Genomic DNA, 66,932 nt, shown 5'->3' on the forward strand with positions numbered 1-66,932 from the left:
CCTCCATACTGTTCTCCATAGTGGTTGCACCAATTTACATTCCTGGCTGGTGGTGATTGTGTTTACTTTTTGGGAAACGGTGGGCCCCTTCTTTTAAAATGCACTTGTTATGAACAGTGATCCACCCCGACATGGGGTCCCAGTCAGGAGTGTCATAGGTCCATTCACAGGGAGGACCATCTCAGAGGCCCTGAGTAGAGCACAGGGCACTGCTCTGTGTGTGTGTGTGTGGCGGGGATGAGCCGGGGGGCATAGTGACCACAGACCACGGGGGTGTGGGTACACTGGGGGATGGGCAGCTGTTGGGTCGATGGTGGTGAGGATTACATGGGGCACGTCCACCAAAATCACGAAACTATCCATGCAAAACATGTAAAACATGTGCATCTCACAGGGTGTTTAGGATGGTGAGGCTGCCTGCCTAGGATGTACGGTAGACACGTGTCTTTACACGCCTGTCCAAACCCGGCGAACACGTCACAAGCGACCCTGGGTAGCGGGGTGGACTCTGCGTGGTGGTCAGTGAGGTCCACCCCTGTAACAAGCTCACTGCTGGGGAGGGGTGGGGACAGTGGGGTCAGCTGCCTATGGGGGGAGGGCTCTGCAGAAACTCTCTACACCTTCTCTTTGCTATGAACCCAAAGCTGTGCTAAAAATAGTCTATTTTTTCAAGTGTGCATCTTACTGTGAGTAATGAAGTCACCGAGACTGAGCGGACGGAGGACTTGCCGGTCCCGGGCCCTCAGCCTGTGAGTGGTGGGTGGGGTGCTGTGGGCACCGGGAGCCCCTGCTGCCCCAGGCAGTGTCACGAGGTGCTTTCTCCTTTATGCTTCCGTGCGTGCAGTCCAACTGGCTCTTTCAAAATGAGCGTGCATTACTTCATGGGCCAGACGACACACAAAAAACTGGGTTTTCATCCTGGAATCGTAAAATACAATGTAAGCAAGTAATCATGGGCCCAGAGGGCTGGCCCTTCTCGACCTGCCCCGGCCGCAAGCCCCTGGCTTCTCTGCCCCTGGAGGGGTCACGTCCTCTCTGGCTCCAGGGGGTGGGGGGACCACTCGCTCTCCCTGGCCTGCGTCCCTCCGCAGCACGGCCCAGTCTCCAGGGAGTCAGTGCAGGGAGGGGAGGCGGCTCTTTTCTTTCTGGATGGTGTTCCTTTAAAATGGTGGGGGAGCTGAATGGGGCGGGGGTTGGGGAGCCTCTGATCCCATCCTATGCCTCCAGAGTCAGACCCCATAGGACAGCCATCATCCTCCCAGAGTGCATTCCTGAGCCCTCTGTGCATTGCCCCGTAACCCAGTGGGGCCTGGAGCGGGGACTGGGTGGAGGCAGGGCATCCGAGCAGGGCGGAGCCCTGGGCACACTGGCTACCTGTGAGATGTCTGCAGGCCGGCAGGGCTCCCAGTCTGCCCAGGGCAGGGATGGGGGGCTGGTGCTTGCGCAGAGCAGCCTTCCCGCCTCTCCCAGGGCCACTGGTGGCCTGCCTGGACCGCAGCCTGAGCACGGCATTTCCGGCCATTGTCCAGAGCGGGGGTTGGCTCAGGAAGCTGCGATCCCCAGGCGGGCCTGGTGGTGCTGGGGTGGGCTCGGGGACATCCTGGCTGAGAGTCCAGCTGGCGTCATCTGGGCCTGGACAGCAGCCTGCAGCAGCAGCACCAACTCCCCAGGCGTGAGGGTGGTGCCCACACCTGGGTGCCTGGTGGGGCAGGGAGGGTGGCCTGCCCTGCATCCCTGCCATCCCTAGGAAGGGAAGCAGGGCCACCTTCACAGGTCACCCTTGGGTGAAGTGGGGAAGGCAGAGCAGCCCCCAGTGCAGTGACGAGTGGGCTTCAGAGAGCACACAGGGAGTGAGGAGCCCAGGACCCAGGCACAAAGCGCTGACTCATGCAGGGTCCCCTGAATCCTAGAGCCGGGCCGGGGAGGGGAGGGGCAGGAGAGGGCAGTGAGAGGTGCTGCGCGGCCTGGTGTCTGGCCCCGTCTCTGCTGTGTGCGGGGGGCCTGGGGGGCGCTTGGCCTCTCTGGGCCGCAGTTGGCTCCTGCTGCGGCGGGGCTGAGGAGGAAGCCCAGGACTTAGCCCGTGGGTCCTGAGTGATCATTGAGACGGAGGACACTGGGACCCAGAGAGGATGGGGCTTGCCCAGGGTGGACCTGGGCCCTGGGGAGCCTGAGCACAGAGCCCAGATCAAGCCCCAAACCTTAGCTCTCTCCAGGCTGCCAGGGGCCCTGCCTTCCTGATCCTGGTCCCACTTCCCGGGATGGCGGGAACAGGACTGGGCTGGGTCTGCCTCTGCTTCCAGGCACCGTGGTGGGACAGGGAGACTTCCTGCAGGGCAGCCCTGAGAACACGCTTGGTGGCGTTCTGGGGACCCCCTGCAATGCCCAGGGGCTCCAGCAGCTGAGTCCAGCTCGTCCACGGGAGGGGCTGGCTCCTGTGGGTCCGATGTGACCCCTAGTTCACAGCCTGCAAAGTGAGGATGGCCCACAGGCTGCGTGACATCCCGAGAGCCTCAAGTGGCATTGGTCCGGCTCCCACCTCAGCCCAGAGGAGGCTGCAGACTCTGGGTCCCACGTGTGTGTTTCTGACTCCATCCCAGGGTCCCAGCAGGACTGAGGGGCAGCCCCCAACTTTCCTGGTTTTAGCAGGGAGAGTGGGACCAGCTTGGGTGGTGAGATGAGAGAACTCCTCAAATGATTTAAGCGCGAGTGACCCCACGCCCCATCATCCCACTCGCAGGGTCGTCCCTGAGAGGAGGAAACACATATGTCACACAGAAACGTGCACACGCGTGTTCACAGCAGCACGAGTCACTACAGCCAACGTGCCCATCAGCCAAGGGACAGACAGAACATGTCCCTGCACACAAGGGAACGCTGTTCAGCCGCAAAGAGGAACGAAGCCGCTTACGCCACAGTATGCGTGCCCCTCCAGACACGGTGCGGGGTGGACACTTGCCCACCCCCATAGCCTAGGATTCTGCCAGCCCACGGGCATGGGAAGCAGGTGGGCGGTTCCCTGGGGCTTTGGCGAGGGGCAGGGATGAGGGGCACCGGGAGAGACCCCCAAAGGGGGCAGCTTTGTCTGGGGGGATGAAAATGTTCTAAAACTGACCGTGATGGTGACTGCTCAGCTCTGCACTGAAAGCCATCGGACTGCGCGCTCTGAGCGGGTGGGCGGTCTGGTGTGTGAATTAATCTCAAGAAAGTGGTTATACTGAACGAAAGAAGGAAAGAAAGAAAGAAATCCAGCCAGCCAGCCAGCCAGCCAGCCAGCTAGCCACCGGCTGACCCTTGGTTCTCACTGAGCCGGCCCGGCCGGGAGGTCTGGCTGAGGTCTCTGGGGCAAGGCCTGCTTGTCTGGAGCAGAAATGTCTGCCACGGGCAGGGGGCTGAGCAGGTGGGGGCAGGGGGCTGCGGAGTCTCTCTCTTCATCCCCTGGGCCTGGTGGGGGTCTCTGTACCCCCGTACACGTGGGCCTCTCCAGGGAAGGCCTGCAGCCCTAACCAGACAGCCAGAGTGCTCCATCCCCACACCCCATGTTCCCCAGCCCGGGCTCTGCTCCTCTCTGGGCCTCAGTTTACCCACAGGTGAAGGGAAGGCACAGCTAGATGGTCCCTGAGATGCGAGGAGCCCTGACACCCAGGGGCTCAGCAGGGCCTTGCACCCCCTCCCCCACAATGGGGCATTTGAGCGTTTCATCAGGAAAAGAACCAAGACTAAATTTGTGCTCCAGCTCTGTGCGTAGACTGGGGGGAGGCCAGGCTGGGCCCCCACCCTGGCCCCTTGACGCAGTCTCCCTTCCCCTCCGGAGGGGGTTTCTATTGTTCCCCAAGCCTGGTTCCCAATCTCCCCACACACTCACTTCCTGTTTCCTGGCTGAGAGGAAACAGAGATTTCTGGCCGGGCAGCAGACGCTGGCCTTTTTTCTCCCCTTCTCTTTACATTTTTAGGGATATTAAGATAATAACAGGCAGCTTGGGAGCTGAGGAGTGTGGACTGGAGGGTCCTCAGGCCACCCATGTGGGGCTCTGCACTTGGGGGACACAGGCCCCTTTGAGAATCTGGTGGAAGCTGTGGACCCCTCCCCATTTGCCCTGGAAAAGGCTGGGGCATAAACTGTCCACCACGACAGAGTTGAGAGACCCCCAGCTCCTCCCCAGGGCTCCCCAGGCCCTCCACGCCCTGATCCACACATGGGGAAACTGAGGCAGGGCAGGGACTAACGCCCCTGAACTCCCCAGAGCCCAGGGCCACCCAGCAGGCGGCAGGCGAGGCAGACTCTCCTGTGACCCGGGCTCCCTGGGGAGGGGACTCCCACGCCGCTCCCAGCAGCCCTCCCGCCTCCACTGGCTGCAGTCGCCGACGGGGTGCCTGCGGCTGGCCTGGGGAGTGGGGGACCAGCCACTGTGACCCTGCCCCCCACCCCCCGCGGAGACTGAGGGGGCTGCAGCTCTCAGCTCGAGGTCAGACTGCCAGGGACAGTCTCTGTGACCCTGAGAAGTCATTCGGCCTTCATAAAAGGGGTCAGGTGGTGGTGTCAACCCCACAGGGCGGGCGTGAGAGCCATGGGAGCCACAGGCTCGCAGCACTGACCGGCCTCGCTGTCTCTCTGGTTATTTTCCTTCCCCCAAAGGCCTGGGAGAGCCTGGCTCCCAGCTCTCCTTACGTGGGGGGGGGGGGGGGCGGGGGGACAGCATGGCTCACACGGGGGTGCAGCGGGGTGGGCTTAGAGCCCTCGCCCACCTCTATTAGCCTGCCCCTCACCCGACACACTGGTTCTCTGGAACTTCCCTTTCCGTCCCACGAGATAAAGTGTTTTTTCTCCTCCACGTTAACGGCCGCCCTGTCTGTTGGGCTCAGCAAATTGCAGTCTGTGAGTGGGGCTTCCGTCCAGGGTGCCAGGCAGGGAGCGCAGGCCCCCCTTCCTCAACCCCCATGATGGAGGGGGGGAGCTCTGTGGCTGGGGAGGGGCAGCCTCCACGGCCAGAGGAGCCCGGGTTCCAAAGCCCGGCACGGGGACGAGCCTGAGCTGTGGGGCTGACAGAAGGCGGTGCTCCGGGGCCGCAGCGCCGGGAGGGTGGGCAGGGTTCAGGCTCTGCCATGGGGCTCTTCCTGCCCAGCGAGGCTCCCGCCCCGGCCACCGCTGCCCACCTGTGAGCCTCCAGGAGGGACCCCACGTGCATCTCCTGGTCATAGTCAGCACCTTGACCTCAACCAGGCCGACAGCTCTGGAGGCAAACATTCTATGGAGGCTACTGGAAACTGGGGGCGCACTGCACACCCAGAGCAGAAATTACGCCAGGGGCGGGGAGGGTGTGGCTCTGGTAGAACGCACGCTCGGCACGCATGAGGTCCTGGGTCCAATCCCCAGCACCTCCATTAAAAAAAAAAAAGTGTTCTGTTTAAATTGTTTATACTTCAATTAAAAAAAAAAGAAAAGGAAAGGAAAAGGAAATTATGCCAGGAGACCCCAAATCTCTCCCCAGCAGTGGTGTCTCCTCTCTCCACTGCCCAGAATCACCGGGTACCCTGGGACGTTCACCGTGCCTGCACCTCAGACTGCTCAGAGAAGCAGAGGAGCTCGACCCCCAGAGCTACCCTGCTCCCCAAGTGCCCTCTGCCCACTCTCACCCCCATCCTGCTGTCTCTCGTATAAAATGAGTCTCTAGGAAAGAAAGAAATTAACTTTTTCTTCATCTCCCTATGTTAAAGAAATAACAGTACAGCAATACTACTGCAAAATCATCAGAATGGCTAAAAATGAAAGAATGGACAGTAGCAAGTGCTGACGAGGCTGGGGGGCATCCCACGTGCTCATGCGCTGCTGGCGGAGGTGCCCTGGAGAAATGCTGGGCAGCGGCTGGCTTTGCGCCGCTCCTGGGACCGGCGATTCCCCCGGGACAGTCCCAGGTATAGGCGCCCAAGAGAAATGCGTTCATATGTGCGTCTGCCAAAAGGCCAGCACAAAGATGTTTCAAGGCAGCATTAGCATGGTTTGTGAGACCCAAAGCCAGCAACAGTGTGTGCATAAATCGTGGTCCGTTCTCCCCGTGGAAAGGATGGACGAGCAAATCACAGCAGTACAGGTGAGTCTCGGTGGAGCAGGAGAAGCCAGACAAGTGTGGGCACCACTGGGCGCGTCTCACTGCAATGTGTGTTTGCCGGCCACCTCTGAGTGCGGTGCCCTCACGGCCCCTCACCGCCCTTTGTGCACCTGCTACGGGCTGGCACTGTCCCAGGATCCTGCAGGCCGCAGCAGGGGAGGCAGAATGAGGCTCCACGGGGCTCCATGGTGCTCAGGCTCAGGGAGAGGGTGGGCCATGTGTGTGAGGGATTGGACCTTGTCCTGAGCGCCACGGGAAGCCTTCAGTAGAGCATACACAGGGGCGTTGAGTGGTCTGATGTCCCCCCTCACAAAGTCCCTGAGAACTGGGGTAGGGACAGCGGTGCCCAGCAGACAGAGGAGGAGGTCGTCCAGGCAGGAAGCGTGGTGGCCTGGACCAAGACGGCATTGGCAGAGTCCATGCTGGGAACCGAGAATGGGGGAAAGGACGCATCCTGGCCCCCATGCCTGAGCAGCAGTGGAAGGGAGCAGGGAGTTTGTCTTGGTGCACAGGTGGTCCCCAGGGAGCGAGGTCGGGAGCAGCAAGAAGGGGCCAAGGGTCCCCCGAGGGTCTCCCGCTGCTCAGGCACCACTGGGTTCCACATGCAGGGCTTCCATTCCCCATTGGCTGAACTTAGATGATCAGCGTTCCCCGTGAGCCTTAGGTGCATGACCTGAAAATGGAAAATTCTCAGCTCCAGGGTGTTTATTATGTGAGCACGACGCTTGGTGCCAGGCAGTGGGCACTTCTTATGGGCGGGGAGCCAGGAGTCAGTGGAGAGTGGGCGCAGGGGCAGAGCTGAAGACCCCAGGCTGCTGGACACACCCCATTCTCCCTGCGGAACCTCTCATTTTCTTTGGGACCTGGCCCTACTCTGTAGACAGACAGCTCACTGGACCCAGGGTCCCCGAGCTCCCTCCCCGCCCCACTGGGGACAGGACCCTGGGCCAGGCACACGCAGCCCTTGGTGAAGGTCCAGTCACGTCTGGTGTGAATCTGGCTGACAGAGCCATCCTGTCCCCGAGGCCAGCAGGCCACTCGGGGGGATAAACAGGAAGCCCCATCTCTCCCCTGCTCTGTGCTCTGGCCTCTCCCTCCTGCAGCCTGGCTCACACAGCACACCCGGTGCCCTCCGCCTCTAGCCGCCTCCGATGCCCATGCTGGCCCCTGCGGGGGGCTGGGTCTACTCGCTCCCAGGGCTGCAGAGGCCAAAAGCCCGGTGGTGAGGGCTCCCAGGAGGGTCCCAGGAGGACCAGGAGGCCCTGGCCAAGCCCCGTCACACCCCACCGTCTGACCCACACGCTCCGAGGAGGTAAGTCCGCATTACTCACTTCCAATCAGGTCAGGACGCTCACAGGCAGGTTGGGAGACCTCTCGCCCTACCGACCGCTGGGCAGATGGGGAAACTGAGGCCCACTGTGAGTACAGCCTCCAGCAACAGGAAGCAAAGCTGAGGCCTGAACACCAGCTCTCCAACCCCAGCCGTGGCCTCTGCCTTAGACCCCACACCTGAATCTGGCGAAGTCTCAGGCCCGGGCTCAGAGCCTCCCAGGTGTGGACAGTCCGGACTGCCTGGAGTTAGCTGACCAGTCTCACCAGGTGGTCACCTCTGTGCTGGGCCGGGGACGGGGATGGGAGGCAGGGGTCCAGAGTGGGCAGGCCTTCCTCGGGGGATGCAAGCCTGGGTCCGAGGCACCACAGCTCCTTCCCAAACTGACCCCTGCTGAGGCGGTCTGCTTGATGATCCCAGACAGACGCTGTTGGGGCAGGCGGCCTCTTTGGAGGGTGGAGGTGGTCCTGGCCCCCTAGGTCGAGCCCCCTCCAGCCTGGAACACAGAGTGGGCCCCATCCACCCCAGCACCTGGGGACGGGGGCCCATAGGGCAGAAATCACCCCTCACCCCTCTGCAGGCTCCCAGAACCCTCTCGGAGTCAGAGAGGGTGTCAGATGGTACCCATCTCTGCCCTCTGCCCACACCTGGCCCACCCTCCTGTACAGCCCCTCCTGTCCCTGAACTGCCCTCAGTCAGGGCAGGACCCTGGCCCACCTCCCATGTCTGCCTCTGAGGCTCTGGGACCCGAGAGTGGAGGACACAGTGGGGTTTTAGGTGACAGGCCAGGGCCAGGCTGGTACGGGGGGGCCCTGAGCCAAAGCCTCCTTTCTGGCGCTGGTTCTGGTCTCGGCCCAGGAGGGGCTGCAGTGGGACAGAGTTTTCTTGGAGGGCGTCACGGAGCAGTGGGGGACCACAGAACCAGTGGGCAGCAGAGTGGGGAGCAAACTGAGGTGTAGAGGACCCAGGACTCTGCTCTCCCCACACCTGTAACTCCACCATTCAACCCACCTCTATGTTCTGGGCATCTTTCCAGAAATTTCCCTAACATGCCCATGCTTTAGAGGGAGGGGTGACCCATTAAACCTTTCACAAATTTGGCAAATTAGCTACTCCCAACCTCAGCCCTTCCCTGGCAGGGACAGTTCCGCCCCCTGGGGTGGGGGGACAGGAATAATTGGGGGGTTCACTGAGAAAAGAGAGAGAAGGGGGGCTGCTTCCACCTGATCCATCTCAGCTCTACGCTGCTCCCCACTCACTGGGGGTGAGTTTCTTTCCTTTCTGGGCTTCAATCTCCCCATCCTTACACATAAGGGGTGGGACCCAGCCAGCCCTGATGTCTGCAGTTTCTTCCACCCAGGGGCACAAAGCAGATCCCTGGGCCTACGGTCTGGGTGATGTGGGCACAGGGGGCACCCTGGGTTGGGGGCAGAGCCCCACTCAGGCCCTACACTCTTGGTGAGTACCCTCAGCAGGACACGCAGCCCTCTGGGCAGAGGGCTCCTCAGATGGTAGAGCGAGTGGGGAGAGTGGGCCACGGCAGGCTGGCGGTGAAGAGATGGGCCAATGGGGGACTCCGCCTGCAAGCTCCAGCCTCAGCGCAGGGGACATTGAGTCCTGGAGAGAGAAGACCCTGGGCCTGACCATAGCCCTGTGCCTGCAGCAGACCTTCCTGTGGGGGTGGGGAGGGCAGCAGCCCTCCTGACCGCTGAGACCTGCCAGCAAGGGCGGGCGAGACATCCCTCCAGCTCACAGCATCCCAGTGGGGAATTTCCCAAGCTGCTCCAACCTCCTGCTTGGCCGAGGCATCCAGCTGGGTGGGGCCAGAAGGAGGGAGGGCTGAGCGGAGGTGCTCAAGGCCAGAGAAGTGAGGGTGTCCTGGCTGTGGGTAGGTGGGGGCTGACCCCGGAGCAGGGCTCCTACCCGAGGATAGCGGGGTTCGGCCTGGCCTTGCTCACTCAGAGCCCTCAGCTGACAGTGTGATCCACGTGTGTCCTCAGGAGCTGCCCAGCTCCCCTCAGGCTCCCACCTGACCCAACACAGCAACTGGTGCTCGGCCTGGGGCTATCACCTAAATGAGGAGACTGAGGGTCATACCTGGGGACTGGACCACCCTGAGCATCTGAGGAAGCACCCCCTTTGGCCACCCAGAGGCTCCTGTGTTCCTCTCCTCCGCCTCCACCCCTCCACCAGCCCGCTAGAGGCCAAGGGAGGAAAGTGGGCCAGGGAACACACTGCCATCCCCTGGCGTGGACCCCTGGAAGAGGAGCTGGGGGCTTCTGCCTCGGCTTGGACCCCACGCCCAGAAGCAGGGGGCTCACTCCCCATTCCTAGAGAAGGCCTGAGTCTCTGAGCTGATGTCTGTGCCTAGCTGTCACCCCCCACCACAGCCACTCTGGGCCCCAGGGACCCATAGAGCAGGTTGTTCTTGGAACACCCAGCCTCTTTCCCCATCCCCAGGTCTCTTCTGGCTGCTCCCATCCCCGGACTGGGAGTCCCTCCAGACTTCCATGCCAGGACACATGTCTGAAGGTGCAGGTGTGGGCGCTGGGGTTCACAGAACAAACAGGCCCTTCTGTGGGGTCACACTAATGTGGTCCCACCAGCCTGGTGGACCCACGGCCCCGGGAAGGCCCTGGGTCCCAGCCAAGTCCTCCATCACACAGAGACCAGCGGGGTCCCAGGTTCACTAGCTGGGCTGCGGCCAGGCCCGAGCATGGTTTTTGGCTGCTTCAGGATTAAACTCTGAGGTCCCTGGGGACAGCTCCCCCACCCCTCTGCCAGGCCCCTCCCTCGGCGGCCCCCCACTCGCCCCCAGCCTCCTGTTTGTTCACTGACAGATCCCCGTTATCAGCGGAGAACACACACAGGAAGTCCGGCCGGGAAGGGCCCATCCCAATCCCGATTTACACGGGATGGAGCATAAAAAGCCGCCCTTCCTCGCTCCGGGAGGAGCCTCCCTGCCCCGAGTCAGCTGTCCCCATGGCCAAGGCAGAGGCTCCAGTGGACAGGCCGGGCCAGCGGCGGCGGGAGGTGCCTCGAGGGGTAGGGTCCACTCCCCGCCCGAGGAGGCGGCAGTGGTGGCCATGGCCAAGCCCGGGCCAGGGCAGCGTCAGGTATGGCGGGGGCGGTCTCGGAGCGGCGGGGAGCGGGCTGGCTGCGGGGCCTGCGGGCCGAGCAATGTGGGCCCTCACTCCGCTCGTGGGCGCCATCCCGCCGTCCTCCCTGTTGGCGCCATCCCCACCGCACAGGGGACATTCAGACCCCTTGGCCGAGGGCTTCCCCCGGACTCCAGCCTGGCCTGCCGGATCCCAGTACTTAGGCTGGGCGGCCCGGCGGTGGCTGTGAGCTCTGGAAGGAGGAGCCGGTGCCGCTGCCGCGCTGCCCCTCGACCCCATTCCGTGCCTGCTCCACTTTCCCGGGGAAGCCCCTGGGGTTGGCAGCAAGGCCCATCTCAGCTCGCTCTTCTTTTCTGGGACCTCGGTGTCCCAAGGGCATCCCCCAAGGGTGGGCAAACACCCCTGAGGGGGTCAGGGAGGGGCACCAACGGGATGAGCTGCGCAAGTCGGGGGCGCTGAGCAGGGTACCAGGAGGAGCCCCACCTTCTGCAAGGTTGGCTGGGGGGGGGGCCAGGCAGAGGGACAGCTTGGTGGGGTGCACTCTGTTGGTCTACCTTGCACCCTAGGGGAGCTCCTGTTGTTCTCCCTCAGTCCCTGCCTCCCCCCAGAGGAGCCCAAGTCCCAGAGCTGGAGCAAAGCCTTCCGGGCCCTTGCCCCTCTGGTCCTCTCACGTCCACCCCAGCAGTCTGTGTGAGGAACACACCTTTCCCAGATGAGAAAGCAGAAGAGGCCTCTGCCCCCGGTTAGCAGAGTGAGGACCAGCCGACCCAGCGCCCCGGGCTGCCCCTGTCTGCAAGGGCTGGAGGTCAAAGGGTCAAATGACCAGCTTCAGGGCCTGAACGGGGGCAGGAGACAGGACAGAGAAGCTCTCCTTCTAGTACCCCTGGGCCCAGCTCTTAACTCTTTACTGCCTGGGGCTGGGTGGGGGCTGCCTGCTTGGGCTGGGGGGTCAAGAGACCCCACAGTGGCAGGGATCCCTTCCATTCACGATTTATAGGCATCCCAGCCACAGCTGCCCCAGCCGCCCTCAGAACTTCCAGGGGTTTCCAGAGCCCCCTGGTCCAGGAAGGGGCCCCTGTCCAGCCACCTGGTCCCCTCCCTTCCTTCAGCTCCTTTGCCCCAAAGTAGGCCTGAGCCAGATGCCCCACAGCAGCTGGCTCTGCCCAGAGGCCCCGCCTTCCCATGAACCTTCAGGACGCTCACTTCGCAGCCCAGGCTTTGTAGAGGGGCTGTCCACTTCATTCACAGCAGCCTTTCCACCCCCGGTCTCAGGACCCCCGGGGCAGGAGACAACTGACTCACCCAGGCTGAAGGTGTGGGCAGCCCTGAGAGGCCCATTCAGCTTTGGCCATCACAGGGGCGAAAGTCTGTAGGCCAAGTGCAGGCCTGAGGTCCCACAGCCGCATCAGGCTGGCCCTGTCCCCTTTCTCAGCCCCTGGACGGCAAAGTGTCAAAGATGTGCACTAATCCACACTACGTCTCTGACTTGCAGACCTTGGCACGGGGGAGGCACAGGCAGCCCCCACCGCTCAGAAGAGCAGCTGCCACCAGCGTCCGGGGCATGAGGGAGCCTCGTCCTCCAGGTGAGTGCCATAGAAAGCCCCCCATGCTCCGGGCAGCAGCAGGGGGCCTGGCCCAGCGTGAGCACATTTTACGTGCACTTAGGTGATGAGGGCCCGGCTCCTTCGTGGCAGAAGCTACCTAAGGGGGCAGGCCCAGGGCTTCACGCACAGTGACAGCTGTAATAATCATGGTGCAGAAACGACAGAGTTCTCGGGGAGGGCATGTCTGCACCTGGTTCCAGCTGTGCTGGCCACTGGCTCTGGCCACTCTGCCACCTGAAGCTGCTTTAGACCACGTTGCAAATATGGAAAAGGAACCCCCTGGAGGAAAGGAGTAGAGACTGGCCCGGGAGCCCCCAGTGGTGACCATGCAGTTGGGAAACTCCCTGGGGGCCTCAGGCACACTGGGGGTGGTCCCAACTGTCCTGAACAAAGAGGGTGCCAGGTGGGAGCCCCACAGGCCTCCTAAACTGGCATGTTGGTTGGGAGGGAGGCTCAGTGTCACAACTCAGACCCAGCCCGGCTCTGCCCAGGTTCCCCGTGTGATCTTCGGAAGTGGGAAGTGCCGTGTCTCTGTGCCTGGGGTCATGATGTCCACCCAGCTTGCGGCTGCAAGGCAGTGAGTGGGTGGCTCTAGCCAGCCCCCGGTGCCTAGCGAGCTGGCCACCCACTTGCGGGCTCAGCCTGGGGTGGGGGTAGGGGGTTGAGAGCTAGCTACTCCCGGCCAGGACAGTGCGGGCTCCCCACGCAGCCCCAGGGCACCTGGCTGCGGTCTCAGTCTTGCGTCCCCGGGAGCGGGCTGGGAGGGGCGGCAGTGCTCGGGGGCGGGCTGTGCGTCAGGAGCCCCAGGTTCTAGCTGACTCACTGCCCGGCCCGGGGGCCGCCGTCCGCCGCGGGGCCTCAGTTTCCCAACCTGCGCAATGGGGGCGGGCAGCCGGCGGATCGGAGCCCACCGGGCGGGGGCGGGCCGGAGGCGGGCCGGCCGGGGCGGGGCCGGGGCGGCCGGCCGGGCGGGGCTGGGGCCCCTCAGCGCGGTGGCGGCGGCGGCGCGTGCGCGCCCCGGATCGGGCGGTGAGTGCGGAGGGAGCCGGGCGCCTGGCCGGGGGCACGGGGATCGCTGAGAGCGGGGGTCCGCTCGCCGTTCGGGCTAGGGGTGGGAAGGGGGTCGGGGACCTTGCCGCACGCGGATTTGGGGGGCGACGCACAGCGACCGCGGGGAGCCCAGAGGTGAGCGGTCCGGGAGCGCCGGGTTCTGCCGCGCGGGCACCCGACCCCCAGCCCAGCCCCGGACCCCGCTGCTGGTTCCGGAGAATGGGCCCAGCGGCCTTGGAGAAGGGCGCCCCCTGCTGGTGACGGGTGACCCGGGCCGGGCCGCGCGGGGGGTGTGGGCGGGGGGCGCTGCAGTCCCTCATCCCTCTATCTGGGCCGCGCGGCTCCCTCAGAGCCAGACTCAGAGCCTCACAGGCCCTAGATCTCGCAGCCCAGGCCAGCAGTGCCCTGCGGTGGCTGGGGGAGGTGTCACTTCACCCTCACTCCCACTCCCCACGGAGCCAGCCGTGCAGAGGGAAGGGCAGGCGTGGGGCGGGCGGTGGAGAGGGCTCATCCCCAAGGAGTCAGTCCTGTAGTCTCATCCTGCATCTCTGCCCTCGCCCCCCCCCACCCCCGGCCCATGGGTCCTGACGTCCAGAGCACCTCTCCTGGTGGAAGAGGGGAACCTAGGGCTGTCGCCTGCGGTGGAGTCAGGCCTCTCCCTCTGCGGACTCAGTCTCCCCAGGCAGGGATGCAGCCCAGGCCAGGTGGGAGGGAAGGTGGTGGGCAGGGCTCATGCAGACATTCAGAAGGGTCAGGACATTATTGCTGATCACTACGGAGGCACCTTGGCCAACAGCCCCAGCAGGGCTGTAGCACCAGAGGGAAATGAGATTATGCCAGCCCAGCACAGGCTGGGCAGCGCCATCAGCTTCCTCTGGCCTAGGGGAAAAGCATGACTTTCAAAAATCCTCTCCTTTTTAAAAACACGATTCCCTTTCTAAACAGCTTTCAGTAAGTAGGGGAGGTGCTGGGGTGGATATTTGTGGGGGGCCAGTACATTCGCACGAGCCTCCCCCAAGGTGCCCAGTGTGGGTGAGCACAGGGTCTGTGGAACCCTAGGGGTCCCCGCCCCGCCCCGCAAGCCCGCCAGCCGACCTCTGCCGTCCCAGGGCCCACTCTCCGGCCACCTGTCTCCACCATTTCAGTTCTTGCCTGGACCGCCTAACAGTGTGCTCCCCACAGACTTCACCTTCCAAGCCAGCTGGCTCTGACTGGAAGGTCATTCCCCTGCCCCACTGAGAAGCACCCCTGCCACTCTCAAACCAAGCCCAACACCTCAGCTGCCCACTGCAGCCTCTGCCTGCTTGGCCATCCAGCCCCTCCCCCCTCGGGATGCAGGAAGGACCCTTGTACCCCTGCCTTCCCGCCCCGCCCAGGGCTATGGGATGCAGTGGTCAAGGGGCATGGACGGAACTCCCCGCTGAATCCCCGAGTGGACTGGGCGGACCATACCCTGACTCTGCTCCGCCTACCCACAACACACACACAGTTCACCTCCTTCCTGTGCCCCTTCCTGCTGGGGGCCCATGTGGGTCGAACCTGGCCCCTTGGAGACCTTGGGTGGGGCACCCAGAGCATAGGGTCACCAGCGCCCCAGACCCTTGGCGGCCTATGGGGACAGAGGCCTTGCCGCCCCGGACTGTGCAGATGGCCCCGCTCCGGTCCCCTTGGCTCATTGCAGACCATTAACTCCAGGCTGGGGTTTCTCACATTCCCAGGAATCCTTCTCTCGGCCTCCCTGGCTCCCATCCACAGCCAGGGTGCGGACAGCAGTCAGCTCCACTGGCCTGTGGGGGCGCTGCTCCAGTCTGCCCACCAGACGGGCAGCTGGGGGGGCCGCTGTCTTGGGAGCCCTGGAGGTGGTCTGCACTACAGCTTCAGTCCGCAGCATAGGAGGAACCCCCTCCTGAGTGCAGGCGCCTGCCCCACTCTGAGGAGGACCATAATGGAGTCCGCACCCCCAGCGCCTGCACCCCTGACGGGCTCTCATGGCACCGCAGCTGGCTACCCGCCTGGCAGATGAGGTCACTGAAGGCCATGAGGGCCAAGCCAGCTGGGATGGTTCCAGCTCTGCCACTAACACCCACTTGCAGGCTGAGATTGGGAAAAGCCCTGCCCTCCTGTGAAACGGAGGGCACTAAACTGAGTCGGGGAGGGAGAACTGGTCCAGATGCTCCCCCTGGGCCCCCACCTTCCCGAGTGAACTTTCCTGAGTTTCTGATGCCTTCTAGGTTGGCATCCGCCAATCCCAACAGGGTCCAAGTGCCTCTCTCCCCCAGCAAGGGTGCCAGATGCTGTGGCCCTTCTGTGGTCCTCGGGTAGGCTATATGTGGCTAGCGAGGGGCTGTCCTTGCTTGTCCAGATGGACTGGGGGTGGGACGAGCTGGCCTCCACCCCCTGCAGACTCTCCCGCTGCAATGGGAGGTCCCAACAAAGCAGCTGAGCTGGGCAGGTGTCATGGAGCCAAGGGGACAGCCTGCAGCGGGGACACGGGCTGGAGGGCGGCCTGCAGAGGGATGACAAGGTCGTGCTTTGTGCTCCAGGCCACCCTGAGGAGCAGCCAGAAACACGGAAACACAGGCCATGTGGGGCTCCCGGGAGCTGCTTCTGCTGTGGCTCCTGGTGCTGGCAGCTGGTGGCACCGAGCACCTCTACCGGCCTGGGTGAGCCTGGGCTCGGGCCTCTGAGTGCCAGGGTAGGGGTGGGGGGTGCACAGCCAGGAGCCCTCAGCCCCTCCCCAGGGCAGCCCCTAGTGTTTGGGGCGGGGAGCCATGGTTCTTCCTTGTGGCTCCTGCTGAGAGTCCTTCCCAGGGTGACATCAGGAAACCCCTTCCACACATTCCTGGCTCCCTTGGGTTCTGGGACTGGGAGGGTCCCTGTCCTGGGAGCCCCCACTGACTTTCTGGCCCCTGTCACCCCTGTAGCCGCAGGGTGTGTGTTGTCAGGGTTCCCAGGGGCCCCGTGTCCGAGTCCTTCGTGCAACGCGTGTACCAGCCCTTCCTCACCACCTGCGACGGGTACCGAGCTTGCAGCACCTACCGGTGAGTGCCGCCCGCCGCGGGGCCCTGTCCATGGCCACACGTGAGCCCTGGGAGGGCGGTGCACCCCGAAGGGAAAGGGTGCCCAGGGCGGTGGAAGGACTTGCCGAGGCCACTGCGAGGGGATGGCAGAGACTGACGGGGGTTTACCCGGGCAGTGCTGGACTTGGGGTGCTGCCGTCGTAGCCTCAGACAGCACCCCTCTTTCTGCTACTCCGAGGGCGCCCAGCGCGTCTGCTCCCCCACCCTCATGTTAGAGGGGCCGGCCACCCTGTCTGCTCCCCTCCGCTGCCCAGGCGCTCACCCCCGCCCCGCAGCGTTGCTGGCTGCCGGATCTCACCCACTTGGTTCCCTGAAACCTGCCTCGCCCTGGCCCTGCCCCCGGGGCTCCAGTGGCCCCCCTCTGCCCAGGATAGCCCCTGACAGTGGCAGACAGAGATCCCACCCCCTCCAAAACCCAGGACATCCCAGTCTGCGCCAGTGTGAGGGGCGTGTGTCTCTGCTCCGCTCTGTGTGTCTTAAAAAGCTTTTATTTTCTGTAAGGTTCTTACAGACCTCCCTGGTGGGAGGTGGCGGGGGAGACAGTGTGGCCAGCTTCTTCCTGTTGGGGTCTAGGTCCCCGCCCCTAGAATTGGAAGCTGTCCTCGAGATGCCACCTCTGCTCCATGCTGGGCACAGCTGGGCCTCCTGCCGAGCCTTGGGTCCCTGTCAACACCGCAGCGTGGGACAGGGAGATGGCTTGTGCAGTGACCCTGAGGTGCCCCCCATGAGGGAGAGGACTTCTGGGGGCACGTCTGAGTGACCTTGTCCCTGCTGAGGGAGGTGGTTCATGTGGCTTCTGGACGGTACGGGGACTGAGCCAGCTGGGAAGGCCGGCGGACAGGGAGGGCAGGGGGTACCTCACTCAGCATGTTTGGGGAAACCCTGGCCTGGGCCCAGGAGACCTGGTGGCACCCACAGAGGCCACCCCACGAGGATCAGGTCCCTCTGAGCTGCCCCCATCCCACAGGACCGTCTACAGGACCGCCTACCGCCGCAGCCCTGGGCCGGCCCCCGCCCGCCCTCGCTATGCCTGCTGCCCCGGCTGGAAGAGGGTCAGCGGACTGCCTGGACCCTGTGGCGCAGGTGAGGGCCCCGGAGCACCGAGCGTTAGTTAAAATAGAGCCCAGCTAGGCAGCGGTCTGTCCCACCCACCGGACCCTGGGCAAAACACCTGCTGCTTTTCTCTCAAAACCTGAGGGGAGCATCTCCTGCACAACACCGCTCCCCGGGCTGCCACCCCTGCGGGGCCCTGCGGACCCTTCTGAGTTCTTGGTGGGTTTCCCCCACCCACAGCAATATGCCAGCCACCATGCCAGAACGGAGGGCGCTGTATCCAGCCTGGCCGCTGCCACTGCCCTTCAGGTTGGCAGGGAGACACCTGCCAGACAGGTGAGGCTGGGTCCCGCATCCCCCAAGGGGGAGGGTCCTTGGGGCGACTCCCTGCGTGTCCTGGTAGCCCACTAACAGCTGGGCGCCACCCCTGCCTGACATCCCTTTCCCGCAGACGTGGATGAATGCAGCACCAGAGGGGGTGGCTGTCCCCAGCGCTGTGTCAACACCGCAGGCAGTTACTGGTGCCAGTGTCGGGAGGGGCACAGCCCTTCTATGGACGGGGCACTCCGCCTGCCGGACAGAGGGACGCCTCGGCCGGCCCCAAACCCCACGACAGGTAAACTCCCCACTCCCCCCACCCCACCTGCTGCTGCACCCGAGGGGTGGGCAGGGAGGGCCGGGGGCTGCTGGGTGTGGTGGGGGCGTCGGAGGGCGACCGGCCCTGGGCCGTGGGCCAGCCCCCACCCTGGGCTCCTCCCCAGAGGAAGGATGGCTGGTGGGTTCTCATGGGCACAGCGGGGAGGGCCTCGACTCAGCCAAGACTGGAAGAAGGTCCCTACCAGGGTCCCATCCGTGGCCCGGGCAGCCTGGAGAGACAGCACCTCTGCTGGCGACGGGACATTATTACTTTTGGTACGCGCTGTGACACTTCAAACTCGTACCGTGAGTAATAATGCGCCGTCGGCAGCCCAGCGCCAAGAGCGCGGCGCGGGCCTCAGCTCGGACCACCTTCAGCTCGGCGGGGGCCCCAGTGCTGAGCGGCGGGCAGGTGCGGCTACGTCATCCCAGGGTGCCCTGAAGGGGCCACCAGGGCCCGGAGTGCGGGGAGGGGCGCCCACGACAGCGACAGCGGGGCTGGAATCCGTCTCCAGGGCTGTGCCCCACCCCTGGAGCAGAGGACGGGAGGCCCCCCACTGGGACACGAGGCCAGCCTGCGGTGGGGTGCGGGGCGGGGGGGGCCAGGCCTCCCTGACTCACTCCCGGATCTCCGCAGGAGTGGACAGTGAGGTGAAGGAGGAAGTGCAGAGGCTCCGGTCAAGGGTGGACGTGCTAGAGCAGGTGAGGCCTGGGCTGGGTACCCAGGGGAACCTCAGCTGGGAACCTCCTGTTTTGCCTTGCGATGTGAATCCAACCCTCGGGGTGATGGTGGGGTTCAGCAGGGGTGCCCTGTGGGGAGGCTTCCTGGATACTGACAGCCCAGGATACCCTTGGCTGGGGAGGGGCAGCGGATGATGACTGGGACCCCCAGAACAGGAGGGGCCAAGCACGGCCCCACCCCCTCAGGCCACACAGAGAGCCTGAACCTAGGCCCAGCCCACTCTGTCCCTGCAGGGGCAGAGTGACCCTGTGGCCTTTCCACAGGGCCTTTGGCCTGAGACCCCTCAGAAGCTCCCTCGCCTCTCTTAGCTCCTCTGACCGGGATCCCAGGCCTCAGGGACCACTGGCCTGGCTGGCCTGTGCGATGTCCATCTGTGCCCACCCACCTCCGGGCTCTCCCGGTGCAGAAGCTCCCTCTAGTGGACTTCCAGGGCCCTGCAGCTAGAACTGGGTTGGGGATTGGCTGAGCCCTTGCTGGCCACAGCAGTTTTCCTTAAATCCTTGTGGAACAGAGAGGGTGAGAAGCTGGCCCAGGGTCACACAGGCCCTTCCCCAGCTGAGCCCTCTGTCTGACCCACAGAAGCTGCAGCTTGTGCTGGCCCCACTGCACAGCCTGGCCTCTCGGGCCCTGGAGCACGGGCTCCCTGACCCCGGCAGCCTCCTGGCCCACTCCCTCCAGCAGCTGGACCGCATCGACTCTCTAAGTGAGCAGATCTCCTTCCTGGAGGAGCAGCTGGGTTCCTGTGAGTGCCGTGGTCCCCGTCGCCTCCCCATCCTGGGAGTTCCCCGGTTGCCTAGGACCCCCGAGGCTGGAGTGGGTCCCTGCCCAGAGAGGCCAGAGGGTAGGGTAGGGTGGGAGTGGGGAGATCTGGCTGGGCTGGAAAGTGGTGGGAGCAGTGACCTCTGACCTCACGCTCCCCATGCACCCTTAGGTTCCTGCAAGAAGGAGCTATGACGGGCCTGGCCCAGGCCGCCAGCTCTGGCCACCAAGAGCCCCAGGCTTTGTCCTGGCCCTGCCCTGCCCTAGGCCCTGTCCCCTACCCCTCACCTCTTCTTGCCGAGGAGGCCCCCGCGGCTCCCACGTGGGGCAGGGTGGAGTGAGGGGTCTTCCTGTGTGAATCCAGCCCCAGCCCGGACAGCCCTCCAGCCTTGAGAGCACAGCCCAGCCAGACCCCTGCAGCCCTGGCCGGCTCTTAGGGCCTGGTGGGCCCCTGGCTGAGGGGAGGTACGAGGGCTCCCTGCCCAGAGCCTCGGGCCCAGTGCTGCTCACTGGGCAGCCCTGATCTTTGTTAGAATAAAATGAGACTTGAGCTGCTGTGTCCATGGATTGTGGGGGCCTTCTGAGGCTGACGGGCCTCCCCCAGGCCCACCACCACCTGGTGGGAGAGAGGAGGGTGGCCTCGGGGCAGGGAGGAGGCCTCCAGCCCCCTGGGCCCTCTTAGGTGGGGTCTTGGTGCTCTCTCTCCAAAAGGGGCTAAAGCAGGTGGTTTCAGTGACCGTGACACTGGCCACAGAGACACCTTTCTTCTGGTGCCGCCTACCGCCGCCCCAAGCCAGTAGCCACAAAGCAAATCTCCAGCCTCCTATCCGAGTGTCTCCTAGCTCGCCGGGCATGCTTGTGACTCCCATGGAAGAAAGTATCATAGGGTGACCGCGGGCGCAGCCCCTGGAAGGGGAGCCCGCCAAGGGGGGGCGGGGCGGGGGCTCCCACACTGTGCCCTGGGGAGGGGAGGGGAGGGCAGCTTGCAGACTCCCACGCGCTGCCCAGGTTGTGCCTTGCGCCTCCGGACAGAAGCCCTGCCTGCCCTCGAAGGGACCACAACTCACCAAACACTTCCAAGAGTATGTTTATAAAAAACAACGATGGAGCGCAGTCCAGATTCAGCAGACTTGCTCCCCGGGGACGGTGGGAGCCGCAGACCCTGCTTTCAGGCTCCCTGAGGCCCAGGTGGCAGGAGCCCAGGTGTCCTGCTCTCTCCTCAGCCCCCGTCTCTCCCTGAGAGCCTGATGCAGGCCGCGGCTGGGACCCCAGAGCATCCCTCCGCACCCCCCGGGGCCCAGACCCGCTCCTACGTGGACCCTGGGGGCACAAGGGTGGGCGAGGCCCTGTCCTCAGAGCTGCGGGAGGTTCTGGCTGACTCCTTTACAGGGACATCGGGGCCTGGATCTGAGGCCAGTGACAGGAAGGGGCCCCCTGCTTCCAGGGCCTGAGTGGAAGTGGGGGAGCCGAGGGAGGGGACACAGTGCTATTCAGTGGGCGGGGTCCCTCTGTGCATTCTCCGGACAGGTCCTGCCCTGCCCCAGGCCCTGGCTACTGGGCTGGCCGGACATCAGGCCCTGCAGGGGCCCCGTTCTCCTGGGCTGTCTTGGATATGTGGAAGAAGCAGGCCCTCATGGCCTGGTGGCAGGTGTCCATCAGCTTGGGGACATCATCAACAGTGAGGCCGCTGGTGGGAATGGCGTCCAGCACCTCTACCTTGATGGTCCCTGTTGGGGGACAAGGGGTGTCAGCAGCCTAGGGGCTCTCCTGGGGAGCTTTTCCTCCTCTGCCGCCCACCTGCCTTCCCTGTGGAGCCTCCCGAGGGCCTGGGCAGGGCTGGGCTCTTCCCTGGATACCCTGGTCCCAGGGGGCTGGCTTTCAGTTGAAAACGCCTGACAATCACACACCAGCCCCTCCAGCACGTACTCAGTGGTCTGGGCCAGTGTGTGCCCCCAGGGCACAGGACATTTCCTCCCGGAAAAAGGACCCTGTTGCCTGCTCCCAGGCAGCACCCGCTCTCCCTTCCACTCCCACCCTCCACAGTGAGGTTAGACAGCCTTGAGGTCTCAGGTGTGGGGGCAGGCAGCTTCCACCCCGGACCCCCACTTCCCACCTGGGCACCAGGTACCCTTTCGTAGAGTCTGGAGGGAAGGCGAGGGAGGTCCCGAGCTCTGTGGCCGGTGGGTGTGGGGGCACCTGGGAGGCTGCTGCCCCTGAGAGTCAGGCCCAGATGCGCTGGCTCAGAAAGACCCCACCTCAAGTCTGCTGAGTGGTGTGCACGGCCTGGGCTGAGTGTGTGAGCCAGGGCACCCAGTCCACCCGTGGGAGCCTCAGTGTCCTCACGGCCTGTTGCTGGGACCCTAGCTCTTCCCCCCGACTTCCTTCCTGAGATGGTCGTGGAGTGGCAGGGGTCTACAGACACCACCCAGAAGCGGGAACTATTCTCTTAGGGGCACGGGTGTCTCAGCAACTGAGAACAGACAGCCCGTGTGTGTGCTCAGGCAGTGGGGGCATTACCTGCGGTGAAGAGCTTCGTCTTAGTGTTGTAGAAGGAGGAGAAACTGGAGTACACCACGGGGATGATGGGCACCTGTGGGCAGCAGACATGGCAGCCTGAGGACAGACTGGGGCACACCCCCAAGCCACCCTGACCCGCAAGGACGAGCTTGCGGGGAGAGCCCTGCCTTGCCACCTGCCTGCTCCCGCCTTGTGGCTGCCCACAGCACCCGGGGAGGTCCCAGGAGTCCCTGTGACTGCAAGCCAGCCATACCAACCTGGGCCTGGGACACCCTTCATGCCCTGAGTGGCCCAGAGTTCCGTGAACTCATCCTACACATTTTCACTCAAGTACCCCCTCCTCCAGGGAGACCTCCTGGGTTCGCACATATCCATCTGATTCATGTCTTCCTCCCCTGCTGGGTCCTAAGATTACCCAGGCCCTTGTCCAGTTTGGCTGGAGGTTGCTGAGGTCTTTCTGCCCACCTCTCCTTTCCCAACCTCTCCTCTGTTCCAGGGAGGCTGGAGGCAGCTCTTGCCAGGGGAGGGGGCAAGGCCTGCTGCTGTTCTTGGCAGACACTAGGGTCAAGTCCAGTGGTGACTCTAGTGGTGATTCCGATGTCAAAAATGGCACCGAGGGGTAATCATTAACTCCGGGGTGGGGGGGATGACAGGAAACGTCCAGTCTCCTGGCTGAGACTGCGTTGCCTGCTCCCCCCCATCCACAGCTCCCTCAGTATCTCCTCTCCTCTCCCAAGACCCCTCCTCCACCAGCAAAGGGAAATGACATCAGCCCCCAGCAAGTGGCAGGGGTGTCTTCCACCTCTCAGCAAGAGGGAGCATGGACCCAGAGGGCGGGAGAATCCTGCTTGGGCAGAACTGGGATCAGAGCCCAGACACCTGTCCCCAGTCTGGGGCGCCTCCACCCCACGCCCCAGGTCCCTCACCTCCCTGGGTTTGCTTGAGTTTCTGGAAGGACGGCTCGCCTGGCCTTGCTCAGGACCACCAGGGGGCGCTAGAGGCCACCTGTCACAGGTGATAGGCAACCAGCAGAGCTCTGCCCAGCTGCCAGCCTGGCTAATCAGGCAGGATGAGGCCCCCTTCCCTGGCCCCAGACGACGGCTCTCCTCTGCGTGCATCCCCCAGCACACGACGGGGCGAGACAGGGCACCCTCACCCACCAGGAGACCCCACCTCACGGATGGATGTGCCCCCAGCCCCTCCTGCCATCACCCTCAGACCCCAGGACACCTCTAGGACAAACTGCACCCCTAGAAGTGAAGGACAGGGAAAATACAAAACCCCGCAGAGGGCTCACAGCTCACTACGCTGCCCCACCTCCAGCTCTGGCCCCACACGTCCCCTACACAGGCCCCTCTTGGACCCACTGCCCACTCCCCAGCCCCGCCCCAGCTAGGGGTGCGGGGGGACTGAACTGAACTTGGCACAGCCTTCCTGAGAGAGCCCAGCCAGCAGGCCTCTGCCTCCCTTCCAGCCTCCCTCTGCAGGGCCCTTGCCAGGCCAGCTAGAAAGTGGGGTGCTGGAGTGCCAGGTGCGGGTACAGTGGTGATGTTATTCCAGCTGGTTGCTGGGCCTGAGCAGGGGCCAGCTTGAGGCTCAGAGTGGGCAAAGGGGCCCAAGGGACTGCCCTGCCCTCCTTAGCAGGTTAGGGACCAGGTGCTAGAGGGGTAGGGAGGCCCTGCTGCCTGCCCAGTGGGAGGTGGTCCCTGAGCGCCCGTGGCCCCAGCCTGGCCAGGAGGTCACCTTCAGCCTTAAGCCAACTTGGACATGCTCCCCGCTCCTGCGGCCCCAGGAGGCCGCGGCCTTGACGCACCTGGGCCTGGACTGCCAGGTAGAAGGCACCTTTCTTGAAAGGCAGCAGATCTCCGTTGTCGTTCCGTGTGCCCTCGGGGTAGATCCACACTTTAAGCTGTGGAGGGGACAGAAAGCAGCTGGGGCGGGCTGCACCCCACAGCCCGGGGGCTGCCCCAGGGAGGCCACACACCCCCAGGAGCCCCACTTCTCAGCCGACACCACCACCCGACTTTTCTGGATGTAGTTTACAGAGATGCTCCCAGGATGCGCTTTTTTTGTTGTTGTTTGTTTTTTTTTAAGTTTTGTAATTTTTAAAATTCTTTTGTGGGGGAGGTAATTAGGTTTATTTATTTATTCCTTTGATGGAGGTACTGGGAGTCAAACCCAGGACCTCGTGCATGCTAGCAGGTGCTCCACCACCAAGCTATACCCTCCCCCAATAATGCCCTTTTTTCTGCCAAAAGGGAGTCACACTTTGGGGCTGTTCTGACACCTGCTGCTTCATAGCTCCCCGGCACTCACCTTCTCCCTGACCATGTGCTCGCCCACAGTGGTGATCACGGTCATGGCCGTCCTGGAGTGCTGCCGGTTGATGAAGAGGACGCCCCCCAGGTACATGATCAGGCCCACGGGCCCCAGGAACAGCAGTTCCCGCTTGGCGATCTGCACGCAGCGATCCGGGAGGACCTCCATGAGGCCTGTGGGAGGCGCCCGGACAGCAGGCAGAGCAGGGGAGGAAGGGAGACATGGAGACATAGAGACATGGAGAGACAGAGAGACAGAGAGATAGCCTCTGAGCAGGGTAGCCACCTCCCGAGGGAGGAGGAAGCTAGCCCTGGGCCTTGACCCCCAACAGGCCTGGGCTGAGTCATGCCTTCCTGATGGCTGGCTAGCTGGCACGTCATCTGAGCCTCAGTTTCCCTGCAGAGGGAGGGTGCTCACAGGGCTTCTGGCTGCCATGAGTGGCAGAGCCAGGTGCCCGGCACCAGACACAGGCAGCCTTGTCGCCTGTCACCCAGCTTGAGGCCCATGCCTGAGGAGGCACAGGTCCTAGTGTCAGCCTCCTTGTCCCCCATCCCCTCATCTGGACCCAGCTCCCCCTCCCTGAAGCAGCAACCCCCCACTGCCCACGCCTCCCGCTGGCCGGGGGCCTGGGCTGAGCCCTCTGCAGCCCCTCCTACCCATCATGTCCAGGATGCTCTGGTGGTTGGAAATGATGACACAGGAGCGGTCCTCCTCCAGCTTCTGGCGGCCCTTTATCTCAAAGCGAAGGCCGTATATGTACTTGAAGGACCGGACGAACCAACTGATGATGCTAAGAGTGGAGATGCGGCCAGTGAGCAGAGGTCCGCTACCGGCCGTGTGTCCCAGGTTTGGCCCGCAGGCCGGGGCAGGGGCATCTCAGTGCAGGACCGGAGACAGGGACACAGCAGAGAGACCCCCAGCAGAGAGGCCTCTGGCCCACCCTCGCAGCTGGCTACCTGACCCTGAGCTCGCCTTCTCTGAGAGCCTTCAGGTGCCGTCCCTCAACCTCTCAATGGTACAGCCGGTGTGGCCCTGCCTCCCACCACCCCACCATCGACAGGAAGGTCCAGGACACGCACAGGAAACAAGCACCTACTACTGTACAGCACAAGGAACTATAGTCATTATCTCGTGATGGCCTATAATGAAAAAGAGTCTGAAAAGGAATACACATATACGTATAAGTGAATCACTGTGCTGCACCAGAAGTTAGCGTAGCGCTGCAAACTGAAATATACAGTTTAAACAAGGACACTCAGGAGCAAGGCCTCGGGGGCCTGGCCCCAGGCAAGGGGTGGGGGTGCCTCCTTCCACGTCCTCATTCCAGGGCCTGCACCTGTCCAGCCCTCAGCCGGCACCCCTGCTTGGCAGCGAAGCAGGAGGCCGAGAGCCCCCAGAGTCAGGCTGGGTCTGGTTCTCTGACTGAAGGACCCAACACGGAGAAGCCCCTGCAGCGGAGGCCAGGCCCCCGCGTCCCCCACGTCTCCCGCGGGAAGTGACTGCCCCTCGAGGCAGAGCCACCCCAGGAAGGAAGCACCAGTCCCAGGCGGAGACCTTCACAAAGAGCTGAAGGAGCTGAGAGGTGCCACCCCTGGTGAGACCGGCCTGGCCAGCTCGCACTCCTCCCCCACCGCTGCCCCTTCAGAGACACGCGGAGGTCACAAGAGAAGGGAGTGGCGCCAGGATGTGTGGGGGCCCGTTCCGGCAGGAGGCTGCCCTGGGGCACTCGTGACCTTGAGGAGCCCAGCAGCGCAGGATGGGCGTGACTGGGTGTGTCCATGGGACACGGTGTCCGTAGGCAGCTGGTTGGCAGGAAGGGTGGCTCCGGCCCCCTGTTCTGCGGGGTCGCCGCCTACACCTGGGACAGGACAGGTGCCATTAGGGGTCAGCCTGAGGGGTAGCAGAGCCTGCGGCTTGAGGTCACTGCTGTGTCTCCAGCGGGGCACCCGGGGTCCTTCCCGTCCCATAGGCGGCAGGAGGCTGACGGTGTGCGGCCAGTGACCCAAGGGTACCCGACCCAAAACTGTCTCACTTCTGAAGATTCCTGCACCAACCCCCCCTGCCCCCGGTCATTTGATCTTGGAAGGGAGGGATTTCCCACTGCATCCCAGGAGTTAAGTCAACGGCCTAGGCCCAGAGCTGACCCTCAGCAGAGCAGACTCGGAGCCGGGCCCTTGACCCAAAGCCGGACTCAGTGTTTCAGACTGTGATAAAACACACACAACGTAAAACTGACCATCTCGAGGGTTTTTAAGGATGCAGTTCAGTGGCATTAAGTGCACCCCCGCTGTTGTAACCACCCCCACCATCCGTCTCCAGGACTCTCACCTTCCCAAACTGACACTCTGTCCCCATTAAACACTCGCTCTCCCCACCCTCCCCCAGCCTGGCCCCACCATCCACTTCCTGCCTCCGTGGAGCTGAGCCCCCCAGGGCCCTCCCGGGAGTGCAGTCCTATAGGATCTGCCCCTTCTGTGTCTGCAAGGCAGACTCTCATCCAACTGCCAGGCTCACGAAGCCTGACACCTCCCCACATCTCACGACGCAGGTGAGGAAACTGAGGCTCCAGGGGGCAGCAAACCCTGGGCTGCCCTCACCATCAGACCAGACACCCTTCCCCGGGTCTGAGAGCCAGGGCTTCCTCCTTCCTCAGCTCTGCCGGCCTCCGCCAGCTCGGGCCAGACCTGCCTATCTGTCCCCACCTGCTCTGCGGCCCCCAGGCTGGACGCTCTGTCTCACCCAGGGAGCCTCGGAGGACTTCTCTGCAAAAGACAGCTCCTCAGGTCACCATGAGGATGGGAGGGGGCGAGGAGGGGGCATGGGCAGGTCATTCACAAACGGGAAAAATGTCCAAGAGGCGTGGGGAAGGCGCCACCTCCCTGGCAATCCAAGACACGCACGTGAAACAAACCTCTCCTTCGGACGGCACGGGGCAGAGTCCGACAGCGGCAGGCGTGGGCCTGGAGTCGGGAGACGGCCCTCGGGCTGCTAGCGGAGGTGAGAAACCGCAGAGGCTTCTGGAGGGCGGGTTGGCGGCACCTGGCGAAGGCGCTGAGAAACCCGGTCCCTCTGACCTGCAACCATCTTCCAGAAATTCACCCTAAAGCAGTGCTGAGGCGGGCGTGCGTGTGGTCTGAATTAGGGAAAGCTGAAAACACCCAAGTGCCCCCGTGGGGAGAGGAGAGAGAAACAGGGCTGCAGAAAATAGCAAAGATCTGTGCTGATTTACTGCTGGGGCCATCGCTACCACTTCTAATAAGGACACATCGTTCAGCTTCCCTGCCAAGCTCACGGGTAAGGGCTCGGGCCACATCTGCAAAGGACAGCGGCTCTCCCTGGCAGTGGCATCTGCAGGCCCAGTTTCCTTTTCTTTCTCCTTTTTTCTGAACTGTGGTGAAATATACATAACATACAACGTATCCTTTTAACCATTTATGCGACAGCTCAGCCGCGTTACATACATTCAGTGCTAGGCAGCCATTCCCAAGTGGGACTTTTCCGTATTTTCTTTTTGCGTCTAATTTAAGGGGTCAATTGGATACTGGGTTTTGGGGGTTGTTTTTGGGTTATTTTGAACCATGAAAGACACCACGTAAAAGACCCAGCAGGGCCCTCTCCCACCGCAGCCGGAGCCCAGGCCCCCAGGGCCAAAGGCTCTGGCAGGGACAGGCAGACCCGGGCCGCCCCACCTGCTGCAGGAGACGGAGGTTCCCATGGTGACACTCTCTGCACTTTTATAGAGACTTGCACTCAGACAAACCGGAACATCCAGCCACCAGTGTGACCACCGTGAGCTGTGAAAGCAAGGCGCGTCCCGGAGCAGAGCCAGGCGAGGGCTGCCCCTCCAGGCGACCAGACAACTCCCCGCAGGCGGCGGGCACGGGGCACCCGCCCTTCCTGCCCCGAGGCCCCCAGGTTTTCGTGGCTTTCTGTAGAAGTGGTGGAAAGTACTTATTATCATTTTAACACTGTTTCCTCAAAGAGGAAGGAAGCAAACCTAGTCTGCAGGGGCTCCTGCAGGGGCAGCTGCATTGGGCGCCCAGGCAGGGAGAGTCAGGAGAGCCGGTTAGTCCTAGTCTGTCCCGGCCCGGAGCACAGCTGCTGACTGCCGGGGGACAGACCAGGCCGGCACCAGCCCCGCATCGGCTGGACGCCCACTACAGGCCCCCCAGGGCTCAACAGGAACTGTCATATTTTGTTCAGGCAGTAACCCCACTCCTCACCCTACAGATGAGGAAATCAAGGCTCAGCGGAGTTAAGTGACTTGCCAAGAGTCACACAGCAGGAAAACCAGGATGAGCCTACCACCTCTTAACCTGGCTTTTGAAAACTGTGTGAAACACGCCAGGCTGAGGGCCTGCTGGAGGTGCGGTGACAGCTCCAGGGTGCAGGATGGAGTCACAGTTCATTTTGAGGCCCCCCTCACCCCTGGCTCCCGCCCAACCCCGGGCCAGGTTGGAGGTGGCTCCGTTCTCCTCTCTTGGCAGGAGGCACAAAGCAGCCGTCATCTCCAGGCAGCCCCACCTGCCCAGCCCAGGCCCCATCCTGACGCCAGCCCCGCTGTGCCCCAACACCCAACCAGGCACCGGTGCCCCTCCCTCCAGCTGCAGGGGCCGGGGGCTGCCCCCTCTTTCCCCCAAGGAGCCAGGGCCCCAAAGCTTGGGGAAGGAGCCACAGGTGCTAGCCAGGGACATGCGCACGCAGATCTGGCCCCTGTCCCATTTCCTACAGGCCCCAGCTTCATGCCCCCGGCCTCCCCAGGGGAGGCCAGCAGGAGGTGGAGCCAAGGCAGCCTGAAGGGCAGGTAGCGCAGGGCTGGGCCGAGCTCCCGAGGCGCCTAGAAGCACTGCTGATAGCTGGCAGCTGCCTGACCGGCGCCAGCTCTCTGTGGTAAGGCAGGCGGCCCCCCAGAACAGGCCCTTCCCAAGTGTCCATGGGGGCAGCCATCTCCTTAACTGAGGGGATATCCTGGCCCTTCTTAAATCTTTCTCAGGAGCCTTCCAGCCTAGAAGGGAGAGCCACAAATGTCACAGATTCTTGGGAGCCCGAGGGAGCCCCGGCTGGCTCCTGGCAGCCAGCCTCTTCGGCCCATCTGCATTTGGCCCGAGGACACCTGGGTCCCTCCCAAGCCCGGGGTCAGACAGACCCAGATTTCGGTCCTGACTCCCTTCTCCCCAGCTGTGACCTTGGCAATGCACTTGACCCCCCCAAACTTCCGTTTCCACTTGTGAAACAGAGAGAGTGTGGAGGAACTGATTGAGATGAAGCCAGACCGCCTGTGACACCTATGGAACAGCCGCTGTGAGGACGATGACATCCGCAGAAAAGAAGCCGAAGTCAATGAAAGCAAGAGGCCCCTTCCCCACCAGCACCTGCTCCAGGTCCCTGGGTGGTGGTTCAAGTTCAGGTCTGGGCCACCCGCTGCCCTTTGCCCTCAGCCCCTGGACTCCGGCTGATGGCTCTTGGGGAGACCCAACTGTTCTGGCCAAGGGGTGCCAGTCCTCAGCCAGACCCCATGGGCTTTGGCCCAGAGGGAGGAGCTCACTGGCCCTTCCAGGAGAGCAGCAGAGAGCCATCTATCTGCCCAGGGAACAGGAGGCCCCAGCAAGGCCACCTGGCAGGCAGGCCAGGGATGTTTTCCAAGTGTTGTGTGAGCTGGAGCACAGGAGGGGACAGGAGCTGGGGGCTTCCAGCCTGTGCAGACACGCAGAGGTCTCAAGGGGGGTGTGGGAGTGGGGTGAATGCCAGGGGGCTGGATCCTGGGGGCAGTAATCACACCCCTAGCCCTCATGAACGAGCAGTCTGCATCTCAGGAGCTCTGCTTGCCAGGCCTGCAGAAGTACCCCCAGGGGGGAGGGTCTGCCCCTCACCCCCTACCCCGACCAAACCAGGCCAGATTCTCCTGTGAAACCAGGAACTCAGGCCAGCCCCCAGATGCTGCAGCTCCCCAACTGCCTGGTGTCCCCATCCAAGCACCCCTCCCAGGACCACACAGTGGCCGGCAGCACCAGCATCCACCAGCCCCTCGGTCTCTGGCTGAAAGAGTGCGGGTCCTGGATGCTTTGAGTGGGTGTGGGCTTCGCAGACCAACTGCCTCACGGCCTTGCCTCCCTGCAGCCTCGCTCTGTCACCCAGGTCTCGGCCACTAGGGTGGATGCAGAACATGCAGTTCAGTCCCCAGAGGCCCTGCCACAGTGGCAGCATGCTGGACCCTGAGAACGGCGGGGCCGCGGTACCAAGGAGCAGGACACTTTCCGTGGCCCCAGGTTCCCCTGCTCTGGTCGCCTGTGATGCATGAAAAAGTAAATTCCCCTGGTTGAGCCACTATTATTGGGTTTCCTGATCCTGCAGCCGAACCCAATTCTGACACACGGTTTCCCTGGGCTTCACTTTCTTCTCTGTCAAATGGGTGTAAGGGCATCTACTTCCCAGGGCGAGGAAACGTGACCTGCTACTGCCCCGCAGCCCAGCACGCAGGGCACCGCCAGCCTGGGACGTCCCTGGCCTCTGCCCTCAGCCTGGGCACAACAGCACCTGCCACTGCTCCTCCATTCCCATCAATTCCTGGCACACAGAACTCGAGTTGAAATGGCCAAGGCCTCCTTGGGTGCCCACCCAGAGCCCCATCATGGGGAGGGGCTGCTGCTCAGGGGGAAGACCAGAAAGTGAAGGGGCAGGCAAAGCGGCCCCTCCCAGAACTCAGGACTTCCCCAGAGCCTGGTCTCTAGCCCTGCAGTGGCCATGGCACTGCCCCCGGCCCCCAGAGCTGGGTGAGACAGAGGAAAAATGAAGTGAGGGCACATTAGCATCCTTCTCAGTGGGGCTGCATCCTGGGTCCACCGTTTTCTAGCTCTGGGATCCTGCCATTCACCCTCTTCCCGCCCCTCCTTGGAGGCCAGAGTTTCAAGCGGCTTCTCTGAATTTCGGATTCATCTATCAAATGGACACATAATAATCATCCTTATTCCCAAGGCTGAGGCATCTGCGGTGCACGGTGGGTGCTCAGGAGACAGAAATGGAGACTGGAATTGAGGATGGTAGGCACGGTCCCCAGCAGGTGCTGCAGAGACTCTGGCAGTGAGCCTGCTGCTGGCAGGTGATTCCAGGACCTTAATCTCAGGCTGGGCCCTCAGAGGTATGTGCAGCCCCGGACACCCCTGCAGGTGGGGGCTCAACCCTGAGGAGCCCTTTCCTCCTCTCCTTTCCTCCTTGGAGGGCAGGCCGCTTGGGGAAGCAGCTAGGAGGGAAACAAGCGGGCTGCCCGTGGGGTCTGTGTTTCCTGGGGTGCTGGCTGGGGCCATGATGGGTGCCCCCCACTCTCAGTCCCTCAGCCCACTCTTGGTGCCACGGGAGCCACAGTTGCCTGAAAGGCGATTGTGAGGCTGCCTGGAGGGCCCATGAAGTGCGGGCCAGTCCCGGCAGCCTCAGCCTGCTCAGAGGGACATGGGCAGAGATGGCGGAAAGCCAGGAACCCTCACCCACTGCCCTCTAAGCACACGGGTGGTGAGGGCCTCAGGGACCACTGTATCCCCACACCAAGCCACAGCTGAGAGGCATCATTGCAAAAGCTACAGGATGAAATGTTTGCAACAGCCCCTCCCAAATGGAAACTGGGAGAAAGGGCAAGGAGTCCCCCTCTCAGTGGCCATGCCCCCCCTTAACCTCTGACCTAGAGAGGCCCCCAAGTCTTCTGGTCAGCCCATCCGGGCCCACCCCACCCCTCCGCAGCAACTCCAAGCTCCCCAGCTCTGGAGGGTGTCTAGAGGAAATCCCAGCCACCACCCTGCTCTTGCCCCGTCCCCCACCGTTGGAAGCCGGACCCCAAGGGCCCACAGTCCCCGCCCACCCTCCCCAGCGCGGAACCAGCCCACATTCCAAAGAGGAAGGAACGAGAAGAGGAACCTGCCTGGAAGGAAAGCCCAGGTGCGCTCATCACCTGGCAGATGGGCAGGAGGGCCGTTGGAGAGATGATAAGGGCCGCCCCACGCTCTGAGCGGCGGGTCCAGGCGGGGCAGTGCTCCGGAGGCCCACCCCGGGTCGAGCCCGGCCGTCCTGACCTCGGTTTCCCCGCGGTGGAGCAGGACCGGGCCTCCGCCAGCCTGGCGGGGCCGCGCTCCTCTCGGAGAGCCGCCGGATACCCCGCAAGCCAGGGGCAGCGCCGAGGCCGAGAACTGCTCAAATCCGTCCGTGCCCGCCCCGGGCCGGGGCTTCCGGGCAAGGGCGTGGGGACACTGTGACGCCGGCTCTGGGGACCCCTGCCCCTCCCCGGCCGCCTCCCCAGCCGCGCTCTCCGATCCGCTCTCCCCTCGGCGCGTCCGAGATCCCGGGAGAGGCGCGGGCGGGGCAGGAAGGAGGGAAAGGAGAAGGGAAAGTTAGGGAAGCGGAAGCCGGCGGCGGCGCGGCGCTCCCCGCAGCTCTCCTCCCGCCGCCACCGCCACCACCCCCGGGCGGCGCCCCCTACCCCGCGACCCCTTGCCTCATGTTCTCCACCGTCCGGCCGCCGTGGCGCAGCAGGCAGACGACCGCGGCCACCGCGGAGGCTGCGAAGCAGAGCACGCAGTACAGGCCGATCTTGGCGTAGAACTTGACCGAGCGGCTCAGCTGCACCAGCAGCAGCAGCAGCAGCAGCGCCGCGGTCAGCCACGGCCAGAGCTCCATGGCCGCCCGCACGCGCGCGGCGGCGCCCTCGGAGCCCCGACGGCGCGGGCCGCGGGATCCCTGCCTAGGCTCCGGCCGCGGGCTGGCGGCGGCTGACCCTCCTCCCCGCCGGGCCCCGCCCGGGCCCCTTATTGCGAGGGCGGAGGGGCGGGGCGGGGCGGCCCTGGTGGGCAGAGGAGCGCGCCGGGGAAGCGGCTAGGTGCGCCCGCCCCGCCCCGCGACGTCCCCACCCGCCGAGCGGTCACCGGCCCCGCCCCCAACCCGGCCCCGGCCCACCACGCGACACTGCCCCACCCCGCGACACTGCCCCACCCCGCGACACTGCCCCGCGACACTGTCCCGCGACACTGTCCCTGCCCCACCGCCAGGCCGCCCGGCTCCTGGCGTCGCGCCCCTTCCCAGCCCCCGCATCCGTGCAGGGGTCGCCTGGGCTGTGGCACTCCGCATGTCCCCCACCTCCGGGCTACCCCGCCCCGGCGCCGTCCTCGAGCCCAGACCGCGGCCCCAAAGGCGACCCAAGGACGCGGCCGCCCGTGCCAGCCGGATCGTCACATAAAGGGGCCCTTGAACCGCACCCTAGTGACCAACGGCCACCTGGACGGGCCGCCTGCCCCTTCGAGTCCCCTCTGGCGACTGCGGGGAGCTCTTGCCGTGTGGAGCTTGATGGGCGCACCGAAGGGGAGCGGGGCGTGTTGAGTAGGCTCGAGGAGTGTTTCTGGGCGAGGCTGGGGTTGCCGGCATTGGGTGCCAGGGGCTCAGGCGCTCCTGTTGCGCCCGGACAGAGCAGATGTCAGATGGCTGTGTACGCTGCCTCAGTGATGGGCAAGCCTGGCCGGGCAGGTGCAGCTACACCGGCCTGGAAGAGGAGCACCCTTCCTGGTGCTCCAGGTCACCCCCTGTGGGGAGAGCCAACGGGTCTCAGAGCCCACTGAAGTTATAAAACCAAGTTTCCTTTCAGCACAAGCCCCCTCCAGCTGGTGGGCTGGGGTCCTGTGTTTACTGCAACTTAGGAAGTGGCCACCTGCATGGAGCGACTGGGGCCTTAAGGATTCTATTACTGGCCTCCTTCCGTTTTCAGATGCCGAGGTGATCTGTGACAAAAATACTTCACTGACACTCCTAGAACTGCTACTTTGGCTGACAAGTACAAAAGCTTCAATCATGGGGTGAATGGGGGCCTCAGAGGGCCCAAAGGGAGGTGGGATTTCCCTGCTGCTGGTGGAGTAGTCCACTCACAAACGTTCTCCGCGTTTCCCAGAAATGGAGGTCGTTTCATCTGTGTTACTCCTGCGAGCGTCTCACAGCAAAACCTATCAGAGCATTCTTTCATTCAGTCTGTTTCCAAATCCGTCTGGTCATCGTTTTGTATCAAACAGACCAGCTTGCCTCTTTTGCAGCTCTTGGAACAGGACCTTGCTGCCCCCTGCAGAGGTGGCCCGAGAGACCCGGGTGGTGGGGCAGGGCTAGAGGGCGCCGGCACCACTCTTCCCTGGGCTGGCTGCAAGATTTACGGCTCCCAGGATGGGCGACAGCGAGGCCTCGGGAGAGGAGGCTGGGGGGTCATGTGGACGTTCTACAGCAGCGGTGCTGCAGGGGTGTCCTGGCAGGGAGACTGCATTGTAGGTGGGCTTCTTGGAGCAGCTTTCACAGGACCTTCAGCTGAAGGTCCCCAGACGGTCCTCATGGAGCCATGGAATCCAGTCCTCACAACCTGGCGTGCAGAAAGAGCTGCTTTACCCAAGGGTTCCCTTCTGGTCCCCTAGCTCCAGCCCACCACCGTTGCCCAGGCGGTGCCACCCCTCACTCCCATCCCTTCTCCTGCCTCACTCTTCCTGCACTTGCTGTGACTCAGTTACCCGTCTGTAGGTCGGTGTCTCTGGTGTCCTTCCCCACCTCCCACGGCTGCTCTTCTGGGACCGTCTGCTCTGATTGTTGGTGTATGACAGCCCTGAGACCAATGCTTGGCACGCAGTCGGGGCTCAGCTCTCCAGAGTAAATGCATCTCCATTTTACAGATGGGAAATCAGGGCTCCTGGAGGGGACAGGGGAGCGGCTGACCCCAGTTCCTGTACCCCACACCCACTGCCCGGGGAAGGCTGCCTTGCCCTCTGCCCTGTCCTCCTGCCCCCGCTGCTGCGTCCTCAGACAGACGGACAGGCTGTTGCTCAATTTCACTTTCTTCCCCGGTTCCTTCCTCTCCTCGGGGAATTGTGGAAAGAAAACGTCCACTTTCCCTCTGGAAAGGAGGGGGAGGAGAGGCCCAGACCCCACAGGTGTGGGTCTGAAACAACTATTCAATACTCTGCGGTAATGCCCTATTTGGAAAGCTAACAATAACTCTTTTTGTTTCTAGAAAGTGAATCACCAGAGAATCTTCTAGGTTGGTGGAGATATGAGAAAAGAGATTTTCTCTAAAATCAGTGACTCACGACTCAACAGGGACAGAGTAGGGCTCCCTCTGAGCTCCTCCCATGCCAGAAGCACTAGTCTGATGGGCCAGGATGCGGCCCTGTTCCCACAAGCAGCCAGGAAAGATGTTGGGCGGGTCCGTTGCTAGGCTACCCTGCAGTTGACAGCTGAGAGCCTTCCTGGACATTTGCTGGGTTTCCGCCAGGCAGCACATGACACCAGGTGACACAATCAAGGCTGAATCGGCACCACCTCCTGAGGCCACCGGAGGCCGCAGCCGAGGGGCGAGGGGCGAGGCACTGCTCCCTTGGGCTGGGCCTGACCGACCACCTAGCCATCTACCTCCTGGCCTCCTTGAGGTCCTGAGATCCTCGTGTTTGTCTTGGGTTGGGTGGGGCATCTGGAGGGAAGGGCCAAGTCTCTCCCTTTTTTGGAAGCCAAGATAAGCAAGCACCGTTTGCCCCTTCTCGCTGGAAGTGAGGCCACTCCCGACTTTGCACCCCAGATCAGAGAAGGTGGATTCCTCTCCCATCAGACCTGCCCAGGATGGAGACCTGGAGGAAAGCCAGGGAGGGGAGAAAGACTCTGCTGTCACGGAGATGAGGGAGGGTGCGGATCAGGGAGGGGTCCTCTGATCCTCTGAGCAGCGTCCCAGCAGGCCCCCCGGGAGCCTGCGCTGGGGCGCTCTGGCAGAGCTTGTCTGGGCCTGTGTGTTTTCAGACCTCTTAGGGGGTGTGCCACAGGCACCAACGCCATCCCGCCACCAGTAAATAAAGCAGCCTGTGAATCTTTCATGGGCTGGTGTTTAAAAATAGATGAGGTACGGCCTCTGGGCCCGATGCCTGGGTCTCCGCCTGGTGGTGCTGGGGCCACAAAGTCCCCAGGGAGGTGGGGGGTGAGGGCCGTGCCAGCAGGCCAGGGCACAGGGAGCCAGGGACATGGAGCCCGTGCTAGGGGCCAACAGGAAAGTGCCATCTGGCTGGACTGTCTGGAGCTCCTGGGTCACAGGGCAGGGGGAGGGTCTGGGAGGGGCAAGCAGCACCCCATGTGATACTTCCCCAAAAGGATTTCTGGGCTCGGACAGAGGGACAGAGGAGCATGGAGAGAACGACAGAGAAGTCGGGGAGATGCCATTGGATGGAGGAGGGGCCACCAAGCCCCCAAGAGGAGCCAGAGCTGAAGGTCCGGGGTGAAGCCCTTTGCACAGCAGCACCCCCCGCCTCGCTGGGGAGCTGGGTTCCCTGCGCACAGCCTCTGGTGCCCTCGACGCGTCTGTCTAAATTCCAGGCTTCACTCGTGGTGGGAGCAGGGAACTGGGGACAAGAGGGGCTGAAAGACATAAAAGCATCAAGGTTCATGTCATGTGGAGGCCCCCAAGCCAGGTGCCCTGACGGCCCCACCAGCCTCTGACATCAGCCAGTACCCTGGGGCTCCGGTGGGTCCTTGGAGATGTTTCTTGCCAGCCCCTCATTGGATCAACAGGGGCCCAGAAGGGGAAGAGGGAGTGAGAGATGGGGTCTGGTGTGGGCGTTTCATCTCAGGGTCAGACCCAGGTGGCCCTGCCAGCTCCCTCCCCCATGGGGTGCCCTCCACTGGCCCTTCCGTTCTGGGCCTCAGTTTCCCCAGCTGTGCAGGGGGGACAGGGAGGGTGCCTGGGGCCCAGTGAGATTAAAAAAATGAGACAGGCTATGTGACATGCCAGGCCTGTCAGCCGCTCTTCCTTGGGCAGTCTGCCCTCAGGCCACCTCACCCCTGACCCAGATGGCGTCCAGACTCGATCAGCTGCCCCAGTGGTCCCCAGGCCAGCCCATGGGGCCACTCGGCTGGAGACCAAGCAGGCTGCTCTCTGCCTCATGCCATCCACTCCTCCACTCCTGGCCGAAGGGCTGCCTCTCCTCTCTGTTCTGTCTCACCGCCGGGGAGGGAGGCTGCAACAAGCACTAGAGAAGGGCACCCCCAGGGTTGGGTGTGTGTGGGAGGGGTGCCCTCCCCACTGTGAGGGGGGTGGGGCAGGGAGGGGGGAGGGAGGGAGGAGGGCCCAGGGCTTGGCCCTGCTATCCAGGCCTCCCTTCCCCTTCCCCTGGGTGTGCTGAATTGAATTCCTGAATCCTCCCTCACCCCCACCCCCGCCCACCCAGGCCTGACTGTGACCAGGCCGGAGCCCTGCCCCGAAGTGCTCAGCAAGGGCCTTTGGCAGCGCCTCGGCAAACCCAATCTGGAGACCCAGACTCACCAGTTTAGGGTGAGATTTTTCACTTTCCCTCAGGGTGGTCCGTGGGGAGGATGAGGTGGGAGGTGGGAGGTCGGGCGCTCCGCTCTGCAGAAACCTAGGCCTGAGTTCTGCCAGCCATTGCTGGCCAGTGACCTCTCCCCTCTGGCAACCTTTGTCCCTCCTGGTCAAGTGGGAATAAGGGACTGGGGTAGGCCAGGCCCTCACAGTGGGATGTGGGGTCCTCAGCTGACGTGGGTCCCTCCGGCCGCATTTCCTCTCAGTCCCAGAGCCTCACTGCTGGGGTGAGCCGGGGCTGCCCACACAGGCTTCTGGAAGGGGGACAGGGAGACAGGAAGAGGGCAGGGCACAACCATTCAAGGAATGATACAGCAGTTAACATCAAAATGGTGGAAGATTCAACCCCCAGGAGGCCTCGAGGCTCAGGATGGTGGAAGACGCCACTTCTAGCAGACCTCCAGCTTCATTCTCCGCCCACTGTGATATATTACCATGGTGAAAAATACCCACAGGCACCATGGCAGTCCCAAGGCTGGCCACAAAAGTTCAAAGGGTGAGAAATGGCCAACTTCCTGGGACTCCCAGCCCCTTCCCCCGGCTAGTTAGACTGGTCCTTCCGCTTAATAGCATGTGAAGCCACTGAGCTCATAAAAACTGGCAACTGGATGCTGCACAGCCGCATTCTCTCTCTCTCTCTCCCTTTGGAGACGGCTCACACTCTGTCTATGGAGTGTGTACCTACTTTTACTCTGATCTGAGCACCCAACCCCCACACCTCATGGCCTTTCTCTTGCCTTTCAATGGATCTCTCTGAATAAATCCACCTTTACTCAACTGTGGCTCACTCTTGAATTCTTTCCTGTGCAAAGCCAAGGATCCACACTTGGCAGGGCACGTCCCAGGGGCTCAACCGAGACCTGGGACATGGCCCTCCTCACGCCCCACATCCGTTTTTCCTGCATCACAGGGAGTCCTCGTCCTCCCCCAGACCAGGCCGGGCCTGGGCGGCCTGTGTGTGGGGGTAGGAGCCGCTGTCCCAGGGTCCTGGCAGCCCTTGGCCTCCGTGGGCAGAAGCAGGCGGCTTCCTCACATTGGTTCACTCCCGTGGTCTAGCCCCTGAGTCCTCTCTGTGTGGCTCCCGGCTCCAGCTCTGGGCCTGAACAGGTGTCTGGCCCACAGCAGGCACCCGAATGAATGAACGGAGGACTCCTAGTCCAGATGAGGAGACTCTGTGCTGCCTGGGGGCTGCCAGTTCCCAGGCTGTCGGGGGCTAGGGGACACTCAGAGGGCCTGACCTGCTGAGCTGGGCCCGCCTCCCACAGAAAGGGCCCCAGGGACTCCGGAGGCCATCGGGAAAAAACCAATGGTGGGAACAGTTGGTTTGCTCCTATGCGGTGACCAGGGTTGGCCCTCCAGTTACCTAGACCCAAGGACTCAGTGGTCATTGCAGTGAGCTGGACACAGCTAACATGCCCACAGGCCTCACAGACCTCTGCTGTTTCTGTCTGTCCTGCCCTCTCCGCTTCTCCTGGTGGAGAACACATTCCAGGGAGTCGTGCGTCTGAGTTCCTGCCTCTGCCCCTCTGTATGCACACACACCACACACACACACCCCCAACTCAAACCAGAGTGTGGAGTGTTGGCCTCATGGCACCGGGACAACAGCACTCCCCAAGGGGAGCAAGAGTGAGTCAGAGCCTTTATCTCCATCCATAACCCAGTTAGACTCTTAAATATAACCAAAAACACTCCTGTAGGAGCACGGGGGGCAGTGGTGGGAGCAGAAGTCTGGCAGGTGGAAAAAAGGGAAGCAGAGACACTGCCCACGACTACCAGGCACAGATACACAGGTTGTGCACTGCACAAGTCTAGAGAGTTCCAACAACGTTAACTACCACTGAAGCTGCCCCTTCCAGACTGAGCAGACCCAGATGTCTGGCCTTTGATTCTCACCACACCCTTCACCACCCACCGACCTGGATAAATGAGTCCTAAGTCAAGATCAGTGAGTCCTGCTACCTCTGGGTGAGAGATCAGAGGCAAGTTTCCGGAGCTCAGCCCAAGCCACCCCACCCATCCTGCCCCACCTCCGCCAGCACCACTGCCAGTATTCACCTGAGCCACTGTGTAGGGCAGGTGCGGCCTCCTGGTGACCCACCCGGATGTCAGTCACTGAGCTAATGAATGCGGAGCTGGGCTGCAGCCCCACCTGGATTCCTTCCCTGCAGGTGCCTGTGCTGTCCAGGTACAGGCACCCGGCCTAGCAAGTAAAATACAGGGCACCGGGTAAGATTTGAATCTCAGATAAGCAGGGAATACTTTTCTAGTAGAAGTATGTCCCATATAATATTTGGGACATACTTGTACTAAAAAATGTCATCTGTTGTTTCTTTGAAGCTCAGATCTCACCAGAGATCCTGGATTTTATCCAGGGACCCCCTCCCCAGAGTTCAGCCAATTCCTCTACTCGCACCCTGTATTCCTGCATCCTCTGCTCCACCCGCCAAGCCGGCCTGGGGCCTCTGCCGACGGGCAGCACTGCCCTCTAGTGGAAGCAGCCCTGGCCACCGTGAGGACGGACAGAGGGGAGCCCCAGATTCTCTCCGCTCCCCAGCGGGGAAGAGCCCCTGAGAGTTGACCCGAGCCTCCCTCCCACCCAGGGCTGGCCGCCGGGCGAGGCACACAGTGGTCATCCCTGGACTGCCAGCAGCGCGCGGGCCCTTAGTGGGCCCTACGGTATAGGTGGCCTGGAGATGGTGCCAAGTGTTGGGGATGGTACGGTGTCTGAGGGGCTTCTCTCCTCCTGCCTCTGTTCCCTTCCTCAGAACTCCCCACCCCACGTATCCGTCCAGTTGCACGAGGTCAGAGCTGGGACACAGGCTGTGGTTCAGTGTCTCCCAAGCACACGGGCCGGGAGCAGAGGGAGCAGCAGCCCGGGGGCTGGGCCCCAGCGGCTGCCAGCGTCAGGTGGCCCCCTGGAGGCTGGGGGACAGCAGAGGCCACCACCCACCACCGAGGCTGTGGGCTCTTGCACTGGCTCTGTGGCTCTGGTGCCCAGCACACGGGCGGTCGCTGCCCTTCCTCCTCCCCCTCCTCCCTCCTTCCTCCTGGGCTCCACACTGACATGTCTCTGTCCGTGTCCAGGCTGCCGTGGAGCCCTCAGCACTTGGCCTCCGTGGACGCCTCCCTCTGCAAAAACACTGAAAATTATATTCTATGACTGTGTTGGCATAAGGTGGATCGAATGTCCCACCCTGAAAGTTTATTTTTTTCTTTCGATGTTTTCCTGATTTGAAAAGAAATGAAAACACTTCCCCGGGTCCCTAAAAGTCTGTGGTGGCGGGGAGGGCATAGCTCCAGTGGCAGAGTGCTGCTTAGCGCACCTGCGGTCCCAGTGCCTCCATTACAAATGAGTAAATAACCCTGATTGCCACCCGTCCTCCACCTCCCCCAGCAAAAAGCCAGACTGTGCCGGCCATCCGTGGGGTCTGTCGGGCGTGCAGCCTCTCTGTGCCCTGGGGTGTCCTGGACGGCAGGGGGCTTTTCCCAGTTACCATTGGGGGTTCTGACCTGTGGGCGGGGAGCCCCCCTCACCGAGCCTGGTCACTGGATTTTGTCAAACCAGCCGCACAGCAGACACGACCCCTACCCAGATGGGTGTTGAGCCATCAGCACTTGAAGACACGGGGTAGTGGGGGGGGGGGCGGTGCCGCAGGCCAGGAGGTGCGAACACCCTGGTAGATCTGCTCACATCTGCCTGGCCCTGAGCCCTGGGGAGGGAATCCCCCCACCCAACTGCCTGTCTCAGCCCGGAAATCCCTCCAAGGGCCAGTGTCCGGGGGAGGGCCATGTCTGCTCAGCAGGGGTTGGTGACCCTGCCACCTGAATCGAGTCCCCACCGAGGGCACTGGCCAGTTGTGGAGCGCCGGGCCGGCAGGGCTCGGCCGCTGGGTAAGTGGGGAGGCCCACAGCCACAGCTGCGAGGGGGATGTGTGCGGAGGTCCTGGTCAGGGCCTCCGAGGGCACATGCTGCCCTGCCCAGACACAGCCAACCCAGCCTGTGCAGGGCTGGGCCCTGGACCCTGCCTCACCCAAGTGTCCACAAGAGCTCTGTCCTTGCCTGTGTCACCCTAGCACTGAGGGCGCATCCGTTTCTACACCGCCTTCTTAAAGCCTGGGCAGAAGGCCAGGCCGGCCCAGGGAAACACGGCCTGGCCGGCGAGACAAAGTGCAAAGAGGCCGTGGCAGGCGCCCAGCATCCAGTCCAGCGAGGCCGCAGCATCACAGGGACCCGTCCTGCGGGCCACAGGGGTCCCCAGGGTGCCGCCCCCACACCGTGCCCTCTGGGGAGACCCTGCCTTCGGAAGGCGGAGCCCTGCAGAGCAGCTTCCAGGGAGAGGTCTCGCCCGCCAGGGCAGGATCTGCGGGTTCTGATTTGCCTGTGGTCGTGCTCGGAGGAACCTTGGGCCAGAGCCTTTAAGCAGAGTCTTCCCTTCGTGTGCCCACCCAGCCCCATCCCACGGAGACTGCAAACAGATAAACTTGGAGGGACACTCACAGCAAGGCCAAGATGCCCCAGGGAGTCACCTCACCCCTCTTTGCTCTGTGGAACCTGGCGCAGCCTGTTGACACGATCTCTCGGCTCTCCACGTGCATTAACAGCCCCGGTACGTTTGCACACACCCACATACGTGCACAGCTTCCCTTCCTTAGAACAGGACTGTGGCATTTGTCCTTCCGCAACTCCTTCTGTATCCACCACAGCGTGCCCTGGGCATCCTGGAGCCAAGCCAGCGGGTACCAGTGGCAGAGTGTGCCACCGTGCTCCGATTGGCCAGCCCTCCCCAGGGACAACAAGCTCCCCACCCCAGTTTTCAGTGCGCAAGCAATGGGTGTTGAACGTTCTGATGGGGCATCTTGTCCATGCTCTGAATGTCCCTCCACGATTAAGTCCGTGGAGTGGCACTGCTGGGTGTCTTCAAGTGCTGATGGCTCAAGCAAAATGGCCCAGCCGAAACTCCATCCCAGGCTGAAAGCAGGGACTCGAACGGAAGCTTGTACAACCTTGATCATGCAGGGCCACTCACAGTGGCTGAGAGCTGGGATCACCCGAGTGGCCACGGACAGAGGAAGGATGACAGGGTCCAACCACACAGTGGAGGAGAACTCAGGCTTCAAAAGGAAGGGGGTCCCGACACAGACTGCAATATGGATGAAACTGGAGGGCACTGTGCTCAGAGAAACGCACCGACATAGGACAGATCCTGTGCGATCCCACTCATGGGAGGCCCTAGAGGACTCAGAGCCACGGAGCCGGGAAGCAGATGGCGTGGGGCTGGGGCTGGGGGAAGGGTGGGGGGAGAGTGTTTAACAGGGACAGTGTCAGTTTGGAAAGACGGCAGAGCCCTGGAGATCAATGCGGTGCTGGTTGCACACCCAAGTGAGCGCAGTTAGTGCCGCTGAACTGTGCACTTTGAAGTGGTTACGATGGTAAGTTTTACGTTCTGTGTATCTGGGCTGCAAGAAAATTAACAGCGGCAGGGCGGGTACAGCTCAGTGGTGGAGCGAGTGCTTAGCGTGCACAAGGTCCTGGGGTCAGCCTCCAGTACCTCCACTAAAGATAAACTAAAACCTAACTACCTCCCCCTCAAAAAAATCCCAAAACAAAATAAAAACCAAAAATCATAATGAAAAAGCACAGTCCCAGTTTTACCCTCACAACAGGGAGCCGCCTTCCCCACCCCGCCCCAGCCCAGCGAGCGCAAAGCGTTTGGGACATCTTGTCAACACCTGCACGTCTGGTTGGGTCAGACGCTCCTGAATCCTGTGTGTGTTGGTGAGTGAAGGAGGGCGAGGGTCCGAGGGAGATGGAAGCGGGGAAGTTGGGACTGTCGAAGGCCAAGGAGGTAGGTAGCCTCTCCTTTCCAAGAAGTGTCAGCATTGGGGTGTCTGCCCTTTGGTGCCTGATCTCGCCTTTGTCCGGAGAAGCTGCAAGTCGGCGCCTCTGCTCTGAGTAAGCACGTGGGTCTCTGACTCTGTGACCAGGGAGTGGCACCTGCCGGGTTCCTCATCTGGCGCTGAGTGAGAGAACACTAGCCCTGTGTTCAGTTCATGTCTGCACAAGCCACCATCTCACCTTTCCTGAATATTGTCATTTAACAGAGGGCAGCTCCACACAGCCACCGAGGACTGCCATCCCCCGAGGGGCACCCAGGAGTGGTGGGGAAGGCAGAGGAAGGGGCCCGGGCATCGTCTGTGGTGGCTTCTCCTCCCTCTCCTCCAGCCAGGCCCAGGCAGCATCAGAACAGAGAGAGACCTACAGAGAGACAAAGAGAGAAGGAGAAGGAGAGGGAGAGAGAGTGGGTCCTGGCCTCTGGCTCGGGTGTCCTTGCTAAGCCCACTCCTGACTGATGCCTCCTTACCTTGGCTCCCTTCAGCTTCCTTTAGGATTCAGTTCTGGAGCCCCCTCCTCCAGGAAGCCCTCCTGGGCTTCCCAGCTCAGATGCTGCCTTTCTCTGTGCACAAGTGTTCCTGCCTCTGTACCCAGTGTGTAATCCATGGCAGTGTGTGTCTTGGGATGTGCAGGGCCGTGAGGTAATCGCATTCCATCCCAGTAGCTTCGTAGTGACTGATTAAATTGAAACCCAAGAGCAATGAGACATTTCCATCTGCTGCTCCCCTCCTCCTCCTGTTCAAGCCGATTCCATCTCCCTGCTTGCCCCGGAATCGGAGGTCCTCAGCCCTCTAGGACCCCCGTCTTTGGGAAGGGTAAAGCCAAGGCTCTGAGCGTACTTGCAGGGGCCTCGGGGGCCACCAGAGCTTTGGAGCTGAGGCAGGAGACACTCATCTTAATTCATCACCTGCTGAGGGCATCCCAGGCCAGCGGGGTGATGGGTGCTGGGACTCAGGGGCCTGGAGCCATCAGCCTCGAGGAGTATGGACAGGCCAGCAGGCAGGAGTGCACATTCTCCACATCCCAGGAGCTCTGGCGGGGCCGGGACAGAACCAGGCTGGCCATCTCCCTGTGGGCACCCCCATCCTCCACCTCCTCCCCAACCAGCACCTCCATCTTCCCCGGGCAGCATTCTCCCCTCCACATCCTCCCGGGCACATCCTGGCTAAGGCCTTCAAGCCACAGTGAGCTCAGACACTGCCAGGGATCAGCCTGCATGCGGTAGAGCACGTGGGCAGGTGACAAACGGAGATTCTGCAGAAGCAGCAGTGGTGATGCTCGTTCACCTCCGTGAGGCTCTCTTTCCTCTCTCTGCACTTAGCTGCTCTGGCGAGTCCAGGGTCTAGGGTTCATGGGGACCTACATCCGACGTGGGTTCCTCTGTTTTCTCACTCACGTGCTTGTCAGTCTTTGATTTTATTCTTTTTTTTTTTTTGATCAATAAACCTTAACTATTTTTATTTTTAGCTCAGTTTTACAGTAATTTGATTTCCTAGGAGGTCTGAGGATATTAGAGAATGACCTTGGGCTTTCTCTTTTTTTAATTGATGTACATAGTCAGTTACAATGTGTCAGTTCCTGGCATGCAGCCTAATGTCCCAGTCATGCATATATATACATATATTCATTTTCATATTCTTTTTTATTAAAGGTTATTACAAGGTATTGAATACAGTTCCCTGTGCTATACAGAAAACATTTGTTTTTTTTTATCAATTTTTATATATAGTGGTCAACATTTGCAACAGTCTTTGATTTTTGAATTTACGTTTGCTTGACCTTAATCTATGAGCAGCCTGTTGACCCAAGCCTAGGGTGCCGGGAGAGGCCGCACCTGTGCCGGTGGGGGCCCCACAGAGCTGGAGGTGCGGTGACGGGCACAGAGTGCAGGGCACAGCTGCGGGCATCTGCCCTTGGGGCCGGTTTTGCCTCCTCACTGCTCACCTGCTCCCCTGCTCCGACAGAGGTCAGAGGAGGTCTTGGGAGACCCCTGCTTCTTGGATCCCAGAATCTAGGTTTGGTTTTTTTGCAGTGGGAGGGCCTCTTGGGAGTCTAGTGCACTGGCTGCCTAGAGTGGGCTGCATAGATGTATCCACATCCTCGGCCCTAGGACCTGTGAACGGGAAAAAGGACCTTTGTAGATGTGATTAAGCTAAGGATCCTGAGACGGGGAGATCGTCAATGACCAGCGTCCTCACAGGAGATGCGCAGAGGAGAGGCAGACCCGGGGAAGAAGACAGAGCAGACACAGGAGCCACGATGCCCCTGGTGAGGAGGACTGGAGACAGCAGGGGTGGGAATGAAGGGCCCTCCCGCAGAGCCTCCGAAGGGAGCATGGCCCAGCCACACCTGGATTTCGGACTTCTGGCCTCCAGAATTGGGAGACTAAACTTCTGTCATTTTTGGTCATCCTTTGTGCTCATTTGTTATGGTGGCCCCAGGGCACTTGCTCCTGCCACTGTCTGTGCCGGTTCCAGAACACAGAAGGTGAGACAGGACAGGTGCCAGTCCTGGGGAGCTCACAGCTCTGGGTGTGAGAGGGAAGCACGGGGGGCAGGAGTGCGTGGGTGGGCCTGGGAGCATGAGCAGCAAACAAGGCTGGCTTCCTGTAGGAGGGGAGGCCTCACGTAAGGCCTGAGGGGTGAGTACTGGGGCAAGAAGTGGGAAGAGTACTGCAGGCAGAAGGAACAGCACATGCACGGGTCAAAAGAGGCAGGGGGGTGCTTTCAAGAACCACGAAGTTCTGCGTGTCTAGAATGTGCCTTGCAGCAGGAACCCTGGAGAGCCCGGGCGCAGAAGGGCTGGTGGGGCTGATCCCATGAGATTTCTGGCTCCTGTCACAGCGTGTGAACTGATTTTCTTTTCTTTCTTTTTTTTTTTAATCTTAATTTTTTTATTTTGGGGGCGGGGCTTGGGGAGGTAATTAGGTTTATTTGCTTACTTTTTAGAGGAGGTAGTGGGGGTTGCACCTAGGATCTCATGCACACTAAGCATGCGCTCTGCTGCTCGAGCTACACCCTCCCCCAGAAACTGATCTTATTTTCTAGAGGCTGAGCTGAGGGATTCTTTTTAAAATGCCTTTTGGACCCCTCCTTATCACTTGCTCTTCCAGAATATTCTCCCTATGGACTCTTTTCTGTGCATTCAGTTCCGAAAGCATCCTGTATTAGTGATCTATGGCTGTGTAACAAAGCACCCCAAACTTAGCAACTTAAAACAACAAGCGTTCTATGGGGCAGGAGTCCGGGAGCGGCTCAGCTACGTGAGTCTGACACAGAATCTAACGACCTTGCTGTCAAAGCATCAGCCAGGCTTGCTCACCTGGGGCTGGAGGACTCCCTCGCCAGCATGTTGGTGCTGGCCGTCGGGGGAGGCCTCCGTTCCTGGCCATGCTGACCCCTCCACAGGGTGGCTAGCCTCCCTCAGAGCCAGCGAACTGAGAGCCAGGCCAGACCCTGTTCTTGGAAGTCACACACCAATACTCCCACTGTGCCAGGAGTGAGGGTCCCTGGGGCTGCCTGGGAGCCTGACAACCCGCATCCTCAAGGATGAGTCAGGTCCATACAGGGCGGTGACACCCGGATGAAATCACAGCAGGAGGCACTGAGGTTAGACCCAGTGCAGAACTTCCCTAGTGGAACACCAAACATGGGAGTGCATTTTCCAGAAGATTCTCACAGGAACCCTCAGACATAGGACTATGCCTCCACGCTTTGCAGGTCATGAAGATGACTGGTCTTTCAAAGTCACACATCGCCATGGTGGGGCCAGGACTGGAACCCGCACGACTGATGCCAGCTCAGCCTTCAACGACCCCCAAGGCCACCACCCTCCTGGCCTCGCGCACCCAGCCAGCGCTACTCCGGTTGCGTGCTCGGCACTCTCTCTCTTCCCCCTTGGTCTCTCCCTCCTTGCGACCTCCCTCCGCCCCCTGCCCTCCCCCCGCCTTTCTCCAGCCCTGCCCTGACCCACTTGCTGGCCTCCCAGGTGCTTCTCCAGGGAGGACGGGGCCACCGTCCTGCAAGGTCTTGGTCTGGGCCAAGGTCCAGCCAGGCTCGGGGAGGCAGAGGGCACTGTGGCCTAGACAGGGGCAGACTTGGCCCTGGCTGCGGGGACCTCAGGGTCCAATGGACAGCCCAGCACTGACGGGGGGGGGGGTGGACTGGGGGATAGGGTCCAATGGGGCAGCCCAGCATGAGGGGGCCTGAGTGACCGTCAGATCAGGAAGTCTTCTGTGAGAGGGACCCACCCAAAAGGGGTTGCTCTGGAGGGGAGGTGGAGTGGGCAGAATTCCTGGCAGAGGGATCAGCATTGGAAAAGGCTCTGAGGCAGGAAGGATCAGGGGCAATCTGGGGGCTGGATGAAGAGTGAGAGTGGTGAGGGTGGGGTCAACGGGGAGGGCAGTCTGCTGCCCAGGAGGGAGGGAGGGAGGGCAGCAGGCAGGAGGCTGACTCCCCCCAGGACTGCAGCCCCCACGTCCTCACAGTTAGCACCGCCCCCACCCCCATCAGTGGCCCCATCAGATGGGGTGGGGGTGGGGGTGCCTGTGTCTCTATCTCCAGGGCGGGGGCTCAAGGAGCAGCTGGTTAAGGGCCTTTGACCCAGAAATGTCATCCGCAGAAACCTGTCCCAAGTTAATAATTAAGGAAGGAGCTGTAGAATTCTTTGGTCACTCCCCCAGCCTGTTAAGAAAGAGAACGTTTGGACCTTCCTAAATGCTCGTCTAGAGGCAACTGGTTACAGAAAGGAGGGTCCACTCAGACAACAGAACATTGTGCAACCCTTAAAACAGAGACACAGCCCTGGGCCCTCAAACTGCGGACGCTTCTCAAGAGAAACACATTCTGCAGGGCCCAGGGGTCTGCCCGAGAAGCTGTCTAGGAGTCCAAGATTTGGGGCAAAAATAAGTCTTTCTGATGCCAAAAGGAAACTTATTTTTATTTTGATGTCAGACAACTTTCACGTACCACCAGAATGAAAACACGACGTTGAAAGCTTCACTTAGAATCTGTGGGTCGCCAGGAATACAGCTGATGCTCTCAGTTCTACTGAGAAAAGCAAAGAAAAGCAGGGGGAGCGTGACCTGCTACGTGAGCCACACGCAGGCGCGCAAGTGCGTGTTGAGGGCCGTGTGTGACTGCGTGTGTCTGCACGTAGTACGCACTCTCAAATCCAGACAGCTGCACGCTTAGGCGCCACACTGACGGCGCTGGTGAGGTGCTGAGGTCACGGCTGACCTGACTTCCTCCTCCCCTGTGGCCTCTTTCATTGAGATGAAACCCCTGGAACATAACGTTAACCATTTACGGTCGTGCAGCTCAGCGCTGTTCAGGACATTCACACTGCTGTCCAGTCAGCACCTCTATCTAGTTCCAGAACATCTTCATCACCCCAAAAGGAAAGCGCCGTACCCGGGAAGCCGTCACTCCACACTCCCGCTGCCCCCCGTCGGATTTCTGAGTCTAAAGGTTTTTCCATTCTGGATATTTCATATAAGTGGAATCATTTATTGTGGAATCCTTTTCCAAAAAGTGGACCTCTTTCTGTGTCTGGTTTCTTCCCCTTAATGAAATGTTTTGATGTCATCCGTGCGGTAGCAGGTGTCAGAAGTTCTGCTCGTGCAGTTGATGCCCCTCCGGGTTGCGGGGCTCTGATTCCAAGCCAAGCAGCTGCCTCCAGCCACATCACTGTGGTCCCGGTCACAAAGCAGCGTTCCGTGTTTCGCTTCATTTGCAGCCTGACCCGATGCTTCTTTACCAGAAACTCCTCCCAACAGCAGGCTGGCGGTCAATGTGCCGGGGACCCTTCTGCACTCCCCACGCCCACCGTGCTGGTGGTGCAGAGTGTTGGCATGGCCTCTCCTGACCATTCTGATTTCTGTTCACTGACTGCCCCATCCCTTCCTCCCAGCCCACACACCTGAGGCAGGCAGTGCAGTCACTGAACGTGGCTGACCTCAGAGAGGAGCACCTCTGGTCACCGTGGTGATGACCAGGATGCAAGGGTGGGCTGGGGGCTATGCTGGCCTTTTCGGGACAGTCAGGCTTCTGCCCCGAACCTCATGAACAGCTGCCACTCCTTTCTCCTAAGGGAACCCTTCTGCCAGCTTGGATGGTCCATCAGGGGATCGAGGGCACACAAACTTAAATCTGGTCCTGCCACTTGAACTCTCCTAGGGGACTATCATGGTCATCCACCCAAGGATAAGGATCATTTGGTTGAGGACATTGGGTGCTGGAGGATGGGCCACGTGGCCCAAAGTATGGGATGTAGTGGGTCTCCGTAAGGTTTATAAAAATGCCCACGTCCCTTTTGCACCAGACCTGTCAGTTTGGACCTCATCAGGATGTCACCGAAACTCAGGTCCAGCTGCTTGCCATTCGAAAGCCAACATCAAGAGAAGCACACGCTGGGAGAAAGGAAAGTTTGTTTTATTCCAGAGGCCGGCAGTGGGCTGGGGGAGGGGAGGGGGAGGGAGGGGAGGGTGGACTCGTGTCCATAGGCCAAGTCCCCCGTGACAATCAGGGGGCAAGAGGTTTTAAAGGGGAGTTCCAGGGGTGCACAGGTGGAGGGGGGGACCTTTGCTTAATGACTAAACTACTATTATTTTATCCTGTTTGTTTCTCTGTTTCTGTATTTTCTTATTTCTCTTATAAAACTTATTCTTTGAAGTTTTTCTACAGACAAGAGGCAGGCAGAGGACATGGAGGAGTCTGACCTGGAGAGGCCCCACAGGGTTCTGCTCTGTTTCAAGGAGATAGTATCCATGTGGCAATTGGAATCGGGAAAGTTTACAAGAATTACTAGCCAACACAGGATCGAGAAGCAGACACAAGGAGGACCCTGCAGGGCAGAGCTAGAGACCCCCTCCCAGGCTGAGATCTTGACGGGAGGGCTCAGCTGTGGCTCATGGGATGGCAGAGAAGTCACTGTAGGGTCGGCAGAAATGCAGGAAATCTGCCCTCTGGAACTTGCTGGAAAACCAGCCTTCGGGTACTGGGGAAAGCTGCTCACAGGGCAGTGGCTCACGGAGGCACTCTGCTACCAAAGCATCACAGCCACTCACCTTTGCAACGGATGTGCTGGAACAATGGGCTATCCATTGCTCAAACCCCACAAACAAACCCTCCCCAAACCCAAAACCAAACACAGGCTTGACTCATACCTCGCACCGTATACAAAATTTAGCTCAAATGGAATCACTGCTCTAAAAGTAAAACCTAATACTTAAAACTTGTAGAAGAAAACGCAAAGGAAAATCATGTGACCTTGGGTTGAGTGAGGCAGAGATTTCTTAGACTTGCCACACACAAACCATAGAAGGAAAAAACGGAGAAACTAGACCTCATCAAAATTAGGATGAGTTGTGCTCTTTGAAAGTCACTGTCAAGAAAATGAAAAGACAGCCACAGACTGGGAGAAAATCTTTGCAAATCACATATTTGATGACATAGTGGTACCCAGAAAATACAAAGAACTCTCAAAACTCAACAACAAGGAAAGAAACAACAACAAAATATATATACATACGTACATACATACATACACACACACATATAGAAAGATGGGCACAAATTTTGAATAGATACTTTGCCAAAGAGTATACAAGGTCTTGACTAAGCATGTAAAAAATGTTCACATCACTAGCTGTTAGGGAAATGCAAAAACAACCACAAAAAGACATCATCACACACTCATTAGAGGGGCTAGACTTTTTTTAAATTGAAGTTCAGTCAGTTTACAGTGCTGTGTCAATTTCTAGCGTACAGCATCATGTTTCAGTCATATGTGTATATACGTGCATTCCTTTTCCTGTTCTTTTTCATTATAGGTTACCGCAAGATATTGTGTACAGTTCCCTGTGCTGTACAGGAGAAGCTTGTTCTGTATCTATTTTATATGTAGTAGTTAGTATCTGCAAATCCCAGTTTAGCCCTTCCTCCCCTCTTTTCCCCCCGGTAACCGTAAATTTGTTCTCTATGTCTGTGAAGCTCTATGTTCTCTATGTCTGTAAGTTTGTTCTCTATGTCTGTGTCAGACACAGAGAATACGTTTATCTGTGCCTTTTTTTTCAGATTCCACATATAAGTGATACCATATGGCATTCTTCTTTCTCTGTCTGACTTACTTCTCTTAGTATGACAATCTCCAGGTCCATCCATGTTGCTGCTAATGTCATTATTTTATTCTTTTTTATGGTTGAGTAGCATTCCGTTTTATATATACCATATCTTCTTTATCCAGTCATCTGTCGATGGACATTTGTGTTGTTTCCATGTCTTGGCTATTGTATCTAGTGCTGCTATGAACATTGGGTGCATGTATCTTTTCCAATTAGAGTTTTCTCTGGATATATGCCCAGGAGTGGGATTGCTGGATCATATGGTAAGTCTATTTTTAGTTTTTTAAGGAATCTCCATACTGTTTTCCACAGTGGCTGCACCAATCTACATTCCCACCAGCAGTGTAGGAGGGTTCCCTTTTCTCCACACCCTCTCCAGCATTTATCATTTGGGGACTTTTTAATGATGGCCATTCTGCCTGGTGTGAGGCAATACCTCACTGCAGTTTTGATCTCTAGAATGGCTCGACTTTAAAACGGGACAATACCAAGTGCTGCTGAGGATGTGGAACCACTAGAGCTCCCCCACACGGGGGGGGGGGGGCTGGGAAAGGTGCTGCCGGTGACTGTCCCCGCAGCTGCTGGAGGAAATTAAACCCACTCTGACCACACAGCTCCACAACCCCTGCTCCGTGTTACCCGAGTGACAATAAACTACCAGAATCAATTCCAAGGGCCTTCAAGGGGTGAAGGGCTGATCAAGCTGGTGCCTGGGCCCAGGAGGGGTGCTGAATTTCCAGGGCGCTCTGCCCAGTGACAGAGGCCAGACCTCAAGGCTGTGGCTGCTTTATTCCATTTATGTGACGTGCAGGGGACGAGCCACAGCTTACCAGGACTGGGCCACGGGGAGGGCTTGAAGAAAGAGGGGCTCCAGCGCTTTCCCAGGGTGGAACAGCTCTGCAGCCTGAACGCGGTGGTGCCCACTGGACTGTATTTGTAAACACTGGTACAGCGAACAGGGTGCATTTTACTGTATTTCTTTAAAAAGTGGAGAAAGAGGCAAATGCTGTCAGTGTCCACCCCTATCAGGCCGGGTGGTTGGCGCGGACCCCTCTCGGGCCTCTCCCATCCCGGGGCTCACTGCCCCTCGCGCGCCCCACGAGTCCGACCCTTCTCCAGGGGACCTCCGCAGGCTGCACAGCTCCGTCACCGGCCTCCCCTCTGCAGGGGCGCGCGAGATAGCCCCACCCGCGACAGCCCTGCCCGTGACAGTTCGCTCCCGTGTCGGCCCGGCTGCGGGTGCGGGTGCGGGTGGGCGGGGCCTCAGCGCCTTCCCCTTTCGCATCCTTGAGGGTCGCTGGGGCGCGGAGGGGTGGAGGCGGGGCCGCGGGCGCCTCCGCCCCCTTCCCGGGCTCCGCGGCCCTCCGCGCCCCCGGCCCTCCCTCTCCCCCCACGCCGCCCCGCCGCGCGCCCCCGCCCCGCTCCTCGCGGCCACGCGCCCCCGCCCGCCAGCTCCTCCCCGCCCCGCCCCCGCCGCGCGTCCCCGCCGCGCCCCCTCCCCTCGCCTCCCCTTCCCCGCGCGCCCGCGCCGGCCGGCAGAGGCGAGCACTCCGGCGCGGACGCGGGGCGGGGAGGAGGCGCGGCGGCCGTTGCGGGCCGGCCGGCGGGGCTGAGGCCGAGACGAGCCCAGCCGAGCCGGGCCCGCGCACCAGTCGGCGCCCACCATGCGGCGGCTGCGGCGCCTGGCGCACCTGGTGCTCTTCTGCCCCTTCTCCAAGGGCCTGCAGGTAGGCGCGCCCCCGCCCTGGGTACCCGGGCCGCGTCGGGGGCGCGCGGCGTCCAGCCTGGGGCCCGGGGTCGGACTCGGGACTCAAGGTCGTTGAGCGTTGGGATGCGTGGCCCCCGGGGAGACTGGGGGGCCAAGAGGGCACTGGGGGCCGGGGTGGGATGGTCGATGGGGCGAGCGGAGGGTCTGGGCCCCGCGGATGCTGCAGGGTGGCAGCCCCTGCCTCTGGGACTGAAAAAGGCCCCCACCCCGCCCCGGGCTGGACCCTGCCCCCACAGGCCCAGGAGCCACACCAGGTCCGCTCTGTTTCCCTCTACTCAGCAGATCAGGTTTGTTTTTCTGTGATGGAAAACTTGGGACGCATAGAACCACCCTAAGAAGGACATAAGCTCCCTCTGTCAGCCCTCAGCCAGTCCCAGATCAGGAGTGTGCCCTGACCCCACAGTGACCTTGGACAAATCACGGCCCCTCTCCGGGCCCTGCTGTCTCGGGGGAAGCCCAGGCTGCCGTGGGTGTCAGTTGTTGGGAACCCTGTCACTTCTGCTTCCGGCGGTCTGATCCAGGCTCACATCAGCGTCCCAAATCATCCAGGCCAAACTGTGACCTCAATGCCCTCCAGGGCCCCAGCCCCCAGGGGGAAGGAGACAGCCCTGGTTAGAGCCGCCCGCACCTCCCTGGCCTCCCCAGGGCGGCCCTTGGCCAGGCCGGGAGGACCCCTCCTGGGGAGAAGGGTGGGAGCTGCAGTTCTTGTCTGTGCGAGAAGCCCTCCCTGCCCGCCTGGGGCCTTAGGGTGCGTGGTGGTCCCGGCCCTGCGCTAAGCAAGATGGGCGCTGCGGGTCTGAACGTCCACCCCATGCTGGGAGGTGGAGTGTGCATTGGCCCCAGTCCGAGGGAAGGGTCTTGACCAAGCTGCTGCAGGGGAGGCCAGAGTCGTGGATCCTGGACCTTGAGTGTCAGGCCTCTGAGCTCAGACTAGGAACAGCAGATTGGCGGGAGAGGGGTTCTGGTGGGTTCCCAGTGGTTTGAGCCTAGCCCCGCCTACCCACCTCCACCAATGTCAGGACACACACTGAGCCTCAGTTGCCCCACTTGTGAAACACCCTTCTGAGTTGATGGCAAGGTTTGGAAGTCATGGTGCATGTGGGCCACTGGCCGGGGGACTGCCAATCAGTGTGCTGTTACTGTCTCCAGAGTGACCTTCCTCCCTCTCGGGGTTCCACCAGGAACCAGGGCAGGCCACGGTCAGGGCGCAGCTACACAGGACCCACTGATGTGTAAGACCCCCCCTGTCCCAGGGGCTTACTCACTTGTGGGAGACAGGACCTGGGGGATCAGGGCAGGGTAGAAGGATGGGGGTCAGGGACTGCTCCTGGAGGAAGTGCCCACCGGAGATAAGGACCCAGGGGTCATTCAGAGCTAGGCAAGTGGGGACGGTGTATGGGGAGAGGGGCTGCCATGTGAAGGCCCAAAGCTGGAGGGGGTCTGGCCATAGGGTGGGCAGGTTTGGGGTGGGCCCTGCCGGCAAGCTCCGGGTCCTGCAGTCAGTCTGTGAAGCCTGGGTCTGCCCCAGCTCAGTCCCTGGGTCCAATGCTGGCCACAGCCTGTCATCCTCCTGGCTGTCCCCCGGGACCTCCAGAGTCAGCCTGGCCTTGCAGGCCTTCTTGGAGCTGAAAGTCCAGAGGCCCTGCCCACCTCCGCCTCCGGGCATTATTCACCAGCAGCTGGAAGTCCTCTGACCTTGTGCTGCCAAAACAACACCCCCAGCTCCCCAGCCCCCCCACCTGCCCGTCCTCTGCTTTCCTGTTTTTTCCTTTTGAACAAAACTGGCGGAAACAGACGTGGTGGCAGAGACGAGTGGGCCTGGGGCCCAACCCCCTCACGCTGCCCCAGGGCCACCCCAGTTCCCCCATCACTCCTGAGGGGTCTCTGAAGCTCTGAGCCTGGCCCCGGAGCTCTTACGGGTCCTCCTGCTGCAGCGCCTCCTGGGGCGGCCAGCTGTGTGAGGCAGCGCCAGGCAAGCAGGAGGTGAGGACCCTGCCTCTCCTGGAAGCAGCGTGAAAATGACCGCAGCTGCCTGGGCTGGGCCTGGAGGCCCCTGCCCCATCCTCAGCGGGGAGCCGATGGCCCCATTTCTCAGCACCAGCCCCCAGCCCCCAGGTGACTCAGACCCAGGACCAGCGGGGACTGGAGTTGCTCCCTGGCCATGGGAGGTGGGGTGTATGGCCAGCTCGGACAGTGGTGCCTTCTCCAAGGACAGCCTGGCCTGAAGCCCCCCGCCCTCCTGCTCTCCTGGCCCCTGGGCCCAGGCCTTGTTCTCTGGGGCTCAGCTGCCCGGTCAGAGTGTCTGAGCCCCTGCACCAGACGGCATCTGGTAATCCCATCCCATCAGTTGGCCACCCTGGATAGCAATCCCGGCCTGGGGGCTGGATGGGAGACAGTGCCCCCAGCCCAACTGCTGCAGGGCTCTGGGACCCTCACATCGTGTCATTCCATGCACTCCTCAGCTGCAGAAACCTGGCAGAGGGGCTGAGCCCCCCATGGATGCAGTTCCCACCCACCCCAGACATCTGTGTGACTTATTTCTCTCAGCTTTATTGTGGTAAATTATACATCACGTAAATTTAACCTCTTCACCACTTTTAAGTGCACAGCTCAGAGGCATTAAGCACCTTCACGTTGTGCAGCTGTCACTGTCCATCTCTAGAACTCATTTATCCTCCCAAACTCAAACTCTGTCCCTAGGAAACACTCACCACCCTCCCCTCCTCAGCCCCTGGCACCCATTGTCCAGTTCTTGTCTCTATGGATTTGACTCTTCCAGGCCCTCCCATGGGTGGAATCCTACACAATTTGTCTTGCATTGGGCTCATTTCAGTGAACATTATGTCCTCTAGGTTCATCGTGTTGTAGCCTGTGTCAGAATTCCCTGCCTTTTCATGGCCGGATAATATTCCATTGTATGGATGGACCACATTTGGTTTCTCCACTCATCTGTCGATGGGCACATGAGTTGTGTCCACCCTTTAGCTGCGTCTCTTAAAGGCTCTCAGGGTGACTGCTGCTGGGGCCCTGCCCTCTGCTCAAGCCCTGCGCTCCCTACTGGCCCTGGTCCGGCCTGAAATTTCCACCAGGGAGAGGGTGGTGTGGCGGGGAGGTGGGGGGTGCTTATCCAGCCTGACCTTGCACAGAGGTTAAATGTCATTATGAAATGAGGGCAGGACAGGAGGAAATTTTGTTTAAAATTCGTGTACCCTGTATCCCCCACATTTGGGAATTTATTTTTGTCTGCCTGCAAGATTTAAAGGTCTGAGAGCTTGAGCGGCCTGGGTGGCGGCGAGCAGTCCTGGACGTTGGGTGGAGCAGGTGCCGGCTTCAGGGAAGGCTCTCAGCATGGCTGGGGTCCGGGAGGTGGGGCTCAGACCCCCGAATGTGGCACTTCCTCACTGCCCCCCTTCACCCCCGACAGGGCCGGCTCCCGGGCCTCAAGGTCAAGTATGTCTTCCTGGTCTGGCTGGGCGTCTTTGTGGGCAGCTGGATGGCATACGTGCACTACTCGTCCTATGCGGAGCTCTGCCGCGGGCACATCTGCCAGGTGGTCATCGTAAGTGTCACGTCAGGGCAGGCCCATGGGCGCCTTCCCGCCGTGGTGCCAGCTCAGCGGGTTCTAAGCTGGATCTGACTGTGCTGACTGCCCCATGTGGAGCTGCCTCTGGCCAGGGCTGGAGGAAGCGGGGGTCGGTGGGGAGGAAGGGAGATGGCCCCGCAGAGCACAGGCAGGCAGCTAGGGACGGAGAGACAGATGGGGCTGACCCAAGAGGTGTTTGGGAGAGAGAACGTGGTAGCTGAGACTGGGACAGGCAGGTGCGGGGACCTTGAAGTTCCCTCCTGGGGCCAGGGGTCCCCCGGAGGAGGCTGCAGGGCATGGCCTTCAGGGCCACCTGCCCAGAGATGGCACAGAAGTCGCCACCCAAGGCCTCTAGAGCGAGGATGCGTGTGTGTGAGCTCACGCGTGGGAGGGTGCAGGTGTGTGAGCCTGAGTGTGCTCATCCACGTGAGTGAGGCTGGGCTCATGAGCGTGCACACCTGGTTGACTCACTGCTTCTGACGACGCCCTGTGACTGGCTGGAGGGGTCTCGGCAAATCTCAGACGACTCCTGATCCACTGGCCTTTCCAGGCAGGTTGGAGCCATGGGCGAGCTGACCGGGGTTCTGGGGCCCTCGGGCCTTGGGGACAGGCCTGGGAGGACCTGCCCTGCTGCAGCAGGGCTCCTGGGGTCTGGAAGGGGGAGCCGTGGGAGACCCCAGGCTTTGAACCTGTATCCACCTGCCTCACACCAGCTGAGGGCCTGGAGTCTCTCCTCCTCTGCAGAACGACGGGCCCTCCTCCTGGGGGGCTGGGAGGCACCCCCAAGGGCTCAGGCAGGCCCACTCTGGCCAAGGTCCTGTGAGGGCCAAACTTGGGAAAGTCTGGAGGTGGTGGTGGGAGGAGCATGGGGGTCCAGAGCGGGGACAGTCTGCATGGCGGGACTTGCAGGGGGCCGATGGTTGGCTGAGTGTCTCTAGGGGCCAGGCAAGCACCAGGCACCAAGGGGGCAGCGCCCAGCTCTGGGACAGTGCGGGGAGGTGGGGGAGGTCGGGACCTTCAGTCTGTTCTCAGGTACACTCGTTTTTTTCTAGAAATGCTTACTGGTGGCCTCCAGGGGCCAGGCCTCAGCTGGATGCCAACACCTGGCTCTGCCCTCAAGGTCTGGGGGTTGGGGATACCCAAGGGCAGACGTGCGTGGAGATGAAGCTGGCCTTGGGGAGGGGACAAGGAGAGGCCCTGCTGGGGAGGTCCAGGATGGGCCAGGGTAGAGGGGGCCTGTCGGGCCAAGAAACCTGGGAGGAGGCATGGGGTGGGGGTCTGGCCAGTGGGGTGCAGTGAGCAGGCCATCAGAGTTGGTGGGTGTTTTCTGAGCTCTTCCCGTGTGGCTGCAGGATGCCCCCAACATACAGAGGACTGAGGGGCCCTGGGGGGCCAAGGAGGACTGTGCCTCTCTGTTTCCCTCAAGTGGCCTGGCCTTCCCACCAGCAGGGGCTGCCCCAGGCTGCTGGGCCCAGCTCTCCTGAGGCCCGGCCCTGGGGCTGTGGGGACACCCCCTCCTTTCCAGAGGAGACCTGCTGTCCTCGTGCGTCTCAGAGATTCCACAGCTTGTCGAAGGCTCCCCAGGGCAGCAGGAGGCAGGACCAGGGGTCACAGATCAGGTGCCTACAGGCCTCTGGGCGCTTGGCCAGGTCCCCACCATGGTCCAGTCTGCAGACGGGAAGCACACTGGGATGTGAGGCCCTAAGCCTGATGGGCCTCAGGAGTCTTGAGGCTGCAGGACACACTGCCTACCTCAGTTCCTGTGGGAGCCCCACCCTGACCCTGGTGGGCAGGCTGGCGGGCGGGCACTGGCCTCAGCCCTAGCCCAGCCCTGCTGCCCGTATTTCCCAGCAGACCGCCCCATGGGGGCGCTGCGGCTCTGGGTGGTGGGGGATCAGAGCAGGTCCATGATGGAAGGCCTCCCTGCAAGGTGGCAGAATGAAAGTGTGTGGGTTTTCATGACGCAGCAGCACAGAGGCCTCCTCCTCGGTTCACGCAGGAGAATCCAGGGCCTCTGGTGTCCCAGGGGCCTGATCTCCCTGCCCCCCATCGTCTGCAGATCGGGTGGCACCACGTTCTGCACCCTCCCTTCCCTGTCCCCCAAGCTCCCTGGGTTCCATGGCAACGTGATGCACATCCAGGACTTCACCCCGCACTCTCCAGACACAACTCCCCCAAGGGAAGGGCCTGACTCCACCTCCAGCTTCACCTTCCTGCTCGGTCACCCCAGACCCCCAGCACCCCGGGGGCTGCACAGCCCCATCCAGAATGGGGAAGGCGCCAGCAGGGGCGCAGCTACCTGGAGCCCGGCCTGAGTACTGCTGAAAGCATCTAGCTTATGTAGTGGCTAGTGAGGTGGCCTGCAGGCGGGCAGGGCGAGCCCACAGTGACAACTGCTGGAGGGCTGGGAGGAGCCCCCATTACAGGAGTAGAGGCAGCCTGATCTCATCACCCAGCCGGCCAGCTCCCTCACAGCAGTGGACACAGGTCCCACTGCCCACCTTCAGCCCACGGGGAGGGGCCGAGCCCGACAAACACGGGAGGCCAGGCCAGGGAGAAGCGGATACCTGCTCAGCAGTTGTGCACACGAGAAGCCTGGTGTCTCACAGGACAGTAGGGACAGGTTGGCAGGCAGCTCCTGACTTGGGGAGGGGCTGGCAGGTGCTCAGTGTGGCTGGGATGTGGCCAGAGGCTGCCAGGTTGCAGGCCACAGCGGGTTGGGCCCCATTTGAGAAGTGCTATGGCCTAAGAACGGGGGGGGGGGTGTGACTGGCAGATGTGATGGGGCCCCAGCCCACCCACCCAGGGTGCAGCACGTAGGGGTGGGGGGAGGGAAGGGGGAGGGGCTGGGAGGGGGCCTGGAGAGGATCTTCTACCTCCCCCAGCCACCTCCCGGTGTCTTCCTTCTCCCCAGTGTGACCAGTACCGCAAAGGCATCATCTCAGGCTCCATCTGCCAGGACCTGTGCAACCTGCACAGGGTGGAGTGGAGGACCTGCCTCTCCTCCGACCCGGGCCAGCAGGTGAGCTCAGCAGGTCGGCCCAGTGTCGGCCCCAGGGCTCAGGTGCCCTTGGTGCAGCCAGAGGGGAGGCCTGCATGGATGCCTGTGGTCCCGTGCAGGTGTACAGCGGGCTCTGGCAGGGCAAGGAGGTGACCATCAAGTGTGGCATTGAGGAGAGCCTGCACTCGAAGGCTGGGTCGGACGTGGCGCCCCGGCGGGAGCTGGTGCTGTTCAACAAGCCCACTCGGGGCACCTCGATCAAGGAGTTCCGGGAGATGACCCTCAGCTTTCTCAAGGTCTGTTGGCTCTCCTGGGGGCTGTGTGGAGTTCACGCCCGGGGACTTGGCTAGCCAGGGGCCCAAGCCGACTCGCACTTAGGGAGCACCCACTAGGCTTGGAGGCCCCACACAGATGCAGGGGCATCTGTGGGGAGAGCAGGGAGGTGCGAGGGAGCAGATGAGAAGTGACCGGCCCCACTGAGTGTTCCTCACCTCTGTGCTGAGGTCCCCAGCTCCAGGCTCCCCAAGCACTGGTGGAGACAGGGTCACTAGGGGACCAGCGCTGGCAGCAGCTCCGGGAAATACGCAGCCACGTGGGCTTCTAGGAGGTGGCGAGGGGGCCTCCGGGTCCCTAGTGGGCACCTCCATCCTCTTGGCTGGAGGCTGGGCTCCCCAAACCTGGCGGACGTGTGGGGTCCGGCGTGCAGCCTGCTTGGCCGGCCAGCTCCCCTATACCCCAGCCTCCTTTTCTTCTGGCCCTGAACATTAGGCAAACCTGGGAGACCTGCCCTCCCTGCCCGCGCTGGTCGGACAGGTCCTGCTCATGGCCGACTTCAACAAGGACAACAGGGTGTCCCTGGCCGAGGCCAAGTCGGTGTGGGCCCTGCTGCAGCGGAACGAGTTCCTGCTGCTGCTGTCCCTGCAGGAAAAGGAGCACGCCTCACGGCTGCTGGGCTACTGCGGGGACCTCTACGTCACCGAGGGCGTCCCGCACAGCTCCTGGCCCGCGGCTGCGCTCCCGCCCCTGCTGCGCCCGCTGCTGCCCCCCGCCCTGCACCCAGCCCTGCAGCGGTGGCTGGGGCCCGCGTGGCCCTGGCGCGCCAAGATCGCCATTGGCCTGCTGGAGTTCGTGGAGGAGCTCTTCCACGGCTCCTATGGGACCTTCTACATGTGTGAGACCACGCTGGCCAACGTGGGCTACACCGCCAAGTACGACTTCAAGATGGCGGACCTGCAGCAGGTGGCGCCCGAGGCCGCCGTGCGCCGCTTCCTGCGGGGCCGCCACTGTGAGCGCAGCGCCGACTGCACCTACGGCCGGGACTGCCGGGCGCCCTGCGACACGCTCATGAGGCAGTGCAAGGGCGACCTGGTGCAGCCCAACCTGGCCAAGGTGTGCGAGCTGCTGCGGGACTACCTGCTGCCCGGCGCCCCCGCCGACCTGCGCGAGGAGCTGGGCGAGCAGCTGCGCACGTGCACCACGCTGAGCGGGCTGGCCAGCCAGGTGGAGGCGCACCACTCGCTGGTGCTAAGCCACCTCAAGACCCTGCTCTGGAAGAAGATCTCCAACACCAAGTACACCTGACCTGCCGCCCCCCCCCCAACCTCCCCGGGCAGAGGACAGGGCTGCCCCCTCCCCCCGGACTTTCTGGGGTCCCGGCATCCGGACCACCCGGACGGGAGCGGCTGGAACAGGAGGGAAGGATCCGCTGGTCGAGGGACCTGCCAAGGCCAAACCAGGTTTTGTTACTTTGAGGAACATGTGATGTAAATAGCTTTTCTGTGAGTACAGTCCCCTTGGCCCACTCTGGACCCCTGCCCCCAAGTGGCTGGAGGCCTGGGGTGGGGGTGACCCCTCTCCTCCCTGCAGCTCGTCGTGGGGTTACGACTGGACAAAGCGGGAGGCGGTGGGTGAGACGCTGAGCTTTTGGTCTCACTGCCCCGACCTGGATCATGGCGGGGTTCGGGGAGATGTGACTTACACAATTATTTCTAAGAACTTCAACATTAAAAACTTTTTCCTACAATGCTTGCTGCTCAAACAGTGCAGCCCAGTGTAGGAATTCCTTCTTCACCTCAGCGAGCTGCGTGGTTTAACACCTGCTGAGGGCCACGCTCCCCCCACCACGACGGGAAGCTGAGCCCAGGAGCCCGACCCCCTCAGCTGAGCCACTAAGGAAAACCCGTCAGGACAGTTTATTCAAGACCAATTTATTCTCTAGATTTGCCAACAGACACACCCTCCTTGGAAAAAAAATGCATTATACAAACCCTTCCATTCACTTTAGTATCTTTTGCATAAGACATTGTCCCAAGATTTCAACTAAACACCCACATTCTCAGCACTGGGCTCCTTAAACCTCATCCCAAATGGGTCAACTTGCTTTTCACCTAGATTCCCCTCCTTGTGTGGGGGAGATGATCCACACGGTGAAGGCCAGTTCAGAACCATGGGCTCCACTCACTCCCTGAACACCCGAGGCCAGAGGATTTAAGAATTAGGATGAGAGATGAGGGGCCTGCTGGGCCGTCACCACTGCCCCCAGGGCCTTGAGGCCACCACTGGGCCCAGCTCCTGTTTCCACTGTGCCGTGCCCACTGGCCCCCCTGGAGCTCCTGGGTCCCAGGGGCTCTCTGCTCAGGCTGTCACGCACTTGCTGCCTCAGCCCTGCTGGCCCAGGACAGGGAAGCACACAGCTGCTGTTCAGCACACCAACACGCCACTGCTCTGTAAGCCTGCAGGTTCTTTTCATTGGAGGACACCTCCCAAGGCCATGACTTCCAGCTCTCCGCCGCCCTTGCATGCTGAGGCCCACACTGCCCCGGGCTCGTCTGGCCAGCAGGACCCCGTCTGCAGACAGAAAACCAGAACGACCCCCTAGCAGTGCCTCCTGGTGCTGGACAGATGGGACCACAACTCTCTCACCCGGTCTAGCCTCCTCACCTTGGGTTGGAGACCTCAGGACAGCAGAAACAGCTGCTCAGGCCCCCTCCGCCTTCCCCCACAAGACATGCCAAGCCCAGCTCCCCTCTTTCTCAATACCCCACTCACCACCCAGTTTCTGTGGGGGAATCAGCGAGGCTCTACCATCTAGGATGAGCCCGGCAGAGAGGTCAGCAGACACTCTACTGCCGCACTGCCCAGAGCACGCCACCAACAGTTCTGCCGAGGGCGGCTCTGCTGGATACCTGAAACCACCAAAACCCCAGTTCTCACCTCTCTGCAAAGCGCACAAGGCCTGGACACAGATGCCACGTGCTTGTATGAAAGGGTGACCTGCATGCTGCCCCCCTCCAAGAGCTCAGCAACAAAGGAGCTTCATGAAGCCCTCAGTTTACTCCCACCCTCCACCCCTCGTTCTGCTGGGCCTGAGGACTGCTCCTGGAGGATGCTGAGGACAAGCATCTCCTGAGAGCACCTCTGGGGTGCAGGGCAGACCCTTGGCAGCCCACCAGCCTCTGCCCAGGCAATGCCTTTCCCAGTCAGGGCTCACCTTCATTTTCCTGGTGGCCACCCAAGTGCCTTATCACCCACGACCCCCTGCCCTCCTCTGAAATTAGGACAACCTCATATACTACCCCTGACCAGATTCTGGCAAGCCAGTGTCCACAATGAGGGTCCAGGTCTGTGAGAACCCCTCCACCAACATACCTGTCCTGAAGCGAGTCCTGGAGTGACAAGAGCCCACATCTGCAGGTCTATTCCACTGACCAGCTGCACAGAACCGAGCTGGGCCCACGGATCTGAGACATGGAATCTCATCAGTGAATCCCCCCAAACCATGCTTTTCTACAGCAGGTTTCTCAACCTCAGCCCCACCAGCATGGGGACCCCTCCCCACTGCCACATGCCCTGGGAGGGACACGCTGGTTGAGAGCCAGTCACCTACAGCTTTTGTTCGACCCTCAACAGCAAACTGAGCCCTCCACCTGACAGGGGGCCACAGCCCCCTCTGCCCTCCAGGTCCCTGGTCCGGGTAATCATTTTTAGGGTTACGGTTGGCCCATGGACGGGCTCCACACAGGGCCCTAACCTCTGTCTCACCCACAGGGCCAATACCAGGAGCGACCCTTGGCGCTCTTTCCAGAATGACCAAACCGTCTCCTGCTCCTTGTCAAGGGTCCTCACAGCACAAGCGCTCATGGACCAGGTGGCTCCAGACCCCGCACAGGGAGTAACGGGTCTGGACAGGACACAGGCCACTGATACCAGCTCAGCAGCTCTCAGGCAGGGAAGCAGGTCACACCTGCCCAACGCTTTCTTCTACAAAGTCTCCCCCAGACAGACCTACTGAATGACCGAAGGAGACCCTCAGTCAATCCCACTGTGCCCGAAGCTTGCCACGTGCTCATGCATCTCATTTAATCCTCACAACGAGCCTTACTCTATGGAAGAAAATCGTACTGTCCGGCTACAAACCATTCTTAGTGCCCACTGTTCTGAGCACTGAGCGTAGAAATAGCCGCTTCCTCTGTGCCCCGACGTCACGGGTGCAGCAGGGCAGCTGCATCCGTGGTGCCGGCAGGTCCGCCATCCATGGGGCAGCTGTCCCCTCCCTCCCACCCAGCAAGGCCCAAGGAGATGCTCAGAAAAGCACGGCCTCTTACCTGGCTCTGGATCGTGATGGCTGGTCATTCTGGCCAATGGTCACAAGCTGTCACTGTTCTCATATTAGTAAGAGAACCGCTTGGCTCCGTATCAGTGTAAGAAAAGCTCACTGCCATCACTGCTGGAATTCAAACCCAGTGCACAAAGCTCCAGACAAGGGATCTTTCACCTCTTCCGCGGTCACCTTTCAGACCCCTGCTGGGCAGCACGAAGAGAAGATTAAAAAAGACTTCGGGGGCGGGGGGCGGGTGTAGCTGTGTAACAAGAGTTTGTGCTTAGCATGCACAAGTTCCTGGGTTCCATCCCCAGTACCACTGTTAAAAAAAAAACCCATCTAATTATCCCCTGCCAAACATTAGAAAAAGACGACTTGGGCTGCCTACTCTGGCACCTGGCTGGTGTTTGCTAAACTTGGGGAATCACAGTGCAGCCGGGGGGGGGGGGGGCGCCTCAGAAATCTGTGCCCCTCCCAGAAAGCTATTAACGAGGTACTGACCAATCTAATCAGAGAAGACCACTCAACAAAAGAAGGTGACACAGAAACAACTCTTTGGAATTAAAAGAAAAACAAAAAAACCTCATGTGCCAGAGAACGCCAGCATCGCTAGCCTCTGGAACTGTCTCTTTAACATGTGAAACTGGCAACTTGAGAGCTTCTGGCTGCACAGCCCAGTTTAAATCAGTTTACACCGTTCAGCTCACCCCCGAAAGGGAAATCTTAGTGCCATCTTTCTTTTTAAATCCAACGTGACAGGTAAATAACACTCAAGCCCTTCAGCAAGTTAGCCTAACTGAAACCCACTCACGTTTCCCTCGCTCATCACTGTGGGGGCAGCCCACCTGCTGGGACAACCTCGTTATCTGAGGCTAGCCAAGAACTAGGAAAGAATTAGAGCTTTTACCTGACAGGCCTCAGGCTGCCTGTAAACACACACCAACAGTTCGCACGCAGTCAAGTGTCAGACTATCAATCATCCAGACGTTCACAGGCCAGAACACTGGGCGTAGACAAGCCTCTCTTCTCTCTGCCACCTGATGACACACACGTGACACCGCAGCCACATATGCAACGCCTCTAGGGGCAGCATGTATGTAAAGTTAGGTAATCCAGGCTTTGATTATCCCAACCAAGTTGCTGTGGACCACCTGGCCCTGGCGCTTAGGATGTAACACAGAAGGCACTGAATTTGCAAGAAAGTTATCTCCCAGCACCAATGTGTCAGCTCACCTGAGAGTTCAGAGGTGCTCAGTTCCCAGCAGGCAAACCCCCTAGAGGAAAAAGAAAGCCACTTTATGAGAACCTGACGAGTTCACAAAAAAGCATTTCATCCAGGATTTGTTTTGCTGCATTTGACCTCCAGGTCTACACGTTTCTATTCATCAAACCCAGTCACCCTCCATTTTATTCCCGGCTTAATTTGAGGGGTGTAGAAAATCCAGGTTACAATACAGCGGCACTGCATGAGAGGCACTTCAGTCCTGGCCACCATCACCGGGTGCGGACATCAGGGATCACGCGACCAGGGCGATGACGACAGGTATTCCTTTCCACCAGGAGGCCACGCACACGCCCACTCTACTGCATACACACACCCACTGTATCATACTGTATATATACGTGCCCACACCCACACACCACTACAGTAGGAGCAGTCACACTGCTACAATTCGGCAATCACCCCGCTTTTAGAAAGAACCTAGGAAGCAGTGACAATGCGTTTAAAAACAGATGCCCAGAAATGTGAAGTGACTTACGCAGGCGTTAAAGACTCCTTCCCTTAAATTCTCACAATAAGCCGTGTGGGTGAAGGGAGGCGGGAGCGGGGGGAGGAGGGCGGTGGGCACATTTCTGAAATGTCCCGATTCGCCCATTAAACTACTGCCACCTGGCCCTACTCCCCGAGGCTTCGGCTCTGGACAAGCCCAGAGAGCACAGCGGGGCGCGGGAAGCCCCCACCGCCCCGCACTCGCGAGGCCCCATCGAGGCGCGGGAGCCTCGCCGCATCCACCCCCACGCCGAGGACGCCCGTCCGTCCCGCAGGCCCAGGGCGCGCCAGCCAGCGCACCTCTGGTCACCGGCATCCAGGACGGAGCCGCGGGGCGCGAAGCTCGCCGGCCGCGGGCGGTGGGGTCCACGGAGAGGCCAAGGCTCAGACGCCAAGGCCTTGAGAAACCTCCATAGCGTCTCCATCTGCGCCGGGAGAAAGGACGTACGAGCGCGCGCCGCGCTTTTTATAGCGCGGACGGTAGCCCGCGAGGCCCAATCCCCGCTCCCCAGCGAGCCCGCGCT

At 61.2% G+C, this 66,932-nt stretch overlaps 3 protein-coding genes, 1 long non-coding RNA gene and 2 other non-coding genes across 15 annotated transcripts; 2 read left to right on the top strand and 4 right to left on the bottom strand.

Annotated features, from left to right (window-relative positions):
• Positions 1-10,322: 10,322 nt before the first annotated feature.
• EGFL7 (EGF like domain multiple 7) lies at positions 10,323-20,027 on the top strand. 5 transcript variants are annotated; one of them, XM_064490702.1, is made up of 10 exons: positions 10,323-10,550; positions 12,046-12,136; positions 15,439-15,525; positions 15,751-15,870; positions 16,132-16,248; positions 17,255-17,370; positions 17,581-17,676; positions 17,792-17,956; positions 18,614-18,678; positions 19,298-19,427. In XM_064490702.1, the coding sequence occupies exons 1-9, from the start codon at positions 10,350-10,352 to the stop codon at positions 18,629-18,631; spliced, it is 1,011 nt and encodes a 336-aa protein (XP_064346772.1). In that variant the 5' UTR covers positions 10,323-10,349; the 3' UTR covers positions 18,632-18,678; positions 19,298-19,427. The 5 variants fall into 5 exon arrangements, with proteins under 5 accessions (XP_064346772.1, XP_064346773.1, XP_010997914.2 ...); XM_064490703.1 differs by lacking the exon at positions 15,439-15,525; XM_010999612.3 differs by lacking the exons at positions 10,323-10,550; positions 15,439-15,525 and adding an exon at positions 19,650-20,027 and having other exon boundaries at positions 12,051-12,136; positions 19,298-19,460.
• A 524-nt stretch (positions 20,028-20,551) lies between these two features.
• Positions 20,552-33,096, bottom strand: AGPAT2 (1-acylglycerol-3-phosphate O-acyltransferase 2). The gene is made up of 6 exons (XM_031450869.2): positions 32,790-33,096; positions 24,970-25,103; positions 24,311-24,486; positions 23,808-23,903; positions 21,995-22,067; positions 20,552-21,204 (listed from the first exon to the last, which is right to left on the bottom strand). The coding sequence occupies exons 1-6, from the start codon at positions 32,969-32,971 to the stop codon at positions 21,029-21,031; spliced, it is 837 nt and encodes a 278-aa protein (XP_031306729.2). The 5' UTR covers positions 32,972-33,096; the 3' UTR covers positions 20,552-21,028.
• Positions 33,097-53,245: 20,149 nt separating this feature from the next.
• On the top strand, positions 53,246-62,060 carry DIPK1B (divergent protein kinase domain 1B). Its single transcript, XM_031450870.2, has 5 exons — positions 53,246-53,412; positions 56,878-57,012; positions 59,951-60,058; positions 60,157-60,333; positions 60,806-62,060. The coding sequence occupies exons 1-5, from the start codon at positions 53,350-53,352 to the stop codon at positions 61,616-61,618; spliced, it is 1,296 nt and encodes a 431-aa protein (XP_031306730.1). The 5' UTR covers positions 53,246-53,349; the 3' UTR covers positions 61,619-62,060.
• Positions 62,061-62,228: 168 nt separating this feature from the next.
• Positions 62,229-66,837, bottom strand: LOC105105794 (uncharacterized). Of its 6 annotated transcripts, none has more exons than XR_004136449.2 (6): positions 66,709-66,837; positions 65,871-65,911; positions 65,545-65,674; positions 64,642-64,837; positions 63,686-63,777; positions 62,229-62,884 (listed from the first exon to the last, which is right to left on the bottom strand). It is a non-coding gene; the product is annotated as an uncharacterized LOC105105794 (long non-coding RNA). The 6 variants fall into 6 exon arrangements; XR_004136450.2 differs by having other exon boundaries at positions 65,545-65,717; XR_004136452.2 differs by having other exon boundaries at positions 64,642-64,840; positions 65,545-65,717.
• LOC116152838 (small nucleolar RNA SNORA43) lies at positions 64,436-64,569 on the bottom strand. The gene has a single exon (XR_004136542.1). It is a non-coding gene; the product is annotated as a small nucleolar RNA SNORA43 (small nucleolar RNA).
• Positions 65,598-65,728, bottom strand: LOC116152840 (small nucleolar RNA SNORA17). The gene has a single exon (XR_004136544.1). It is a non-coding gene; the product is annotated as a small nucleolar RNA SNORA17 (small nucleolar RNA).
• Positions 66,838-66,932: the final 95 nt, after the last annotated feature.

This window comes from Camelus dromedarius, chromosome 10, assembly GCF_036321535.1.
Source record: "Camelus dromedarius isolate mCamDro1 chromosome 10, mCamDro1.pat, whole genome shotgun sequence".
NCBI classification, from domain to species: Eukaryota; Metazoa; Chordata; class Mammalia; order Artiodactyla; family Camelidae; genus Camelus; species Camelus dromedarius.

Coding starts and splice junctions, on each gene's coding strand:
- EGFL7 (XM_064490702.1), top strand. CDS start 10,350: ATGGAGCATAAAAAGCCGCCCTTCCTCGCTCCGGGAGGAGCCTCCCTG. Junction 10,551..12,045: donor CCGGGCCAGGGCAGCGTCAG/GTATGGCGGGGG, acceptor TCTGACTTGCAG/ACCTTGGCACGGGGGAGGCA. Junction 15,871..16,131: donor GAGCACCTCTACCGGCCTGG/GTGAGCCTGGGC, acceptor TCACCCCTGTAG/CCGCAGGGTGTGTGTTGTCA.
- AGPAT2 (XM_031450869.2), bottom strand. CDS start 32,971: ATGGAGCTCTGGCCGTGGCTGACCGCGGCGCTGCTGCTGCTGCTGCTG. Junction 24,487..24,969: donor GAGCATCCTGGACATGATGG/GTAGGAGGGGCT, acceptor CGCCTCCCACAG/GCCTCATGGAGGTCCTCCCG. Junction 23,904..24,310: donor AGCACATGGTCAGGGAGAAG/GTGAGTGCCGGG, acceptor TCCCCTCCACAG/CTTAAAGTGTGGATCTACCC.
- DIPK1B (XM_031450870.2), top strand. CDS start 53,350: ATGCGGCGGCTGCGGCGCCTGGCGCACCTGGTGCTCTTCTGCCCCTTC. Junction 57,013..59,950: donor ACATCTGCCAGGTGGTCATC/GTAAGTGTCACG, acceptor CCTTCTCCCCAG/TGTGACCAGTACCGCAAAGG. Junction 60,334..60,805: donor TGACCCTCAGCTTTCTCAAG/GTCTGTTGGCTC, acceptor CCTGAACATTAG/GCAAACCTGGGAGACCTGCC.